This window comes from Tinamus guttatus, unplaced genomic scaffold (genome assembly GCF_059628265.1).
Source record: "Tinamus guttatus ecotype Peru unplaced genomic scaffold, ASM5962826v1 Tinamus_guttatus_pri_ptg000058l, whole genome shotgun sequence".
Classification (NCBI taxonomy): domain Eukaryota; kingdom Metazoa; phylum Chordata; class Aves; order Tinamiformes; family Tinamidae; genus Tinamus; species Tinamus guttatus.
In genome coordinates, this window is record NW_028288592.1 from 3,408,094 (window position 1) to 3,479,735 (window position 71,642).

A 71,642-nucleotide genomic window follows, 5' to 3' on the forward strand; every position below is an offset into this window, starting at 1 on the left:
GAAATACGAGGAGTCTGATCACCCATATCATAACCCATACCTAGACTTAAGTGTTAAAAGTGATACCGTGTGGGAAGTCCTGGCCCGTCTTGCCCAAGTTACTGTAGGTTGTCTAGAACCTGGCTGCTGTGGGAAATGTCACTGTACTGTTGAATGTGCAAATGAAATAAGTGAAATGGAGGAAAGCTTAATTTTCCTCCTGGGAAAAATGAACTTTGCTCTTTGGCTTAAGTTCTGGGAGGAGAGTGGAGGAACAGAAGGGAAAATGTGCGGATTTAATCTAGTCATTGTAGGCTAACACAGACTAAATTAAGACTTAGGTTGCTTTAAAAAAAAGAAGAAATGGATGTAGGTAGAAAACTACAGTTTTGGAGACAGCAAACTCAATACTTGCATATTGTCACACTGCAGCATAGATTTTTTTGTTTAAATAATAAATTCCACCGAAGAAGAAGTTCAGATTTGGGCAAACTGATTCCTGTTTGCTTCTCCTTTCCACCTCTGCCATGTAAAAAGGAATTTCCTTTCCAGTTTTAGGGTCAAACAGGTATGACAGAAGGACAGAAAAAAAAATACCTTTCAGAAAACAAGCAAACTCCTGCTGCTGCCAGAAGTGAGAAGGTGAGAAGGTGTGTTTTTTGTTTTGTTTTTAATAAATCCCAGTAGTTAAACTGCTTTTGGTTTAAATATGATCTTGTACTACAATTTTACCTCCTTTATTCTCCAGAAAAACATTCTTTAATCTTGTAGCTCTTCCTTGCCTCTATGGAATTTGTGCCATGATCTGGGAAAATTAATGTTAGAAATACTTAAAGTTAATCTCTTGGAAGAAATAACATTCTGATACAGGCAGAGTTTCAGCACTAGTGGCACTAACTGGAGCTGAAGGCATGTTTTTGTCTGTTTATTTTTTTTTCCCTACTGCATAACCTTTGCAGTTACTGTATAGAAATCTTAGTGCGTATGTCCCATCAGTTCACAGCAATTTATGTAGGCAGTTGTGGTTGGATTGGCGAGGATGACCTTCTGTTCCTTCATGGAGACCTGATGATTAGGAATGACTGGATTAGTCTCCCTGGATCTGGCTCTGGATCAGGATTGCTTAGAGCCTGCATCTTTGCAGGGAGGCAGACACTGCTTAGGATTGGAGGGAGTTTGCTGCCAGAAAGGGCAGAGATTTCCATTTCTCAGCTCTCTTTGTGTCTCAGAAAAGCAAGTTCTTCCTTTCTCTTAAACAGATAGGCTCTAATGCGTTCAATATTGCAACCTTAACCTTTTATTGGCAAACCTCCTTGAGAAAACTGCCACAGAAGTGAACTTAACACTTGTGAGTATATAAACACTGTAGTAAACAAGAGTTTTCTTCCCCTCATTTTCTTCAGGACTTTGTCATCCTCATGTCTGTTTTGTCCTCCCATATTTTCTTAGACTATCAAAGTAAACACATGTTTTAAACAGAATACCCACACACAGCAGGATCAGTCTAAAATGTTCTGTCCCTTCAGGTGGAACTTCCTCTGGTGTCTCCATCAGATTTGTAGATGTGCAAAAGCTTTAACTGCCTTGTATATTAATTCCAAGCCGAGTACCTAATGTTTTAAAACTCAATGTTTTGTGCTACCTGCAGTGCCTGTGCTAGGGTTCAGTACACGTGTTCCGGCCCTGCTAGGAATGCAACACGGCGTTACTGCAGGGTGTTTTATAACAAAAGAGCAGTGTGTGTTTTGCTAGATAACGTAGGGTGAGGTTCAGATAATGTTGAATTATATAAATACGGCTCTGTTCTTAGTGGTTGAATGGACCTCCTGCATTATAAAGAGCAGCTCCTTCCCTCATTCAGTTTATTACATTAGCTGGGGGGGTTAAGACCTGCGAAACTCTGTTGAAGTCAGTGGTGGCACAGCAGCTGTTTTGTAGAGTCTCATGTCTGCAGTTCCTAGTTTGTATTCATGGCAAGCCTGAATGAAGGCTTGAAGCCTCTAAATGTTCTGGGTAAAGTTGATACTGCAAAACTTCAGATTCCCGTGTTCCATTCCTTGACTTCAATTCCTTGCCTTGTATGGGCATGACATCTAATCCAATTTTGTAAAAACATAGCAATGGTTGCAATCACATCTTTTTACAGCTATAAAGATAAACTTCTGGATAAACATTGCTGGTGGAATATAATGAGGAATTAATATTAGAGGTGTGGAGAGATGCAGATCTTCTGCATCTCCCCTTCCACATGAATCCCGTCCTTTCTGGCTGCACCACTTAAAGGATGATGCACTTCTGGCAGGGGTTTTGCCTCTCCTCTTGCAGCAACTTAAGCAGTTCTAAGAAACTCGAAGCTTTCAGTCTTGCTGTGTGTAATCATGGCACAAAACGCTTTCTCTATCGTATGTCTCGGTGCTTTCATAGGTACCTGGCAGCTACAGGTTTGGCACCTGGTTTGGCCTGGGCTTTTAGCTTGCTGCAGCTAGGCTGGTACTGGCCCTTGCTCTAAAGAAAAGTGCTTGATTTGGGTTGGAAGGGCTCCCCTGTGTCAGGTATCATGTGCTTTTCCTGCTTATGGCAGTATTGCCATGGTTAGCTGCATGCACCACGAGTTTAGCTCCTAGGTAGATGCCTTCTGAGAACTAGAATCCTAAATGCTGCATTTGGGCACGTTTTAACGTAGTAGGTGTTTTGGGCAAGCTTAACTTTGCTTTGGGCAAGCAAAATAACAGGTCTCAGGATTTGATGCTTCCTGTAGACGCCATCCTTTCCCTCACCTTGCAAAAGTATGGCAAATCAAAACCCTGATTAAAAAAAAAATACACTCAAGACATGAATAAAAGCCAATTTTTTTTGTCCAAAGTCTGTCTGTCTGTCTGTCTCTCTCTCTCCTTCCCCCCTCCCCCATGTAAAAATCCTATAAGTTCTGGAGCTGACATACAAAGATTAAAAACAATAAATAAAGGTGGTCTTTTAAAATCATTGCCTACTGTGTAACCGCTGTTCTGAATGCCTATATAAGTTTTTATCCCCAGAATGAAACACTAGAGTATTTCTTAAATTAGATTACACTATAAAAAGCTCCTCTCCTGCTTTAAGCTTCTATCTTATGAAATAAGGCATAAATTGGCTTGGGAAGGGGGATCCTTATTTTGAATAGCAAATGTGCAGCTCTTGCTGTTTTTGGAGGTGATGCTCTTCAGGGAGTTTGTGCATTATGAGCAATTGGGAATTGCTAATAGAGAATCTCGTGGCAAGTAATTGCTGTAATTACATATTAAGAGGATTCTTGGCGTGGGGGGAGAGGGGAGTGGCTGGTGAGAGGACTCTGGTTTGCCTGTTTGCGCTAAAATATTTCCTACAGTCAACATGTCATTGTATAGTTTGTGTTACAATAACAGGGCTTTGGTTTAGTCTCCATTTCCCACCATACTGATAGGTACAGAAAAGCCAAATGAGGTGCTGGCCTTGCCTCCTGTCCTTTGCTAGGAGTTGAATGTTGCCCTCAGAAGCAAGTCGTTTTGCACCCCTTCCTTCACCTTCGTGTCAGTTTATAAGAACTCTTATTTTAATACCAGGCTGTTAAGTGTCATATATGCGTTTTATCTATCATTACTTAATACAGCTCTTTGATGTGCTCTTTATACATGCTATCTATCCACTTATTTCAGGTGCTAAGCATTCAACTCCAAAGCTTTGATAGGTGTTTTTAAATTGTATTTTATTACTTGACTGTCATTCCTTATCTGCTGCTGTACCTGAAAATTTCAGGCCTGTCAACCCAGCAATTTATAACAAGTGTCTGGTCTGTCTTCCTTTGAAGTTAACTTTTTTCATAAGCTCTTACTTCAGTGTGTCCTCTCTGTTTCTGTTGCAGCTCTCTAAGGAGTAGCACTATCTAAGGTATAGAAATGGTTGGAGTTGTTCTGAAAGGCCTTGCAAGTGTTGTTGTTGAAACTGGAAATCCCACCACGTGAAGGACTGTTCTTGGAAGATGTACCTTGTCTTCCTAGACACGTCTCTGGGAAGCCCTGAACATATATTATAAAATTTGTTCCCTGTCACTGACTCAACCAGCTCTCCTCCTTGGCTTTACAAAACAGGGTTCAGCCTTGACGTCAGTGAGAACAGTGAGAAAACACAGCCAAGAATAAACTTCTAATGTAGATAACTCCCAGCTCTTTTATGTATGTTAAGCTCCCTCTTAAGGAGCTTATATTTTCATTTACTGCAATTATTGCAGCAAAATGACTTTTGGTTGCAGAAAGAAATATTTCATAATCTCAACTACTTTAAGTGAAAATTAGTTGCAGCTGCAGAATGATGAAACCTTGGACAAAGTGCAGAGAAAGCTGTGTTATATTATTTTATAAGAGAACAACTTGCCTCTTTCTAAAGTTAGCTATTTGAAGCAATCTCTTGCTCTGATTACAGCGGAGCTTGAGAAATAGCCAGGTACGTGATAAAGGCTGTGCCACCAGGCTTGCTATTAGTGTTCTTAGCAGCAGTAGCACAACTTACCTCATTTTAGCTGTGTAGGCACAAACCAATTCCAAAAGTGAGTTCCCTTTTCATTTACCCCACAGCAACCAGGTTGACTGTGTTAGTGTGTGCAGGCTCGGTAACAACTATCACGTATCACATGCTGTAAATGGGAAAAATATTGATTAGCTGCAAGTATGGAAGCAAGTAGTATCTGTGCATACCAATTAGTGAAGCACTGCAAAAGCTGTTTTCCCTGAGGTACATGAAAATATTCATACACTTAGGAAAACAAACAAGCAAAAAGAGCTTCCATATATCCTTGGAAACAAATCCTTCCTTTGTTTCATTGACTTATTTCATGTCAAGGCTCCCTGGGGAAGTGTTTCTTTTCCTACTAGCCCTGGGTCTTGTGGGTTGGTCTTTTTTCTTATTAACAGTAACTCTGTAGTTATTTTGGAATTTCTCAGCGTGAGAAAGCAAAACAACCATGCGCTTAACAGCTTTCAGCTATTAAATTTTAAATATCCACCTATTCAACTCTGTCTCCGTGGCCTTAATTTTGAACATGTAAGCTATCTATTTAATATTTTTATTTCACAGTTCACTTCAGCAGCTCATGAAATCTTAATATTTTAGCAGTTAATGATTGACATGGTTAGACTGTTATGCCTTCCAACGAGAGCAGTGCTCACAGTCTGCTGGCAGCACCTTCAGGTCTTGTATTCACTGTTCTCCTCCTCATTCCAGCGTCATTCCAGCCTCTTGTATTGGGTGAGGTTGGTTTTGGCTGAAAACTGCCTGCTCTGTCAAACCAATCTCTCAGCTTTTGGGTACCTGGATCCACTAGGCCTCTTAATTCTCTTTCTGTGTTTATAGTAGGGCTGCTGGTTGTTATTATTTGGGAAAAGTTAATTGTAGTAGCCCTTGCTTGAGGATGTGATATTGGAGCGAGATGATGCAGTTGCTTGAGTGAATGGCGAGCTGGAGTTTACCCAGGTGTTTATTCCTAAAATTGGCAGAGACAGAGAAACTGTTGAAGGGTTATTAGCTTTCAATCCACTTTTAGTGCTCTGTAAACATAGTTGGCTGATAAATGGCAGGTACCTGTGTTGACATGTTTTCTGGATGCCCTTTTCCCTAAGGGTCTTGTGAACACAGTAATAGCTCTTTTTGTCTCCATCACAGTGTCTGCTTGACTCTGTTTTAGATGTCCATCTCTCCACAAGCAGAGCTCTTCCAGAGGAGAGCTTGGCATCTGGAACCTCTCAGTAGACCTTTTCAGTCAAGAATTTCTGGGAATACATCAAATGGAAAAAGACCTGATTCCTTGATTCTGTGTTACAAAGGAATTTCTAGGGTTTGAGGGATTTGATGGTTTTAATTACCACCTTTACAGTATCTGACTGTGTCCTGCACAAAATACGTAGAGCGCTGCAAGATCCCTTAGGCTGACTGGGGTCTTTAATAACTTTGTCGTCTCCCAGAGTTGGTCTTGATCTTCTCCCTCAACAACAGCAAAGTAACTGCAGCAAGTAACTTGTAAAGGTGTTAGCATCTGGAAATCAGACTCGGGTCTCCTTAAGCCTAATGTAGCCTTCAGGTGGCTGGCAGTTACTAGAGGAGTTGTCATGGTCTGCCATGTGAAAGTCCTGGAACTTTAATCCCCTGGCTAGGGAAAAAAACAGATAATCAGTAGGGTGTGCTCATGGCACACTGAAACGACATGTTAGTTCATCTTTTTAAAATCGTGAGAGTCTCTGTCTGATATTACTGAATTGGAAAATCCTATTCTTTCTTAAAAGTTGGCAGATAAAGTGTCCGTTTCAGTTTTGGTGCTTACACCTTAAATCTGCTAGAACGAAACTCACTCTTCTAGTGTATGTTTGAGGAGTGAATAGGGGCCATAAATGGGTAAAATGCTTCAGTGAGCTCTCCAACGGTCAGTCACTTTTTCCTTTCTCCCCAAAGGAAATGAATGCCGAGAATGGGTTAATTGTTGGGGAGGTCCACGTGACAGTCTTATCTTTTCAGGCAAAAATAGAGTGTATGTTAAAAATGACAGTGCTCTTAAAAAAAAAAAAAAAAAATTCTTTAAGTGGCTTGCTAGAAATTGAAGTACAAAACTCAGCTCAAACTGCCAAGTTTTCAGGAGTATATACGTAGTTGATATCTGAATTTTCACTTTCATGGTTATTTAAGAAAATGCATAAAATATCTTGAATGAGAACATGAGCTGGTAATATGAGCAAGCTGTACTTTCCAAGTCTCTCACTGGGAACCGTGTCCTGAACTTGGAAGCAAACCTGAAAATACTTGCTCGGAATACGTAACTAAGGTGAATTGCAACACACCATGCTATATGTTCAAAGAACATAAGGATCTTCCGGACAGCTCTGCCTTTCTGTACTGACACTTGCATGGGCTGACAAGTGTTTGAGCAATGTGTCTGAGAGCCATGTCTGAATGGTAGAAAGAGGTAAGTCTGCCTGAGCTAAATGTAGGATCAAAATCACTGAATGCAGGAATCTGCCTGTTCCTGTTATGTTCTCTTCTCCATTACGTTCTTTGATATGCCACAGTAGAGTACTAGGCTAAAAAGCAAGTATAAAAGAGCATCTGTTGCCTGCTTGGGCGTCTAAACAGTCTTTTAACTCTTAAACATTCTTTCCTGTTAACCAACTTGATCTACCTTATATCGTTATGCTGCTATTTAAAATTTGAATAGCTGGCCAAGTAGGCTGGCTTGTGTGCCCATGTGGGATGTGTGATGTGTTAGGTGATCCACAAGTTTCCAGAAGCAAACTAGGTAAGGATCTCCTGTTTAGGATCTCAAGTTTATAGGCTGTGCAACTGCTGTAGGCCTTTCTGTGGTATTGTAGCTAGCCTGTGCAAATTAATTCCTAGATTGATCTGAGGAATTGTTTCGAGAACTGATTTTTTTAGCTTACTTTCCCTCAAGGGAAAAGAATTTTTAGGTAAGGCCAGGGTTCTAGTGGTGGTCTTCAGCTTTGTCTTTGGCAAGAATACAAGATGTCCCTTAACTATGGTTTGAGGTTGAGTATCAGGGTAAAATACATACATTGTTCTGTAGCAGTTCATCAGAAGCAAACCCAATTAGGACTTAAACAATCACCAGAAAAAAAAATAAACTGGGCGAATATAAGCTAGACTCTTCTGGAAGGCAAAGCTGGCCGTATACAGCCCTTCTGAGGGGTTTTGGTATATTCCCTGTGAGCTTCTGGTTTTGTAAGCTCCAGCTGACACATGAAAGTGCTGCCTGCTGAGGGCAACTGTTGGCTCAAAGCTCCCGAAAAAGCCTCTTCCAGCAGGAGTGCGTGGCCTGCCCGTGCCCCGGCTCGCTTGCCACCGAGCTGGTCTTGCCTTAGTCCAGACTTGCGGCGCAGTGAACTGCAGTCAATGGCCGAGGCTCACATACTGCCTGTAAGGAGCCTGACTTGGAGTTTTTAAAGGCCATTTTTTAAAGTACAATGAGTGCAGGTGGGTTATTAAAACCCTTAAGTAATTCAGTTGCTGTTCTTTTCCTTTGTGTTGGCATTTCCCTGGGCTAGAAACCCTGCTCCTTCCTGCAAAGCTGAAGGCAGTCAGCATTCTTTCAGCTCCAAGGCAGCTGGCGGAGGCAGGTTCTCCTCTTGCAGTGTCTTAATATCCCCAGTATAAACAAAGTCAACAAACTGATGCATGACTGCAAAAATATAGAGGGGTCTCTGAGGAGGGGTCTCTATCAGCAGAGTGCCTTTTTTGTAAGGGGAACTGATATGTGGAGCACTGTCACCAGTCTGTGCAGCAGACTACTGTAGATTACGATGTCTGGATGATTGGTGCTGTAGCAGCTGTGTGGCAGTGAAAACATTTATATCAGTGCTGCTAGCAGTTAACAGAAAGTAGGTTTTTCTTTTCTTTTTTTTTTTCCTCCCACTTCTCTTTCTGCTTCAGAGTAGCTATTGATATACGGACCTTAACTGGCATTTGGAGGTGTTTTTATACCAGATAAGAGTGCCTCAAACCGTTGAGTGCCTGCTATGTAGTACAGTACTGCATGCGCCATGGTTTGTCTCTATTCACGTTTCAGTGCTGGGCTCCCTTAGTTTGAGAACATGCAACGTAGCACTGACTCAAAAGGAGAGGTATGTGGTGCAAAAGCTCCTCAATTTGTTGTTGTTGCATTATGCTGGTTTCTAATCAATAGAAGTTGAACTTTTAAAACAATGCGCAGAACATGAGGTACTGCGTTCTGGATAGTATCTTGTTCCTCCGTATTTGTTAACGTGTGTGTGTAGATGTACGTGTGTGTGGTCATTAGAGGGGCTGCCGTTGCTCCAGCCCCGGGCAGCGCCCGCGTGCGGCGCCTCGTCAGGAAGCGCTCGCGTTTGAAGCCCAACGGCCGCCGCGCGGAAATGCCAAGAGCGCCGCGCCAGCCCCTGGGAGCGGGGAGCCTTCGGCACTCGTATGTAGCAGGGATCCACTCCCACGGAGCTGTTTTCCTTGGACATGCCTCTGCTCCTAAGCTGGAGCCCCCCGTGGAAGGTATCGTGTGGTGTTGATGTGTCCCCTTCCCTTGGTGCCGCCGCAGCCCATGTGGTGGCAGAGGGCGAGGGGCAGAGCTCCCTCGGGGCTCTGAACGTAAACATCTCGGGGGACCTGCTGCCACCGAGCAGCCAGAGATACCAGGCTAGGTCAGACTGGGGCTTTCCAGTCATGCTAAGGGTCATAAGCCTGATGCCAATGGCTTCTGCTCTGTTAAGAATTCCAGCTGAAATTTTCCTTGTAGAAACAAACTGAAGAGCTGCAGCTTCTCTGCTGCAGTGGGATTCAGTCTAGCTGAGGATGTGACAGCAAGCAGCAAGGGAGTTGTGTTTTTCATTGCGATATCCAAAGCATTCAAGTTTTAACTTCTGGTTACAATTGAAACCTCTGCTGGGCAATTATTGCTGGGTATGTTTGAATGTAATCCCTGCAGCAAAAAAAGGGAGCCCCACCTTGGCTCAGTGAAGGCTGCTGTAAGGGAAGGAAGGAAGGGAGTAGATATTGTTAATGCTGCGACTGCTGCTCAGGAGAACATGCAGCACCACCTGGGAGATGCTCTGCCTGCTCTAGAGGGGTAACCAAGAAAACGCACAGAAGGGAGCTGCTAAATGCTGCACTATGTGTGACTTTGAAAGCTTGATAGCCTAATTTCAACTTTACCAACCCTGCTAGGGGTTTGGGGTTTATCAACAATCTCTGGATGTTTAATCTTAATCTTTTAATTTTTTTTTTTTTTTTTTTTTTTACAAAAGGTGGTTGCATTATCTGAGAGGACTTGCTAAGAAAGTTTTAATTTGATATTAAATTATTTTCCTGTGATCCTCTTTTACTCTCTTTGGTTTTAATCAGGTGGGGTGAAAGCTCACATCAGTGAAATTGGTTTAACTGATGCTGCCAACATGAAAATACACCTGTGCAGAGCGCAGTTGCATTTTTGGTTATGCCATATAATGGTCTTGGCAGTTTGACATTAAGGTGCACAGAGTAAGTTGTGCTATTACGCACAAGACAGGTGCTTGTCTCCATCATGGTTTGACCCTGTTGCAAATCTGGTTACAAGGGTCAGAAATGGACTGAAGCAGAGCTGGAATTAGCAGCTCTGGAATATTAAATTACCTATTTTCTAGTCAAGTTTAGGCAGTGCAGCCCTAAACTGGCTGGCCAAATGGATGATGTGCTGCAGAGCTCCCTAGGTCCTTAACCAAGGTCAGAATAGGATGTAAAACCAAGGTGCAGTTGGGAGTAGATTGAAGGACCATTTGGCTCATCCCCAAATTGATGCTGATGACAGGCTTGGCTTACCAAAACTATACTGTCTCTAGTTAACAGAGTTAGTGAGAGTTTATCACCTGGCACATACTAGTTCCCACCTTATGTATTTACAGCTGGATCTTACTGTAGGCGATGCAGAACTTGAGCAGAGACGTCTGTTCCGGACGGAGCGAGGCTACCAGTGCATTACTGCATTGCCATGCACTGAATCTGATCTAGCTGGGGGAAGAGTGATCTTAAGATGCAACTAAGCTACTTGAATGAGCATGAGAACCAGCATGAGAACCAGAATCAGAAGAAATCAACACCTGGGAATGCAATCAGACTTACTTCACTCTAGGGAACCATGACAGATGTGGTATGGTCACTTCAGGGTCTGTGTGTAACCCTTCATATTTGCCTCTGATCTTATAGTTTTTAAATAATTTTTGCGAACCAAGTTTTTATGCTTATCACTGAAGAGCACATGCTTCAAGTGGGGATCATCAGAACTTGTGTTTCAGTAGCACATGCTCTAGGCATTTTAAATGGAAAAATTAATAGGCTTTTTATGTGTTCTGGTCAGTAAATACAGAATATTGGATAACTAGTTTCAAATGACATTTTAAGGTACTTATGAATTTAGGCCCATATATCAGTAGAGAATACTTCTAAATTAAACTTATATTGCCTTACCATTCTATCTGTATACCTGTACCTTTTTCTGTAGCAGCTCTCTTTCCCTTAGTATTGCAGTCTCCTATTCTTCCACAGTTTAGGCAAACCACATGAATAATGATAATACCATGGCCTGCATCATATTTTTGACTTCTCCCTCTGATTTGAGATCTGCTGTCCCAGAGCAGCTCTGTCTGGACCACTGGCTCCTCCTTTTCTGCCTGAGAAGTCCTCTGGCTTCCTCAGGGAAGTCATCCTCTTCTCTTCCTCTGCCCAGTAATAGTTGGAGAATAAGACAGAAAGACGTGAGTGAGAAGCAAAGCAGGGAAAATTTAACTCTTTCTTACTCTGCTCCAGTAGTAACACCACTGGATTTGGTAGGGATGGGATATGCCTATGAGCAATGCGGTGCCTATTCCCCTCTATCCCTGTCTCCTGGCTTGAAATAACTATCTCCATGGCTTAATGATCAAAATTATAATCAGATAGATTATTTAAATATTTTAAATTCATTTATTATGTACAGGTAAATGCTGAAAAATTATTTATGTGAAAATGTAGTTAACCTTTTTGACTCGCTCTACTATAGCTGCCAGTAATTTATGTTGAGGAGGATCAGCAGTCGCCCTATAGAATTAAGGAATAATCCCATTTTTCTTCTTTGGCTGCTTAATTTTATGATGCTCCTGTAGAAAAATATGGGAATTTGGAAACTTAATAATAAGTTTTGGGTATTTTGTAAATTCTTAGTGTTAGCAACCGGACTTCTAAAAGTAGTTAAGAAGCTAATTCACCACATAAAAGAAAAAAAAAAAATCCTTCATTCTGGCTACTATCTTGTCTAACTTTGCCCTGTAATTTCAACATTAACAGCTAATGAGCTAATAACCAATACGACAAGCAATATGCACTGAATAAACATGTAAAAAGCCACATTGGGATGGTGGCTATGCTTGATAGCTGTGAAACTTTTGCCATATCTTGCATTTCAGTAAAGTACAGATGCAAATTCTTGTTAAGACTCCATTTGATCCCAATTATGTTTTTTTTCTCAAGCCAAGGCATCATGAAAGACTAATTGGGACTCAGATCCCAGTACCTGAATAATACCTAATTTGTAAAAAGATGAAAACTAAACAAAGCAATAAATAGCAAGGTGTCAGGATAAGGTTTTGGTTTTCATTTCTCTGAATTGTAGTTGCATAAAGCTCATGTGTGCAGTTGTGGGAAATCTCTGAGGGAGGATGGGATTGGAAATCCTTCTGTGACAGTGTTGGAAGTCTCTTCTCATACCTGATGTATCTGGACATTGACTGACAGGGAATGAGAGACAGGATGTGTTAGGAGACTTGTAAATTCTTTGAAAAAAATGAAGGATTTTTTTCTGTCTCTGTCTCGGTAATTATTAACAAGCGGCAGGACCCAGTTACTGCAGAAGCGATTGTCAGTGTGGTTTTAAAAAATAGCAAGTTGGATTTTTTTTTTATTATTATTATTGAATCAACTGCTCGTATGGATTAAACAAGGGATTGCATTGTGGAATTTAAACGTTTTGAAGAGAACTCTCATTTGCCACTGTTTGTAGAAAAATATGTGAATTTGTTCTGTAACAGGGTCTGGATTTGGAGAGGGGAATTTTAATTAAAAGGCAGGTAGCTAGTGAATTAAGGGATGTAAACTCTAGAGCTTTTCTAAGCACAGCCTGTAGAGAAGGGGAGCGAACAGTGAGGTCAGCTCTGCGCTGGGAGATGAAGCAGCCCTGGGGCTGTGGGGCAGCCTGTCTGTGAGGATTAAATGCACTCATTGGAAACTGAAGTGCTGATGTGTCCAAGGGCTCACATTAAATGGTCAGTGGGTTTGTAGGGTAATTGGTCGTTCTCTTGCAGCCCATGTGGTGGAAGCACATCTGAGCTGCCTGCATGCCTGGGAAGGAGCGCGTAAGGGGCAGGGGAGGGAGGCAGGAGGGTCGTTTTGCATCGTTGTTTGCAAAAGTATCAGTACCTGAACTCATTGCTGAACTAGCAGATCTCGGATGATGTCTGAGGTGACTGGAAAAAGAGATACTGCAGGGAGCACAGATTATACACTAGAACTTCAGAGTTACGTTCCTTAGGGAAAATATGGAACAAATTAATGGATATTATAGATGTGGTGAGAAGCTATGTGGAATACAATATTAGCTCTATATTGGATCAGCTTGTCACTGAGAACCCATTTATTTATCGATGAAGGTGGGCCGAGTAGGCCTTCAATCTCACTGCAACCAGTGATTTCCCAAGTGCATGTGGAATGATGCCCTTCCCGGCTCCCTGGCAGTGGTGAGAGCTGCTGTGGGAAAGGCTGAGCCAAGCATAGGTGGGTAGTGCTGTAAAAGGGACTAGAATCGCTCCCATCTGCAGCTTCTTGGTTGAAAATAAATGGGGATTATTTGACTCTTTTGAGGAAGGCTGTTTCCACAGTGACCTGAAGAGTGGAATATTTGGCTCTGAAAATAAAAGAAAATGGAAAAAGAAAAGATGGGCTCATTGCCCCATACACAATATGTCAGAGAGAAACACTGATGTGGGAAAAAGGGTTACAGAAAACCATGTTGGTGCAAGAGCACCTGTGAACATTTGTCAGTAGGCTTGGAAATTGTCGCTTGAAACCTTATGTTCTGAAACAATATTAGAAATAGTTTTCTTTGCTTACCCTTCAGAAACTGCCTATACAGAATTTAGAAATTATTAGTCTTACTCGCAGCTGAGAAGCTGGTAGTGCTCAGCTGAAGCAGTAACTCATGTAAATATTTATATTGCGGAGGTCTGATGTATCACTGCCTGTAGTATTTTGTTTGTGGCTGCTAAAGGGACTTTTTAAACTTTCCTTCAGGTTCCTGATGTCATCAGCAGCATACGACAAGCCTCCAAAGCAGCGCTGAAAGAAGATGCCAAGCCGAGCAAGGATAGTGAAGACGCCTTCTACAACTCTCAAAAATTTGAGGTCTTGTACTGTGGCAAGGTGACAGTGGCTCACAAGAAAGCTCCCTCCACGCTCATTGACGATTGCATTGAGAAATTCAGCCTTCACGAGCGCCAGCGCCTGAAACTACTAAGCGAGCAGCGCAATGCAGAGTCGAGCTTGGACTTCTCCTTGGGAGAGGGAGAAACACCCGTTTCCCCAGCAGATAGTCCCTTTGAGGAGCCCAATGGGTCCGTTGGCCCAAACACCGCCCCGGCGCAGCTCGGCATGTTCACAATTGGCAGCCAGACCAACTTGTCCAGCCTGGCCAGCGCTCGCGGCTCCTTCCCGGAGCGAATCCTGGAGGACTCTGGCTTCGACGAGCAGCAGGAGTTCCGCTCGCGGTGCAGCAGCGTCACCGCGGTCATGCAGAGAAGGGTTCATGACACAAACCTGAAAACACAGCCGCGCAGAAGGCACGCCAGCGCGCCCAGCCATGTTCAGCCCTCGGATTCGGAGAAGAACAGGACAATGCTGTTCCAGGTGCGTGCTAGGAGGGGCATGGTCACGAATGCGAGCAGAACTTGGCTTGTCCCGTGTCTTTCCCTGCCCATTTTGGGATGGGGACAAGCTCTGTAAGATAATCCGTGGGATTTGGTGCAATTTGATGGCTTCTTGAGAATATCGATGTGTCTGTAATGATTGGAGCACAAGTATCTGGACTTGCTGAAGGAAGTCAGCTCAAATCGTGAGCGTAGGCAAACGTAAGAGGAAAGAATTACACTTTGACAACAGGAGCAGTGGCTCTGCGGGAGAGACTTGCATATTTCTTATATGAATCTGCATCTGTATATGTATATGCATCTCTATTAGTGAGATGCAGGACATAGCTGAAAACAGTGGGTGTTTTTTTCAAACAGGTGATCCCATGAGGCTTTCAGTGTAGACAAATCTTCCTTTCTACCCATTTAGAAGTAAATTACTACTCCGCAGCGTTATGTTTGAGTCAGCCCCTTTGTGATAAGTTATGCCTCAAGCTTGCCTTTCCCAAGCAAGTAATCTGCAGAATCTCAAATGTTCCTGCATGTTGTGAGGGCCTCTTCCATCAGACCTCACAGTTCTTCCATCCTTCGCCTCTACTGTGTTTGATGTCTTTAGAGCTAGTATTGAGAAAACAAAAGAAACTTAAAGGAGGTGACCCATGAAAAGAAAGATCTTTGGACCTTAAAATAACCTGGAGATAAATGCCTGGGTTTTGTCTTTCCCTTGGCTTTAAAGATCAGTCTTGTGTTTTATTCTCTGGGGAAGTGCTGCACTGAAGTGGGGGAGTGCATTCTCCTTAGAAAGCCATGGCTATCATTAGTAATTAGTAAAAAGGATTTAGCTGGAGAACTCCTCAAGCTCCTTTGAGTAAGTTCACACACTTGAGAAGCAGCTTGGAAAAGCTCAAAGATAGCTCATTGCATGATATACTCTTTTTCAGTCACAATTATTATGGAAACTAATGATATTGCCTTAAGATCAACTCTCAGTTAATCTATGGTATAGTTTAAAAAGAAAAAAGAAGTCTATGAATTAGGTAATTTTGATATTTTTGCTGTTTTTCCCCTAATTGCAGCTTGTAATTTATCTGTATTGTTCCTTTACTAAGGATTTAAGTAGCAGCTGTTAAAACATGGAATCTTCGAATCAAAATAACCTAAAAAGGAAGGAAGAAAAATCTTCTTTTAAAATCACTCTACCAGTGAATTGTGTGTTCTTGCTGAAATACCTTTTAACTCAACACAAGCTAAATTATGACCTTTATTCCTACCAAGTAAGCTTTTATGCTGCAGGTATCCCTGTGTGAGCAAAAGAAGGCTGGATTTTGATGTTTTTTGTTAACATTAACACTGAGACAATCACAAACTAAATTTTCCTATTTTTTTTCCACTTCTTTTCAAGGTTGGAAGGTTTGAAGTTAACCTCATCAGTCCTGACACCAAGTCTGTTGTGCTTGAAAAGAATTTTAAAGATATCTCCTCGTGTTCTCAGGTAAGCACATGGAGATCATCAGGACGAAAAAGTGGATCAGTTTGTTCTTCAATTGGGCTGCCTTGCTAGCATGTAGGCAGCAGAAAAAAAGAAATGTACAGAGAAATGTAGAGTTCCCTTGCAGTGTTCTGTTCTGTTTCCCTTTATTATTTCTTTTTTTTTTTTTCACTTTCCAAGACTGTTTTAGATGTTTTATTCTCTCTAGCTAAATTCCCATGTATGCAAATAGTCTGCTGTTTTACCCCATTTGCTTCTTATTTTAAGAAAGGTGATTTTGAGTGATGGTGATAATGCTTATGTGCACATCTAACATGGAACTTGACATGTAAAAATATCATGACACTGTTTTGGATTAATGTTGAATATATATGTGGCTGATTCATGAGCAGTTACAGCAGACTTGAAATAGTGTTTTACTTTTAAAATATTGAGAGGCTGTCATTTAGATCAAGCATTTCTATGTCACTTGTCTGGTAGCACTTGCAAGTAGATACTGCACAGATAACTTAATGTCATTCCCACAAAGCTTAAATGCAGAAAAAAAAAATGGGCACTAAATAATGAGCTGGAGTTGCAGTAGTAGCAGTAGTTTCATTTCCCTCTTCCATTCCTTGTTCATATACATCATTTCACGCCACGTTAAACTATTATTATTTTAGTTTCAAGCACACTTCCATGTGTGGAGGGTTGACAAAGGTCTTAAAGCAGTGGTATGAAAAGCTGAATTTGCACATGGCTTGGATCTTCTTCTCTCTTTTATGTGTTCTGAGCTGAATAGAAGTGACACATAAGTGTTACATACAGAGCTCATGAATTCTGTGGAGATACAAGTAGTAGTCAAACAAGAGCCCTAAGCTGGGGCAAGCTTTGTTTTGCTGCTGGTGATGACTTTAAAGGCCAAAACAAGAGCATCGCAGTCCTTTGAGGCTTGGCTTTCCTTCAGGAAAATAATTACATGTGGTAAATAATATCAGATAATGCTGCATGTTGGGCTTTGTCCTGTTCTTCACCTCTTTGGTCTTGTTTAGGGCAAAATTGGTTATTTTGCATGTTTCAGTGATTTGGGCAGTCACTAACAACACTGCATTTCTTTTTCTCTTTTTTCTCTTAATATGACAGATACTTTAGAAAAGTCTTTTTTATTTTATTTTATTTTATTTTATTTTATTTTTTTACCCCCTATGTTCAATACGAATGAAACTAATTTGTTCAAGACTAAGGCTTTGGTTGCATAAGGCTCATCGGGGTTTCTTTCAAAGACCTCCGTGCTCGCCCCAGGGCTGCTTTGTGGCTTTGCAGAACAGTGATTTACTGCGTATTGTGAGACTGCAGCTTAGGAATGTTTGGTCTTCTGAGCTTTAAAAATGATGCAAAAAGAGATGTTCTCTTGAACTTGTGTCCTGTGTTCTTTCAGTCTCGACAATAAAGGTATTTCTGTTCCACAACATGAGGGTGGCTGATCTGCTGCACTCCATTCACAGTCTGTGCTTCACGTAACTGGCTAAGCAGCAAATTTAAGAGTTAGAAACCTCGGTGTATGCAGCCATAGCAGATTTCTTGTTGCAGTCCTGCTGACCCTCAAGCGGCACAGAACAAGTTGCGTGTTCTTCTGTTGGGGCAGGTCAAGGCACCCTGTTAAAGAAAATGCATGGAACTGCTATTAATGGAAAATACACTGTGCTCTTTACGACTTCAGGGGCGGCATGAGTGTTGTTTCCACCACGGCTATGCAAAATGGGGAAAAAATTTGCAAAAATGGGAAATCAGACAGCAGTAGACTTCTCAGGCACCTTCTGCAGTGAGGGAACTGGCATCTTACTGAGCCGAATGGAGTAATTACACTTTAATCTCAAAATAGAGGGCAACACTTCCCTGTTATATGAATCATCACATGGCTTCTGAGCTGTCTTAGGTGAACTCCTCTTGCACGTGCAGTAAGTTTTGCTTTTCTAGTAGCACAGTTGTAACTTCCAGAGTTCAGTTTTTAGTTTTAAAAACTACTGGCAGTAGTGACAGTATGTTCAGTCTGTCACGTAGTGTGCTACTGGTTTTGTCTGGAGTGTTTTCTGAAGGCACAAGCAAGTTGATTCATCTCCTCCCATCTTTTATGATATAGGTGTTTTTTTTGGAGATGGATCCAAGCAACTGAGTTCTGCTTTCTGTTGTATTTGAACTTGAGGGTTCAGGCTTTTCTTCTGGAGAGAATCTGCTCTTACCATATTGAGATGATAAAAACATTGGCAAAAGCTTTAACAATAGTGAGTCATGTTCCATGAATTGAGACCAGGAATATAGTGCTGCTTTGGAAGCAGAGCTCTTTGATCCTCTCACGGTGCATTTTAGTAAGGCAACGTTCCCTGTTAAGCAGTTAGACCAGGATCTTGAAATAAAATATCAGTAGTAACATGTGGCAAGTCTCACCCCCTGCTCATTTTATTTTATTTTATTGGTACTTCTAACGTACACGAAGGAAGGAGATGATATGGCAATACTTTGATACTATCCCAGTCACATGTTTTAGCGTGGGCTCAGCACATCAATGCTTTGACTGCAGAGGGAATTCCAAACAAAACCTAGGACCGTTTTGTTGGCTCCCTGAAACTCCAGTTTGGGCCCAGATATATTGCTGCGTAACTATTTGTTTTGATTGTTCAAAGAGTTCTGTATAATGTTTATATATATATATATATATATAAGTATTTAAAAGGTAACATCGGGGTTGCGTAAGAGATAATTGCCTGTGCTTGTAGTATCTCAAACTTTTCTGTCTGCAAGTGTTGGGATTCTGGTAACTGTTTCTAAGAACACGTTGGAAACTCAACATGTTTGTAGGACAGTCTCTTAATGCTCTTTGAAAACTTTTTCAGGGTATAAAGCATGTCGATCACTTTGGCTTCATTTGTCGGGAACCGGTTGAACCTGGGTTAAGCCAGTATGTCTGCTACGTGTTCCAGTGCGCAAGTGAATCGCTGGTAAGGAATCACAAATGATCCTAACTTTTTTGTCAGGGAATGACTAAGGCATTTCCCAAATCCTGCAAGTTTGCATTATTCTGTTCTAATAGCTGCTAAACCTTCCCCCCCATCTAAACTTAGATCGCTCGCTGGCCGAAAAATGTTAATTCGGTAACCAAATTGAGAAGGAGTAGATTTTTGTCAATAAAACTTCAAGCGGTTAATAGCCCTAAGTATCCTATGCTGCGCTGGAATCAAAATGAGAAGAACACAGGAGCTTGTTATGAGATGAACTGAGTCTTTGTACTAAGGTTGTAGCTGTACAACGTTGTAGCAAATATTGCAGCTGACCTACTAATAAATCTGGCCATGTGTCATGTAGTTCAAAGACACTTAAAATATACTATATATACATCTTAAAATGTAGTATATATACATATCAAAACTTTATCAATCAGTTTATGTATTCTAGTGCTGATATATGTGGGAATTTCCACATTGCAAAAGGAAATGAGTGTTCCTGAGCTAATTTAGCATGCAATTACTTGGATGCTAATGGCAAGTTAATTGCAGCAGGGCAGGGCTGTAAAATGCTTTCTGGGTTCTTTGCTGCCAGCTAAGCTGTCTTAATAGCGCTGGGTATATTTGCACTGAACCCAGCTACAGTCTGTTCTCATGATTTCAGTGTGGTCAGAATCTCTATATCTAGTAGTGTTTTGGGTATCTTATGTTTGACAGACTTTTGTATTCATTTACTCTTAAAAAAAAATGTATATATGTGCAACAGGGCTATTTGTTGCTTAGTGTTTCTCCTACTGCGAAAAGAGCACCAAAGAACTTGGCTAGTAGCGTGTAAAAAGTTTTTTTTTTTTTTTTTTTTTTTTTTTTATAAGCAGTAAAATACTGAGTTACAAACTAATTCAGACTTCCACATTCAGGTGCCTTTTTTCTTGTAACTGACAGACCCTAGAATAGTCTGTGTGTTTTGAGTGATAGACTGCATGTTTTTATTCTTAAATATTTCAGCTTTCTTCAGCCTTTCTTCAGAAAGCAGAAACTTGCTTTTGAAGTACAATAGTCGTCTTTGTTCCAAAATTGCCTTCAAGCTCTTTCCTTCTTTCCATGATAATACAAAGACCTGGGTAAATGGCTTTTAATAAGCATTGTATTCCCTGAAAATACAGACTGGGAAACTCTGAGTGCTTTGTGCCTGAAGCTGGAGTGTGTGTTTGAGTAAGTGAGGTGAAACCTCCTCGCCTCTGACCTTTCTGGCACAAAAGCTGAGCTTTTCCAGGGCCAACGTGTGGGAATGTGGCCTTGCTGTGCCTGTGCTGGTGGCAGCCAGCAAGGCAGGTGATGCCCACAGACGTAGGGTTGGATACAGAGAAGCCGAGAGCCGGTCTGCGAGGGTTTTGATCCTGAGAAAAGTGACCTGCCCCGTGAAGGTGGCTGTCTTGCTCAGTAAGCTTGAGCAGCTGCAGTGAGATGTTCAAAACTGTGCTCTCCGGCTGAGCTTCAAGGCTGTGAGCGTGCACACAACTCCCATTTCAGGGGAGGCTCTGGGAAACGCAGCATCTCGGAAAACCTTCCTTCCGGCCAAACATGACTTTGCAGTTTAATAGTGAAGACTTGGCTGCGTAGTCTGAGGTTCTGGCACAAAGAGTAAATAATAAGCTGCTTTCCAAAGTAGTGATTTATTGTCATTTTTCTAGTAGTAGAAACTTAGTATATAACTATAGGGCTCTCTTAAAGTATACCAACAAGTAAGTTTCTGATAGTATTGGGTGCCCAAGCATCCAGGTACCAAAGATGCCACAGAAGAAAGAGCTCGAGGCCCTTCTGAATACCAACATCTTCCTTCTGTTTGCGTGTTTCCATTTCCCTTTAGAAATTCTGTGCACGTCTAGAACCTCTACAAACATTTGTAGCCAGACACTTCAGAAAACCCCCATGCTTAACTCCTGTTAACATACCCCTGCTGCCTTTACCTTCGGGGAACTGACACAAAGCCGGGAATAGATCCTGGCTCTCTTTACCAGCACACAGTGGTGTCTTCTTGCAGACAGCAGCAGGCTTTGGGCTGTGCAGCGCTGGGCTCTGGCGTGGTCTGCAGCTCTGCGTCCTGCCCGCTCGCGCTCTCCCTGTGCCCGCAGGTGGACGAGGTGATGCTCACCCTGAAGCAGGCCTTCAGCACCGCCGCGGCCCTGCAGAGCGCCAAGACGCACGTGAAGCTCTGCGAGGCCTGCCCCATGCACGCGCTGCACAAGCTCTGCGAGAGGATCGAAGGTACCGGCGCGGGCGCGGCGGCTTGCTCGAGAAAAACCGCCGTGTTTCTGTTCGTTTCGGTAACGCCTTCCTTACGCCTTTGGTTAATGAGACGTAAGAGCAGAGGGAACGGTGGCTCAGTGAGAAATCATCGTTTCTTTTTATTCCCTGTAATCAAATGGAGGCGGCTGCAGTAAGGATATTCTCACTAAATGTAATACAGCTCGTATTGCAAATACTTATTCTTTCATCATCAAGCCTTTGGAGTCTTAAACAGAACAGAAAAAATATATTTTTTTTTTCCTTTTGCTTCTCTGAAAATTAATTATTCCAAAATGAGTCCTAAAAAGACAGCAGCGATCAGAAAGGATTTTGCTTTCTGGCATGTTGTTTCTTTCCTATGTGGGATTTTTTTTTCTTTCTTTGTGCTCATTTTTGTACGCACTTAAAAACCTAGTTCTGTTACAGGAAATAAATGATTAAGTTAGGAGATTAATATCTAATAGAGTCAAGTCCCTGATGTGAAATATGGGCACGCATAGCCATTTTTGGTTTCCTTGCAAGTGCAGTATGCCAGAACACATGTAGAACATCTTATGAGTTTCTTTTTAATCCCACTTTGTACCAGGATCCTATTTTTAAAGTCATTCTGATTTGCATCCTTGCAAAGTGTTGTATGGAAGCAAGCAAATATGTTATCATATTCTGGTCTCCTCTCATCTGGTTGTACTGTTACTCGCTTTCCCCACGGATTAAAAGTCACTATTGCTATTTACCTCCCTCTGGTGGAAGAGAAGCAAAGTAAAAACTCTTGATGGAGTGAAATTGTTAGGTGGTGAGTGGTGTCTTCTGGGTTTAGCAACAGATGTTCAGAAACTGTAAACCTTAACCTGAATTTTTCTCTCAGTGGAAAAACTACAGAGGTTGCTCTGTGTGACAGCGTAAGTATCTTGAATAGGCTACTTGCAAGCCTGGTATAAATACCCAGTATGATAGATCTCTTCCAGTGTAACAAGTCGAGTACAAAAATAGTTGCTGCTTAAATTTTGTACTTGATGACTGAAATACTTAGTGTAGTGACTCTTATTTATTTATTCTGTTATTTTACTTTGTTTAGCAAGATCCTTATAATCAACAAGATTCCTGTAACTAAATCCAGGGCTTTGACTTTTGTCAATCTTCAGCTGTTCTGATTGTGATCTTCTATTGATGATATCAACATTGGCTATAAAAACGTGCTTTTTTTTTTTTTTTTTTTTTTTTTTTTTTAGCTTTTCCTCGATTTATTTTTTCCTAGATCTGTGGGCAAAAAGCATAGCAAAAAGCAAAATTTCTTTTCTTCTGTTTCTGTGGCATTTATACCCCTTACTTTTGAGGAGGCTTCATTCAGGCTTTATGACCTGTAGAGGGTTCTCCTTTCCTTGTGTGAAAATGTGTCTAAATGTTTCAATTAGTTCAATTAGTCCCTCAGGGGCTTATGAGCACCTTGTGCATTGAATATCTTTTCATATTCCCCTGAATATACTTCTCCTCCATTCCCCTCTTCTTCCTTTCCCTATGTGGGTGTTGGACTTCCATCATAGGGGTCTTGGTGCTCATATGGCAAATGTCAGAGGGATAGAGAGCACCACCTTTTACACGAGAGTCTGCAACCTAACTGTGGTTTGTCCTGTTTTCACTGCCTATGAAATGAGACAAAACTGCATGGTTTAGCAAAATCTCAAGTATCTTGTATCATGTGTATCCCACCTCAGCATAGACAGCTGCCAAAGATTCAACAGTACAAACTCGAGTACAAGTTTATATCTTGTCATATCTCTCCCTTTTTTTTTCTCCTCCCCTGCCCCAGAAGCGTATCGGGAAATGTTTCGGGACTCCAGAGGCTTTAATGTTCTCTTGTTTTTTCAGGACTCTATCCACCAAGAGCCAAACTTGTAATTCAGAGACATCTGTCATCACTAACTGATAATGAGCAAGCAGACATTTTCGAACGCGTTCAGGTAATAAGTTTGAAGCTGTTGCCTCAGCTTTGGGGGCGAGGGTTAAAAAAGGCCCTATTCAGAAGGGCAAGGGGAGAAAAGCCCCTTTAAAGTGGGCTAAACATTTCTCCATTTGCCTGCTTGACTGTATTGCCATGCAGTTAGTCTAGGATTTGCAATTTTTCTACCAAAAATAGTATGCTCCAGCATGATGTCATCTGCGCTATGCTGGTATCAGAAAAGTTTTGGTTCTCAACTTTGTTGGAACTTTTGTGCCTGTGTGCAAAGTTGTGGGTTGGTGGGTTTTTTTTTTTTGTATTTTTTTTTTTTTAACTGACTTGGGTTTTTCATTTGTAAGAATTCTTGTATAAAAATGATATTGTGAAGAAGAATTGAGAACAGGCAAGATGCACAGATTGTTGGGAAGTAGTTGGGCTTTTGCTTGTTTTCGCTCTGTTTCAACTTGTACTCCAAGGCAAGAGTCTGAATGTACTTAAGTGTACTTAAGTGGGTAAAGTATATAGTATAAAACCATGCTCGTGATCATCTGGACTGCTTAAAGTAAACATGAACTGGTTTAGGTATCCAAAGGCTATGCTCTTCTCTGGCTGCCTGGGAAAGGAGATGCCTGTGTGTTCTTGTGCACTCTCTTTCACTTGTGAGCCTAGGCAAGGGCAGATAACCTTGGAAAAGAAAATGTGCACTCGTGAGGTTCACTGCCCTCCATGGCCTGCAACGTTCTCCCCATGGACAGGCCTGTTTTGCCCTAGCGTATGAAGGCATGCAAGCAATATTTTAATTTAATATAGGACACACTGGCATCTGCAACATCCATATATTAACTTCAAAGAGTAAGTGGAAGTGAAGCTAAGCAACTCATGACTCGAGATGATTTGTGTGGTTTTTTTTTTTTTTTTTTTTTTTTCCCCTCTTTCTTTGCTGCTGCTATCAGAAAATGAAGCCTGAAAACGACCAGGAAGAAAACGAACTGGTGATCTCGCATCTGCGCCAGCTGTGTGAGGCTAAGCAGAAAACGCACGTTCACATTGGCGAGGCCCCCTCGGTAGAGCTGCATTCTGTGGTATTCCTCCTCCCCTGCTGCTCCAAAGCAGGCTGGAATAGGAGCAAGGCCGGCACAGAGCCCAGTGGGGACGGGGGGCTGGAGCGGGGTGGTGTTACGGGAGCCAGGACTGCAGGAAGAGCCATTGGGGTTGGTTTATTGTGGCGTGCTCCATTCTTTAGGTTTGGGTGGGAAGGAAGGAGGGGGGAAAAAAAGCCAACCAATTAGTTTGTTTTTTTGAGTTTTGGATTGGTTTTGGGGTGTTTTTTGAAGTCTAGATTTCCTGATAGCGTGAGGAATACCCCTTCTGTCTCTTCCCTCCCTGATCCCTGCTCCATAACAGTCATTCCAGAGAAGAAGTCCTTAAGGGTAGAATGTTCTTTTACCTTTATTTATTTATTTATTTATTTTTTACTTTCAAATAAAGGCCAAGGGTATGCTGCTTATCATGTCATTTGGTGCAGCCTAGTCCTTGGAGCTCTGCAGTTGCGGAAGGACTTGCCAAAGCTGAGTTGTGCCCTTGCCTTCTTTCCACAGCCCGCCCCGAACAACTCCATCCCCGAGAACACGACCGGCGGTGGCAGGTTTAAACTTGACATTCTGAAAAACAAGGCCAAGAAATCCTTGACCAGCTCTCTGGAAAATATCTTCTCAAGGGTATGGTTAACAGCTCACTGTCAGCAGTTCTCCCAGATAGCCTTGACAGCAAAGTCCTATCAGATTTTTTTTTCTAATAAATACTTAATGGAGATAGGTCCCTGTTGTGAAATGCGAGGTTGACAGGGACTTAGCTATGATGGAAAGTTTGTGATAAGCCTCATATGCAGAGGAAAAAGGCAGCTTTCTGAAAAATAAGCCCGACAAGCAAACTTGCTGAGTGTTATCAGATGTCTTGCTTTAAAATAACTTTTTTTTTTTGGTCAGAACTGCTGTATGATCTCATAATGGGATACATTATCTTGTTTTGAAAGCTTGGATAGATGTCCCTGCATAAATTATACTGGGGATTTTTTTCTGTTCTGAGAACTAACCTTGTTCTAGTCTGAGAAGTGACCTTACATCTCCTAGCTCAAAAGCTTGTGTTTGCCACAAGAATCTTCGGGAAGTAGTAGCAAAATGATCCTTGTGCAGGAAATCTACCTATCTATCTGTATTTTTGAAATGAGTTCTTCCTCAGTTCAGTCTTGCTAGCCTGGTACAACATGGCATTGCAGCTGATCATGGGAACATGCTTTGGAACTCTCTCTGTTTGTTGTCCTTTTAAAAAGGAAGTCTCAAGTGCAGTTTTTTCTTGCACTTTTCTTGTGGGGAGAGTCCTGAGAGCAGAGAAAAGGTATATGAAGGAGTAACTGAAGGAGTGTGAATGTCTGGGATCCAGTGTATAGATGAGTTGTAGTGAGCTGCAGTACTAGATGACATGATCTAAATATAGTTTGAGGCAGTGAACTTAAGATTACTGGCAGAAGGAACTTAAATTAAGTACCTGTTCCTTCTGCCAGTAGTCTTAAGTACCTTGCTAAATCAAAGCCTGTGTTTGTCCCCTTGCCTACAGCTTAAATGGGAATGCCATAAAGTCCTGAGGTGCCACCGGGGTGCCTTAGAAAGGAGGCAAAACGTTATTTGCCAGAAGGAATCTGTGGAACTGCCCGCACTGCAGGTTAAGCGTGGGCTTGACCAGGACCTAGGACTGAAGCTAGCATTAAAACTTGCCTGGTCAAGTCTAGCCTATGCTATATAGGAAGCTGTATAGCTGGGACCTTTGTCAGGGTATGAGGAATGCGTATGAAGGGAGCAGCGATGCTCTAAGATCTGGATAGTTTCAGCAGTCTAAAATGTCATAAAATGGTGACAGTCCCACCTGTGCTGAGGCTGATTTCCTTCCCGGGTCTCAAGGACCTCTGACTGGAAAGTGCTGGCTAGTGCTGCCCACGGGGCACTAGCCCTGCAGCGGTGCTGGCACAGGCCTGTGTCACCAGGAATAACCCCGGAAAGCAGCAAGCAGCACGTTCACGCGCGGGTCATGTAGAGGGAAAAACCTCCTTTAAACAAATACAGTACTTAAATCGAAACCTCTCTGAAGGGAGTAGCACTCACCTGTTGTTAGGCTGATATAGCATGTTCCTTCTCAGCAGGACTGCTGGGATGTGCTGCATGTTATAGTACAAGGAGATATGTATATGTCTATATATATATACATATATATGCACACACGTTCCTATACCTGAAGTTGGTCTATACAATGACTTTCTGTACAGTGTCCGTGTGCCTACTCTGTGTAGGACGTGTGCGTGCGCATGTTAGCAGAACGTTCAGTAGTTCTTACTTGGTATCATATCAACAACCCCCTGCATCATGGTTAATTTGTAAAGGTATTTAGGCATCAAATGCCCTCAAGCCAGCTGCAAGTCACCTGGTGTTAATGTAATGGAACGCTAACTGTGCATGGTTTGTCATCTCTGTTTTAAGATATAGTTAGCAGTAAAGAGACCAGGAAAGAAAATACCTTTTTTGTGTGAAACTGTCATCTTACTGTAGGTGCAAAGATTTAAATTAAGGAGGGAAAAAAAAAAGTAAAAAACAGTGATTTAGGGAGATGTATGTAACCTCAATCTTATCAAAATCTGAAATAAGCTTGCAGTAACTTTTTATTTGGGACCACTTTAAGCTTGATAAATGGCATCCAGTCCCATTTTAAGCTGCCCAAAGGACTTACTGCTGTTTCCCCACTGTAGGGAAACCTGTTGGGTCTGTGCACTGACTTCAGTTAGAGCAGCTCACAAAGGAATGTCGCTTTTTCACTTGTTTGTTTTGCTGTCCTGATCTTATTTTTGCTGTGTTTGAACTGAAAACAGGCTGTGGCTTCCTAGCTGTGTACTTCAGAAAAATAAATAAAACCTCTCATTGACCTCAGGAACAGATTTATCCCAGCTCTGCCATCCTAACCTTTTTGTTGTTTGGTTCCTGAACCAAAAAGTCCTCCTTAGGATGGCAAAAATATAACATCGTGGTTTTTTTTTTTTTTTTTTTTCTCAATCTACTGAGAAGTTTCCAAGTTATCCCTTGCTCTGGTTTTATTGTGAGGACCAGTGACGAGATGTTTCAGGCAGTGTATTCCTGGGTAGAAAGCTTGAATGGGGTGATGCACAGAAGGGCATTCAAAGCCTTGAAAAAGAAAATAAACCCTACCAGGAAAAAGCAAGCTAAATAAATACTGCAGATGTTGACACAACTTCCCCTGTAGCTGCAAGTATAAAAAGGAGAGCTACTGTGAGCTCAGTCTATCTATGGTTTTCCTAAATCCCAGTTTTTAATTTCTCCCCGTTTAAGTGCTAAAATTTGCTTCAGCGGCTGGAAGCCTCCAACAGCCCAGGCTGTCACTCACGTTTCATGACAGTGAAAGTTAGAGGCAGACGGTGGTCAGAGGTCCTGCTGCTCCGTCTCCCGTGCCCTCCCGTGGAGGGGCACGTCCTTGATTTCTAGCCTTGCCTCTCTGCTGTTGCAGCTGAGCTTGTCCCTAACCTTGTGTTGGTGGATTTGCAGCCAGAGAGCACTGGCCCCAGTTTTAGTGCTTGTGCTACCCTTGTTTCAGTTGTCTCAAACACCTAGATACAGGATAAAGTACGAGAGCATCCATTAGTTGTTGTGTGTGCACAATCCTGAAGCCTGGAGCTCTTTGAACTTGGTTGGCCCTTAAAACCAGCTGCCATGAAGGGATTAAGGAATACTCCGTGGCTTCAGGAAAGGGAATTGCAGGGTTAAAGCCCTTGGGGGGAGAGAAGAAAAGCAGTAACATGTTCAGCCGACGCTCGTCCCGTTACCTGCAGCCTAGCAAGGCATGTGCCTGAGCCATCCTCTGCCCACCTGCGCAGCTCCTACTGCCTTCGCTTATCCCTCAGGCTTGGGGGGAAAAGCCCAGACTAAACTGTTGCCTTTTCCTTGCAGGGAGCCAACAGGATGCGAGGCCGCCTGGGAAGCGTGGACAGCTTCGAGCGCTGCAGCAGCCTGGCCTCGGACAGGGTACGTGGGCAGCGGCGCGCGGCGGCCGTCCCGCGGCTTCCCCGTGAAGGAAGCGGCGCCGGGCGCAGCGCTTGGCTAAACTCCGGTCAGAGTCTCCACTCTGGCGGCGAGCGCGTGGCAGGGCTGACATATATGTTGACTTGGAGCCTCAGCTTTAATCTATTGTTTGATTACCAGTATGCTTTTCCTCCGCCCCCTTCTATACTTCTCTTTTATAAAAGCTCTCAGTCTCTGGTCTGCTTCTGCCTTGCTTCTCAGCAGTAATTAAAAATAAGCGTATTCCAGCTAAATGAAATTCTCTGCAGGTGCGGGACCCTTTTGTTGTAAGTAGCGGTTGCTTTAGGGAAGCGAGAGTTTTGCCCTAAAGCTGGGATGCTTCACTGGTGGGGTGGAGCAAACAGCATTCTGCTCACTTTCATTTTGTTTCCTGTTTTTAACGTGTCTTTTTGTTTTTTCCCCTCCTACCTCGCGCCGGGGTTGGTCGCTGCCCTTCCCCGGGGATGGAGGCTCGGTTATGGTTTTCCTGCCGCGCTTCCTCACGCACGGGCCGTGCGAGCGCGTTCTCCCTTCCAGGATGCCGCTTTGGCGGCACAGGAAGCCTGCTTTATGATATGTCGAGGAAACCAGCACAAAAAAAGGCGGTTTCCCTAATCTTTTCACTTCCTTATTTTTCCGGAGAGGGCCAGAAGCCCGGTAGCTGGAATGCGGCTCGCGGCGAGAGGATGCTTGCAGTAATTAGTACGTTGTTTGCGTTGTACATAAGCCTCTCTTCCTCCGCCTCTCTTTTTCTTTGAGGAGATGAAGGAGAGCTGCTGTTTTAGAGGCAGCTCTCCAAGGCCTTGGCGGCCCAGCTGATACCAGCACGGCCGAGAGCGGCGCAGAGGCCCGGGCGCCCCCATGAGCGGCCCGGCCCGCCAGCCTCACCGCTCCCGCGCTTCCTTGCAGGACGCCTCTCCGGGGGAGTCTCCTCCGGCCACTCCGCCGGCGTCGCCGGTGTCCTCGGCCTGGCAGCCGTTCCCCGAGGAGGACGCGGGGTCGCCGCAGGTCCGGAGGCGGGCGCACACCTTCAGCCACCCGCCGTCGAGCGCCCGGCGCCGCATCACCTTCCAGAACGGCAGGTCGCAGAGCGCCAAGGCGCCGCTGCTGCGCCAGGGCTGCCTCGAGCCCGGCAGGTGAGTGCCGCCAGCGGGAGCGCCCAGCGGGCCGCGGCGCTTCCAGACGCTTCTTGGTTTATTTGCAGCCTCTGAAAAATTGCTTGGAGCCTTTTGACTGTGGCGCGCGTAGGGGAGAGGAGATTCCCGACAGCCTGATAGTTTCTGTCAGGATAAAAGCCCTGACAGCTTCAAGTGCCGGTCTGTGCATCAGCTGAGCTCCCCGAGACCCTGTCCAGAGTTAAAACTGTGCAGGAATCTCTCAAAACATCTGGAAGGATTAAGCCCCTCCTCTGACCTGTGAGACGTACCCGTTTCCCTGTTTGCCTTTCTTGGGAGCTTCCCTCTGAAACTTCTTTCTCTTTCCCGTTTGGAGACTCTCCAGCTAGTTCACATGGGATGTGGCTCTTGCAGGAGCACAGCTTCTGTGCTTGGTCGAAAGAGGCCCTCACAGATGGGTTTGGACCTCCTTGGAGGCACTGCCTCCTTGCAGCCCTCCTCTCCATCTCCAGTAAGTGACCATGCAAACTGCAGAACTTCTCCAGGATTCTGGCCTGCTGGGGAAGCAGCTTCTGCAGGCCGCTCACAACTTGTGCTTCTTGCAGGCCCTCTCAAAAAATGGCTTTAAATAGCAGTTGTTCACCCTTTGGGTGGCTGACTTGTTAGCAATGTGAGTACCACAGCAGCTTGCAGAGAAAGGCAAACAGGTTTATTCTGTTTAAGCAAATGGAAAGGGGTGCAGTAAGAATAAGCATTCAGATGGCCTTGCTATGCTATGCTTATGAAGAGAAAAATAATGTGTTTTTCACCAAGATAAACTGGATATTTTTTTTCCACTGGCCAGGTGGCTTGCAAACAGGAAACCCTGACAGTTCAAACTGAAGGACTTGCTGACTTCACTTCTTTGTAATAACTTTAAAGAAGTCACTGATTGAGTTGCATAATCAGCAAATTTTCAGTCAAAACAGCTTTGTGACAACTTGATTCTAAGCTGGGCTTTTTTTCTCTCCCTTTTCTTATTGAGCACTAGCCAGAAGTCTTATGTAGAAGAAACTGGGATGATTCTGATGTCCCTCCTAACACGCTTTACTGCTGTTAAGTAATGTTTAACTGTGCAGTAAGAGTATCTTTTTTTTGAGGCTTACAAAACTTAAGTTTTAATTTTTTTTGAACTTGGAAAAATTTACCCCAATATTTTGTATTTAAATATTCTGTATTTTATAACATATTCTAGCAATGCACTTAAGTTATTTACAGTAACAAGAGAAAGAAAAAGGCAATGTGATTTATGTTATGGAGAGCAAGCTTGAAAGAGCATTTTCTGACATTTTAGAGCCTCATTTTCTGAATTGTTTTGAGAACAAATAACCCTGAAGAAACAAGAGCTTCTGGCTGCTCTTCAGTGCCATGAAAATGTTTCTTAAAAGGCATCAAGTGTCACAGAAGGGTCAGTGTTATCAGGGAACCTGCCCAGAAGTGCACTTAGTGCAACTTATCGTCTGGAAAGCAGAGAAACTGTAAGCCAGGAGGAGGTATTGACCAGTAATTTGGGTGTTTCGTGTCCGTGCCCACCTCCGTTCTGACCCACGTGCTGTATTTTCTTGTTGCCCGCACAGCCCAGTTATGGGGGTCCGGCGTGCTCGCAACGGGAGCGAGTCTGCGCCGCCCGGTCTCCCTTCCTCCCTCTCTGCCCCATCTTTCCTGAAAAACTTTTACCCGGGCTCGGGAAGGTTGCTGCAGCACCCAGAAAGTGACTTTTCCAGGAGGTGAGAGCGGCCTCGGCGCACGCGTGTCACCTCTCTCACTCTGCCTCACGCTGCCACCTCTCTAACCAACCCTGCGCACGTGGCACCAACCACCGAGCAGACCTCGGGCCAAAAAAGCCCATTAAAAATAGAGGCCTGTCTGCTGACACCCACTAGCTGCCACCTCTCGCTGCTGCAGTGTTGCAACACTGCTGCATCGGTTTGTCACTTGAAATGCACTTATTACTACTGCTATTTTGAGGAGCGTTCCGCCAGTTTAATGCTTCCCGTGCCGAATGCTGAAGCAGCGTGTGTTGCTGTGATCCCTGGCGTGTGGAAGCGAGGAGAGCGCAACGTGACGGGAGCGCGGGGCTAACGTGGGGTGTCTGTGCACGGGAAGGGGGCACTTGCGCTCGGCCTGCCAGGCACTTGCCACTAACAGCTCAACAGAGGGAATCGCCAAATGGCTTCAGATTAAAGGGAGTGGGCAAGAGGGGGAGATGCGAGAGGGGCTTTCTCACACCAGTACAAAAGGCTCTGAGTATGTGGGTGGAATTTGCACTATGTTTTAATGTAAACATACGTCCTGCTTCAGAGAGATATATATATATATACACAGACATATATGCACAAATACGTGCACACACAAAACACACATATATATAGACATGTACGTATTTTTTGTGAGTTAAAAGCTGTAGAGAATAAGATGCGGGTATGCTTTTGAACTTTTTTTTTTCTCCTTTTTTTTTTTTAACACCAGTTGCCAACATTTTTAATTTCTTCTTTTCAACAACAACTTTTTCCCATCTTCAGTCTGTCCTTGTGGCCCGAATTATTCTCTGGTTTCTAGTGCTGTTCATCTTTAGATTCAAAGAGCAAGATGTGTCTATCTTTGAATGTGGCTCTCCCTGGGTCATTCAAGAAAATCTTCAGGTCCCTCAAGAAAATCTTGTGGAGTTGAAATAGGTGCTTTTGTGACTGCTGCTGTCCTTCCTTGGAAAATGGCAATAGGTTGAGTTCTTAATGTACAAAACTGTTGATGAAATGCTGGGTTTTAGACCTGTCATGACTGTAATACCTGGGGATTTCTGTTGTATGAGATGTGGTGGAAGTTATTCCAGGATGGTCTTAAATGTTTCCACCTGCCGGATCGCAGTTTCATTAAATACACTCAGATTAGTTTGTAATTTCATTTTAGGACATATTGTTATATTTAAACTAATATGGCAGACAAATGAGGTAGAGTCGGTGTTAATATACAGTCTGGATTGGTCGCGTCTCATAACGTATAGATTAGTACAACAAGATACAAAGTATGGGTCATCTCTCTAAGTACACTGTATCCTATCTTGATTTCTTTGGCACTGAAAACGTCTCTGGCCTCTAAAGTGTGACTGATGTACAGCATGCAGCCAAAGCTGTGATGCAGAGGCAGTTACAACATCACTGCTTGGAAGGGCTCTGCAGTTCTGGTTCTTGCAGCAGAATAAGTGTGTGTGTACATGCAACACGCAGCCTCTCCATGAGGCTGGTGCATGGACTCTGCCAAAGCCCGCAGCTTTGCAGCGGCAGATATCCTGGGTTCCCATCCTGGTAGAGGGACCATGTGACCCAATCCTTGCTTGCTTATTTTTAGGATGTCTTTCCGAAACCACTCTTAAAAATGAAAGCTTTGAGGATGTTACAGGGAGTTGAGAAAGTTACAGTTTTGAGGATGGAATAATTTTCTGCGTTGCTCTACTTTTGTGCTCAAACACAGGTGAACAGGCAATAAGCAGTGCATGGGTTGAAATCTGAGAAAAGAGACTACCATCTCATCCAGTGTGGAAATAAGCTTTAATGTCAACTGCTCTAAAGCTTCTGTGCGATAGCAGGCCCTACATAAAGGTAGGGTTGCCTGTGTTTGTCAGCCCATGCTAAACTGCTGTGATGCCAGAGCAAGCAACGGGTAAGTGGCTTATTATAGTGGAAATTTAGGAAACTAGTGCTTGGATTTAGGGGTATGCAGAGAAGTGAGGAAAAAATAGCTTGCCTGTTACAGGCCACCTCTTATTTGGTTTTCACTACAAGTTTGTGTTCCCTTCAGCTGGAAGATAGTGAGTTGAACCAACTTTCAGGGTGGTTTGTACAAGAAGCTGAATTCTGTTGAATGTACGTTTCTGGAAGTGGGAATGAGCTCAGTAGTAGATTTGTGCTGTAACGCCAGCTAATTTATCAGTGAAGTGTCTGAAATGTAATTATTCCTCTTGGCTATGTGTTCTGCTCGAGGGTTTCATTATAATGAGGTTTTGAACTGTAAGGTGGGAAAAAATCTGCAAGTTAGGAGAAATTCCCAGAAGAAAAATGTATTGCTCTTTAGGCTCCATAGTGTGCAAGTTTCTGATACTATTTAATCTTGGATTTCTGCAAAATCTCTTTTGTGGTTTTATTTTGTATATTTTTCCGAGTGCTTTCCCTTTTTCTCTTGAGAGCATATTTGTGAAAATGGGATCTCATTAGCTATGAGTTTTACTGGGAACAGCTGAGCCTAATCTGTCACGATAGGTAAGTTATAGTAGCCAAGGCTGAAGTGTTGGCGAGTAGTTGGGTTCAAGTGAAGGGAGTGAATATGGCAAACGTAGCCAGAAAGCAGTGACCAATGAGTAACTCTGGTATGCCAGAAAGTGTCGCTCAGGTGATCCAACTGGCATTTCAATTGGCTAATGAGGAATAAAATATATTGTCCCACCGATGGCTATTTGAGCTTGCAAATCTATTGATGAAAGTGCTTGTCATGAGGTTTGTGAATAGGAGGAAGTCCCCCCCGCCCCCCCATTTCCTGTGGTTCCTCTTCCCAGAGAGGACCCCGTTCTACCCTGATGGGCTTGACATGACATGTCCTTAACATTCTTGTGTAAACATAAAGTAAATGGCAACTGAGTGCAGTGTGGCCGGCAAACTGTAAATTGTGTAACTGTTAGGGCATGCTAACTTAATTAAAACGTAGTTAGAACTAGATGTTAACTTAGTTAAAGCTACAGTGCATTTTCCTCTTTAAGAAGAATCTTGGTAACTGTGCCTCCATGAAGTGTCTTCTAGCTTGAAACATCACCCACATTGTGCTGAGGTGAGGTTCTTGGTGGTCTGACCCCACATATCTTTGAGACGACATATTTAAAAAAAAAAAAAAAAAAGGCAACTTTTCTTGGAGTTCTGGTGGACTTTGGGCATGAGCAGAGCCAGTTTTGGCCTGAATTAATGTTAGGAAGATGTTTGATTTGTAGCAGTTGAGTGGGCTTATGCGAATAAGGGTGAGGCTGGGGAGGTGCGCGCTTAAAGGCAGCTCGGCTGATTATGAGTTGGTCTTTCAGCATTAGCCTCTCTATAAGGGTAGCTCAAACTGCCGTTGCACAAATTTAGACAGGGACACGAGCTCGGAGACGGCTGCCAGCGAGATGCCGCGTGCAGCGGCTCTTACCCCATCACAGAGCTCTTCGTCTCACCTGGTCGGGGGAGGAAAGTGGGCATTTCTAGGGTACAGTTGCTCCCTGTAGTATCATCTTAAGGTGACTGTCTTCTATTACTCTGACATTTTCAGAGCTGATCATGTCTGTTTATCACCCTTTTTGGGGGAATGCTAATATAGCCCGTTGTGCAGGCAGAGGGAACGTCCATATTTAGCTTCCGTTTTTAGGCTTCTGCCAGCTGAACTCCTGGGAACTGGAATACTAGCTGTACTGATATCTCTGGGATTTGGTACCCTCTTGGCCTCCAAATCGGTCTAACTAAGTAGGTTGAGTTGTTTAAATTGCCACTTGGAGCCACCTAAAGAAGACGCAGACATGAAAGCAAGCTGGCAAGAAGTGCAAAGCTTGGTGTGAGCAGCAGCATTTATTCTTGGGTCAGCTGGCTTGCAAGAATTCCAGTGCAAAGTCAGTCAGTTAAGCATTGCCTAGTGAGTTCATGTATAATGGGATCCCTTTGTGTTTCTTGGAATAGTAGTCTTTGGGGAACACTTCAAAGGATAGCTTTGGAAAGAAATTTAAGTAAATGAAACCAAGCACTAGGCATGTTTGTAACATGAAGAAGTCTTTTTCTTCAAGAAGTCTTACTAATTGTCTAATCATCTTCACAGTATGCATTATCCAGTAGAAGAGCAAATCGTGATGATGTTTTAGTGACTTGAATTGCAGTTATCTGAGATTAAAAAGTTGAAACAATCAGTACTAGGTGCCCCTTATATTTAGGTTGTTGGTCATAACTGCTTAAGGTTGAAAATGCAATATGGTGAGCTTGTAGTCTTGAATTTTGTGTTGTGTACAAACTCATTGAAGCCACCTGGTTTCTTTCCGCGGTCAGTAGCTTTATGGAGGAACACAGTTCTTCAGTGCTGAACTGGAATGCATTTGTCTACACGGAGAGCACTACGTTACTGTCTTCTAGAGCTGAACAGGAGATGTGTTAAGTGATTAAAACAGGGAACTGTGTAAGCAAAACAGAATCTTTAACTTTGACAGAAATACTTTGCTTTCAGGAATTCCTCTTGAACTGCTTGCTTGTACCCTTTCATACACTTGCAATCGTGCTCTAGTTTGCAGTTCTTTAATCTGTCCTATATTGCTACTGTCTCTTCATTTGTAGTGCTTTGACTAGGGTGCACTTAATCTTGTTCTGCTCCTGACAGGTTGCAGTAGAGCAGTAACTTGTAGTATATAGTTGAATTTATTTATTTATTTGCTCGTTTTGCATTGATGCTTGTGTCATTGTATACACAAAAAATACTCATTCTCTGCCTTGACCCAGCATCTAGGTTGTACAAGCCATAGATAATAGGGCAGTTTTATAATCTCTTGAATTTGAGGTAACAATTTTATCTTGAAAAATGCAATTGCAAGCTAGAAATAACACTGAGACTGTTTCCTTTAGTTGCAAAACTTTCCTCATGTAGAAACATAGGCCTGTGTATGGTCAGACCAGGGCTTTTGTGGACTCTTTTTTGAGAATTTTCTTCCTGGCTGTTTGAGATTTGGTATCAATTTCCTGACAGGAAGGCCGTGAAGGTCCCCCTGTTTCCCCAGTTTGGGAGGCTGCACTTTCCAATGGCAATGACTGAACTCTGTGTAACTTTTTGCTGTCATTATGGCAGTTAGGCTAGGATATAAACCCCTTCTTTCCCCTCCAAAAAAAAAAAATCAAATTTGGGAAACTTTCTTTGCTCCCTTTCTATCTTACCTTTCCTAAGTCTGTTTTCACTGTTGCCCTTGTCTTCTCTTGAATCTGGCAAGATCAAAGTGCATAAGACCTTGAAACAGGGTATTCACTCACCAGTCAGTGCTTAGAAAGAAGTGATTAATGGTGGTTGCTCAAAATATTGGGGAATTTTGGTAGGTGCAACAGCAGAAATAGAGGCCTGCAGAACTCTGTGCTTTATACACTTCACAAAGTAGGACCTATGACTAATCCATACCACTGTCAATTTTGGGACCTGAATGACCTAAGCAGCTAAGTTCAGCCCAAAATAACCATCTTAGTCTGGCTTTCCTGCAAGTGGCATGACTGTAAATTGAACCCACTTCCCAGGAATATCTGCATGTTTTAGGGATGTTCTACCTGTATGTGGGGTTTTGTGCAAAGCAATAAAATGAAACTTTAATTCTCTTGTTATACAGCTATTGTTCCTGTAAACTGTGGAATGATTTAGCTTTTATGTGCTAACATATTGGGTAGTAGCTTCATTACAGTTATTTATAGAAATGTGAGTTATATTGATCAATATATCCAAACCTTTTCCTAAGAGTGCTTGCACTGTATTACTTTTAGAAAAGGGCAGCTCTAAATTCAGAATTATTTTTGCAGTCTGTGTTTATCTAGCACAAGCAATGATTTCTGGTTCTGTTTTTCCCTTTTCTTCCCTCACAAAAGATATAAGAGTCAGATGAAAACGGTTGGGTTTTCTGCCACTCTTTTGATCAATAAAACATGGTGCCACCTACTAAGAGTAGCAAGGGGCGCTGCACCGCCGCAGAAAGGGCATCAGGCAGGAGCCGCGAGTCGCTCAGGCTGTCTGTTGTCAGATCACTTAATCAGGTAGATTAATGCTTGCTGAGCTGGGCTGACTCTCTGCAGAGATGCTGCTCTGCAGTTTGGAAGTTCTTCACAGTGTGAAGGGTTGAGTGTAGCTGCTGCTCTGTTGGTGCAGTAGTTTTGCATGAGGAAGCTGGGGACGCAGTTCCCCGTATTTGATGCTGTTCTCCCTTAACTGTGTGTAATAGCCATAGTTTCCTTGCTGGCTTTACACATCTTAAAGTGCACCTGTTTAATTCTCAGCTGGCTGCAATCTGGGAGAAGACACGGCAAAAAAGCGCCAGCCGTCCCAGTTGCGGATAACTTAACACCTTCAGGAGCAGGCTAGGGTTTTGCTGCGATGCTACTGTAGTACTTTTGACGAAGCATCCAGTCTGTGAGACTTTGCTTCAGTGTGGGTACTGCAAACCACCATGGGCAGTGGGCATTTGCATGGCCCTTCCCTACAGAGCAGAGACACCTCCAAGGAAAAGGACGTGCCCGTGGTGAGATAGATGGGCACATAATGTTTGTTCTTTTTCCTGCTTCCTGAAGCCTGCCCCAGCTGAGTGATTCTGCACCCATGGTGCAGGCTTGCCTGGGGCTTGGTAGGGGCAGACTGTTCTTGGGCTGCTGCTGTCGCAGGCAATCTGGGGGTCTCTCTTGTTTGGGGTAGGGGAAGGGGGAAAAAAAAAGAAAAGAAAAACAGTTTGTAACTGCTTCAGGTGACTTGTGGATGATGCAGGGAGGGAATTTGTGGCCCACAGTGAAGATAGCTATTGCTATACTGTGTGCACCATTTCTCTGCTACAAAAGCAGAGTACAGAAGCATCTTTGAAAGTGGCTCAATTGCTTATGAAAGGTGAGTGTCCTCACGCCAGCAGCAGGCAGCAGAGAGGTGTGCTTGGCGACCCCCTCAAGCTGCCCTATGGCTTCCTCTCCAAGCTTGTCTAACTTCTCCTTGCTTCCTCCAACAACATTAGCTACCACTACAGTCCCTCTGCAGACTTGCTTCTTCGTGGTAACTGGAGATAAGTTTTCTGAGCTCATCGTGGTAGGGACCAGACCTCTGTTCATTCGCAAAGGCTCTGTCCCTTGGGCTGGGGACACTGCTGGAGCTTGGGGACATTTGGTCCTGTTTGTCCTGGTGAAGTGCCAGCCTCGCGAAACAGAGCAGAGAGGAGGCTGCAGAGAAGGCCAGAACGTTGTCCTCAGTGAAATATTCACCTGCTGGTTCATGGTGCCTTTTGAAATGCCACTAAATTAAATGTTGTGTTCTGGGCAAGCAACGTCTGCACTGCTAGAGGTAGTATGCAAGACCACTCCTGTAAGACTAATATATAGCAAAATCCATTGCTGTCTATTTTAGTGACTAAACAATAGCTCTTTTTTTCCTGTATTTGAAAGTCTCTTAGCTTTTGACAAAAGCTTAGCTTTTATACTGAGCTTCCTGCTGAGCACTGTATGAAGCTTTGAATTCTTCCCAGTAGTGTACAGTGCTACACACTTCATAGCACTGTGCTATATGAACATAGTTAGACACTTCTGTGTTCAGGGCGAAGCTTGCACCCCAGCGCTCTTTGCCTTTCAAAGCTTTTCAGCTCCTGCAGCTTTTATCGTTACAGTAGACAGGTTTAATAAAGATCTATTTTTCTCTCCTCCAAGGAGGATTTGTTTTGATCACCCCGTTTGCTTTCTCTTTCCTTCAGTGATGGGGAGGGAAAGAAGAGAACCTCGGCGGCCTGCAGCAGCGAGGCTCTAAATGCAGCGGGGGCCCCGCTCACGCCGCGCCGCATCTCCTGGCGGCAGAGGATATTCCTGCGGGTCGCGTCTCCTCTCAATAAATCTCCTGCCAAGATGCAGCATCCAGGTCTGTGTGCGCTCCTTAAAGGAATTAAGATGATGTTGCTGAATGCTTATTACTGAAATGAACTATAACACGTAAAAAGGCAGAAGGAAGAAGGAGGTCATATCTATTTATATATATATTTTATGCTCTTGCTATAACCCCCCATTAGGTGGGTTTGGATCAGTTGGGTTTGGCTCTGTTAAACAGATGATTCAGTCATCAAAATCAAATGAATTGCACTCTGCTGTGGCTCCACTGATAGCAAAGAAACTAGAAATTGCCTTTTGCTGGCAAAAATATCCTCTTTACCAGATAGCATTTTTTTTTGCTTTAGCCTCCTTATGTAATAGCAGTGTTTGCAGCAGCCTGGGTCATTTCTCTGCCTTGTCCTTGGACTACGGTACGTAGTGCCTTTTGAGTGGGTTGTTAACTCTTGCAGCTTTAGGTCCAATAAGCAGGAAACTTCTGAAGTATCTGAAATCATGGCATAGTGGATGTAATGCAATAGTATAACTGCCAGCCCTACATTGATGGCCAACTATTTAGTGGCCATGAAACATGTTCTACCTATGCTGCAGCTTAGCAGGTGGAGGAAGTTGCTTTTTTGTGATAAATCCTGTGATAAATCACCACATTTAACAAGCTCAGCAGTACAGGAGACTATGGATAAGTGCTTGTTTGTAACTAAGAAGCTAGCTGGGGACAGTGTCAAAATACTGGGCAACCCTAATGCTTTAATAAAAAATATTCCATTGCTGAGCTGTGTTCTCTGCTTTGAAGCAAGTGCCTCACTGCTGCATGGTATTTCCATTCTGCCGTGACACCGAGGTGTGTGAGGTGCCAAACAGCCTGTTTCCTGTAAGAGCTCTTGGGTTCTTTGCAGACGGTCACGAGGGAAGAGAGTTGCTGCCGTTATCGCCTCTCGCTCCGCCGCTGGAGGAGGACCCTCTGCTTCTGGTCATGCAAAACGAGGATGGCCCCGATACAGCTGGAGAGAGGAAGAACTCGGAGGAACTGCAGAGTCTCTGGAGAAAAGCCATACATCAACAAATTCTCTTGCTTCGAATGGAGAAAGAAAACCAAAAACTGGAAGGTTAGCTATTTAAAAATTTCCCGTGAAAGCCTTTATGAATTTGGCTGTCAGACACTGAAAACTGTGCTGGTGTTGGGCACCTCAAACTATGGCTGTGAAACTCTTTGGTTAATGCTGCTAACAAATATTACCAAATGCTCTTTTTCTTTCCTTCCCTCCACCCCTCCCCACCTTCTCTGCATAGCCGTATCTTAGTTTGCTACATTGCCCTTTTATTAAAGGTAATCTTAGTTAAAGGAGGCATAAGTCGCTATGGTGGATGTACATATTCTACCCGACTAAATCAGGGAATTCTAATGCGAAGTGGAGTCAGGAGAACAGGCTCCGTGTGAACATTTAAGAAAGGTGGACCTTACCCTTTGTGTTTCTTTACAGCTCTTTGCAGCCCAGCCACAAATTACTTAAATATCGTGCATTGTAAGAAGTCTGTGGTGATTCTAACCAGGCTTCTTCTTTGGTCCCTCATCAACCAGGTTTTTGAGCAACTGGCTCTAGCTATGTCAAAAATTTTTTTTTTTTTTTTTTTTTTGTTTTGTTTTCCCCCCTATGAGCACTGTATACTGAATTCTGTTAGCTTGGCCAGCTGCAGATGCTTGTCAGCTCTCAGAACTTTTGAATAATCCATGTTGTTATGGCTAGTCATGACTCATACAAATGAAAGATTGGATGTAATATCTGTCAGTATGTAAGTTTTTGACTACAGTAAAATTTTATATGCCTTTTTTTTTTAATGCTGCCCCATCTTCTCCTGTGTGGTATATAACCACATTATATGGTAGTCTGATTCTTCAACATAATATTATAGCCTTGTAAAGCTCATTTCATTCTTTGTTTACTGATCCTTACTGGGAAGGCAAAGGAAGGAAGGAAAAATAGCATGATGTGTCTTTTCGTGTCCCTTATGCATATGTCCTGGATGCACTTCCTACGTATGTGGCATGTTACTCTGTCCATAATTTCTTCAATGTCTTCCTGTTAAGACATACTTCCATGGAAAGCTCTGAGATTGCAAGGTGGGGAGACTGTCATAGTGTAGTATGAGCTGTTGAGGGGCAAACTTTTCCACATTTCCCACCCACGTGTAGCTGGGGGTGCTGAAGGCAGATAGTCTTTCCAGTTCCTCAGCTGGAAACTTCTGTGCTTCTGTAACTGATTTGAAGAAAAATGTTAGCATGCCTGGTCGCTGGTAGTGAAAGCGAGTGTGTCAGCAGTGGAGGCTGAGCTGCCAGCCATGGTTTTCATCTACCAGCCTGTGTCTTCACTAATGCTCCCAGAAGCACATCTGCATTCTCATACGCAGGATCTTAAGCCATGCTGTTGAACTGGTGCTCTCTTAGTCTGCCCTTGTTGAGCAGAATTGATTGCCTTAATTTTCTAAGGGTGGGAAGTAAACCTTAACATCTGTGTCTGGGCTTCCTCCCTGCGGGCTGCTGAAGCACCAGCCTGGGTCTTTGCATGGACAGCACATCCTCAGGGCTGAATCAGGCAGTGGCTGGTGCCCCGGCCTGCAGTTAAACACAGCCCTCAGGAATGGTCCCTGTAGAAACAGAGATGGCCGAAGCCTTTTCTTGAAACCTCACTCCTAGGTGTGTATTTGTTTAGTTGTTTATGATGGATTGAAGACTAGAATTGCTATGAATGGTTTGCAGTGGTTTTCTATTAACGTTTTGTTGGTTTTATTAACAAAATATTAATAGAATCTTTTTTTCCTGTTCCTTTTGCTGTCGAGGAGACTTGAATACTATTAGCTCTTTATTTTACAGAAGGTAAGTTTTGTGAATTACATACCCCTTGCTTAATCCATCTCTGAGCAGCTAAAAGCTACTTATTACAGTAGATCACCTAGAAATATAATAGCTCTAAAGTGCTGCAGGCCACTTAAAAATAGCCAGGCAAAGCAGGCTAAACTCCTGTAAAAAGAGAGCAGGGAGTTTTCTTCAAGGACTGGCTGACTCCACAGATCATGGCAAATGAGAGATTAACTCAGTTGCAGCTTTCAGAGATCACACTGCAAAACACACAATTCAGTCCAATGAGTATTAGGCCCATCTCTGTCAATTAAGACACGTTCATGTCTTGATTCCAGTTTTCATACTTGAAGTAGTGTGAGGAAATGAAGTGTTTTACTATGTGCATATCATGTATAATAAAATAGCTACCACAGCTTCTCTCTCAGTAATAGAAATGAAAGCTGCTCCTCCATGAAATTTTAGAGTTCTACTTCGTTCTACTTCAGAAATAGTAAGTCCTCTGGAATAAATTCCCTGTCTTGGATAGTCTTATTCAGCAGACCTCTGAAGTGTTCATCAACGTGTGTTCGGTGCTAAGCACGGAGGTACCTTTTTCCACGTGGTTCACATTGGGTATTTCATTCACTGCTAGGCTCCCTGAGGAAACCAAGTAACTCTGCTAACAGCCCTTACTCTTAAGGGACATCCAAAATGACACTTGTCACGCCATGATTTTTACAAGACTTGCCTAGATTGCTTGCTAAAATACCTAATGCAAGCATTTATATGTTTGGGACTTTCCATACTAAAGCCATTACAATGTTCAGTATAAACGAGGGAAAAACTGTCCAAGGTGTGTTCTTGCAGAAGCAGCAGATGTGGTGTAGCCTCGTGGAGTGGGTTTTTCTTCTTGCTCCAAGCTTTTAAAAAAATAAAAAATAAAATAAAATAAAACTCATGTGCTTGAATTCCTGGTGTTCATGGCTCAGCAATACAAGTCAGATTGGCGTCTGCAGCAAGACCCCATCTCGCTATCAACTGATGAGCTGTACTCATGCCTGATCAGCTAGAGATGTCTAACATGAGTGTGCTCTGCGTGCCTGATGTCTCTTGTAATTTTCCAGTGTTTGTTTCCTATGTACTCTTCCCTTATTTTCTGTGCTCTAGCAAGCAGAGATGAGCTCCAGTCAAGAAAAGTCAAACTGGACTACGATGAAGTTGGTACATGTCAGAAAGACGCCATCAGCATTTGGGATAAGAAGTTACTGAACTGCAGAGCCAAAATCCGCTGTGACATGGAAGATATTCATGCCACGCTGAAAGATGGTATTTATGTAGAATGCCTTTTTAACTACAGGAATCTCAGTATTTTCTGCTGTCCGTAGATACTGAGGAAAATCAACCAGCGGATGTTTTTTTCCAATTGCACAGAATCACTAAGAAATTGCCTTTTGCTTTGTACATGAATGTATCTCCAAGTGCCAAATAGCAAATAGATTCTGCTATGTCTAAAACTTGCAGTTACTGAGGTAGAAGCATAACTAGAGATTGACTCCTGCAAGTAACATCTTATGCCCTTATCTGTTACTTTGAGGACTGAGCTAGGAGGTTCTGCAGCTAAAATCGTGATTTTCTGGGCCCCGCTCTGTGGAGATTCCTTTTACTGTGAATTTAAGGTCCTCTGGCTTACCTGTTCACTGAATAGGCAGGGCCACAGTGCACAATGTGGACTGAGTATGAATGCTTGGAGGAGTCTCAGCCATGATTTAGAGAATCCAAAATGCTGCAACTTGCTGAGTCCAGGCTCTTTTTTCTGATGATTTTTCTTCTGTGAAACGCCAGGACATTTTGTCTGGAAGTAGATCCTCCTGTGGCCTAGCCATAGGAAGGGCAGCTGCAGGGCTTCGTTAGCATGACGTGGGTATATATTCTGCTTGCCCCACTACACCCTCCTTCTGGAAATCTCCTGTCCTGCACCCACGGGTGCTGAAAAATGGCAACATATCAGTGTAGTCCGGCTGTGGCACAGTAGAGAAGTTTAAAACGTTAGCAGAAAAAAAAATGCAAGAAATAGGTGGTTCTCATGAGGGAGCTGCAGGAGAATGCCAGCAAGCTGCTGGGTCTTCTGCCAGGCTGCCATTTGGCACCAGGAGAAAGGAGATGCTTTTTCCAACTTGGGCCCTTATTATGTCTGTTTGCAATTTATTATTTATCAACAGAGTTGGCAATTTCTTCTGAGTTTCTAAAATCAATTTAGAGAGTTGGATATTGAAGGGGGGGGACTGTACATGAAAGTTCAACAGTTGTGTTTTCATGTAGGTGATACTTTCACAACTGCTTGGATGACTAGAGAGAAATGTTTTGTTTCAGTATGAGTGGTCGCGTGTCCTTCCTTTGGTGTACAGAGCTTTGAATCAAGTGTTTATTCTGTACATCACCTTCCACTTCGGTAGCCCTGCAGGAAGGGGAGGAGGAGGTGGCCCTCCCTATGTTTTTACACCCGTGAAACTCTGCACTCTGCCTCTAATCATCTGTTGTTGAAGGCTAGAGGTTCAGAGCTGGCAAAACAAACAGCGCTGGCATCTCAGCTGCACAGGGTACTGCTTAGTTTAATTATATTTAAATAAGTTTGCAGTTCATAACCAAGCTGGTTATGCCCAGTTGTGACAGGCATGCAAGGACCTTCACAAAGCAAGTTCTCGTGTGTCATTGTTGTGAAAATGCAGCCCTGCTTAGACCTCTTGTTTTCTGTCTGCCCTGCAGGTGTACCCAAAAGTCGTCGGGGAGAAATCTGGCAGTTTTTGGCTGTGCAGCATCGAGTGAGACACAGACTGCCCAACAAGCAGCAGCCCCCTGACGTCTCCTACAAGGAGCTGCTGAAGCAGCTGACGGCCCAGCAGCATGCCATCCTCGTAGATCTAGGTGTGTCTAAGGCTGAGAGGTTTCCTAACCCCTTTCCTGCATCTCTGAGTGGAAAGGTAGAGCCAGGTGCTGCTGTATCAACAGCAGTTTCTGTATAGGGAAGATATGGTGTGTCTTTGCCACTTGCTATCCTGTGAACTGGTGAGTGGTCGGACTAAAGTCAACCTGCACGTGACAGGTCTATGGGAGGAGAGGGAGTCTGCTGGTCTGGTGAGGTTAATTCCTTTCCTGAGGAGGCCTAGATGTTAACTGCTCTCCCTCTACACCAGGACGGACCTTCCCTACCCATCCTTACTTTTCTGCCCAGCTGGGAGCGGGACAGCTCTCGCTCTTCAATCTCCTGAAAGCATATTCTCTGCTGGACAAGGAAGTGGGCTATTGCCAAGGTATCAGCTTTGTGGCTGGAGTGCTGCTGCTACACATGAGTGAGGAGCAAGCCTTTGAAATGCTGAAATTCCTCATGTATGACCTGGGTTTCCGCAAGCAGTACAGGCCAGACATGATGTCGCTACAGGTAAGTCAGTCTAGTAAAGCAATCCACAATTTTAAATGAGGTTTTAAACGCCCAGTGGTTACTCATGTTTCTCTAGGGGCTTATGAAGCTTGTTGTGCTCTTTTGGAGGTTGTGATGTATGCACAAGCATTTTTGCAAGTTCAGAACCACAGAGGAGTTTGACAGGGAAATTAAAGAAGTTTAGAAGTTGCAGACTTTCCTGTCACACGTCCCTATGATCTTCAGTTTGGAAACTCTGCTTTCTCTGCTGTTTTGCTCTTCCTTTTCGCTTCCTTGCTATTCTCTCTTCCTTATTTCAAAGAAAACTATCTGCTCGCATCTGTATAGGCAGCGTTTAAAAATAAGTTTGTTTTTATTCAGGCCATAAATACTTAGATGTAGAAGATTTTTTAAATTTTTTGTTCAGTAACCTCAAGCCAACCGCATAGTGCCACCCAGCGGCCAGTCAGTACATGCCACAGGGCACTGCTACTTGGCACCTCTGGTTTAAACGGTCAATATTAGCCCTTGGATACATGCTGTAGCTATGCATATGCAAGGCCTCTTAGGAAAGAAACAGAAAATCTTTCAAACCGGTCTAAACTGGGAGGTTTCATGTTTGAGGAACCTTGTATCTTGAGATGCAACTGCCTACTGACTTGCATATGTGATTTATGCCCCTAATGTTACAAAGGGATATACATATCACTGCTGATCTGAGGCTTCTAATTCACAGTGAAGGAAGAGGGTGCTAAGAAGTAGATGCAAAAGTCACATTTCTATAAGGCTCCCTCTGAGCCTAAGTTAATTTTAAGGGGGGGGGGGGGGAGTGAGGAGTGTATTCAATCCACTTTGCTTGACCAGTAATTTAGGTACTTGTTTGGCAGATGTCCAGCATGGCAGAACAGACTTTAGTTAGAGATTGTGTACTGCCTTTCAAAATGGTTAAGAGGAGTGTTTCAGTACAGACTAGGTATTTACCTATGCCATGACTGCTTTGTTATGAGGAATTTAAGGTTTTCACCTTAAATAACCATTAAAAAAAACTCTGAACCAGTGATGATTGAAATATAATAAATGTTTTTTTTTTTCCTCTCAAGAAACCATGCATTTGCGTGTTATACTGCATCTGTGTACTCTTTCAATAATTTGAATGCTTTTTGGGGCATTCAGATATTCAACATTTCTCCTGCTGTGACTTAAATGATCCTGAAACATTCTGTAGGAAGAAAGTGCCATTTTCAGTGTTTGTGAAGGTTTACAACCTGTTGCACTGTTTGCCTTTTAGATGAGGTGGCACCTCTTCCCCATGGTTGGCTGCTAGCACTTACCTGTTTGAGCAACAGTATGAGTTTTGCCTGCTAAAGACAGGCTAGGCTGTTTATGGTGACTTAGTAGATCTAGTTAAAGCAAAATCCTTTGTTTTCTTTTAACAGGATTAGAGCATTGTGAAGTCCTTGTACTTACCGCACCAAAACATGAGTCATCCCATGCACAGAATTAACTTATTTCCTACCGAAGAACAGTGTGGATATTTATTTAGGATAAAGAAAACTTTTTTTTTTTTTAATCTTTTTTTAATGTCAAGTTGTATGGGGAAAGAAAAAGTAGTAATCCAGACTCTTAGTTCATTATGAACCTACGCAATAACTGTTTTGATAAACCCATCCAGTAACTGTTTCATGCCTCTGTGGTATTATTCTAGTTTCTCGTGTAAATGTGGGTCATAGCAACACTCTCCAAACTATACTTAACTAGTAGCTTTGCCAGTTAAACCAAAGACTCAAATGCATGTGCAAATTTAGTCAATTTGCTTGAAAGAAGTGATGGTGCAGTAGATAGATGAGGAGTTTCCAGTACTGTCAACCTGTGGTAGAGAAAAATCATGGCCACTAAAAGTAGGAAGGTAACTAGATTCTGAAAGTCATTTTATCATTGAGGAATGAATATGAGTTAAGCATAAGGCACTACTGACAGCAAAATTTGGCCTGGCAGATAATCAATATATTCCTGCTTCTCCATTTCTGCTTTCTGTGTCACTGTGTGCTAAGAGTGACTTATTCTTAAGCGTAAACCGTCAAAATTGCAAGGGAGTAACTTGCCACAGAATAGTATTTTTAGGAATTAATATCAGCTTGTCCCTATTCTGCTTTGCAACCTTTAACAAGTTGTGTAGCAGCACTTATTGCATCAGTATCGTGGATTGCCATGGCCTGTTGGCATGAGGGACGTGCTGGGAAGTGCATGTGTGCTGTACCTCTGTTAACCCCCTGCATTTAATGTATCATGTGCATGCAGCAGTAGTCTGAAGTGACAATTGCAGCAGAAGAGTCTTAAATACAGCAGCAACACAGCCAAGATTCAAAAGGTGAAAGCTGAAGTGTGTAAACTTAGCCAAGAAATAGTTAAGCTCTGTGACTGAGCATTTTGGCATCTTGAAGTTATGTTACTTGGGTGCTTTTACTTTAATTACTGCCAGACTAAGTTCTGGTTTGTTGGTTAGATCAATGTATTCCCTTCTTATTTTAAATCTATGAATCTGAATTTAAAGAATATTTCATTAATTAATGATTAGGTTCAAACTGGTTTTTGTTATTCTCTAGTGTGGCAGTTTTTATTCATTAGAGGTGGGATGTTTATATGTGGGTAGATAACGTCTGAGGCCCTAGCCAGCAATTAACTTCAATACGGAATGAAGCTTAATTTCCCTGGAGTAATATGTGAATGGTTTGGAAAACTGAGTCAAGCTGAACTTTCTTTCTCCTTTCCTCTCCTCAATGTATTGCAGATTCAGATGTATCAGCTGTCAAGACTTCTTCATGATTATCACAGAGACCTCTATAATCATCTTGAAGAGAATGAAATCAGTCCCAGCCTCTATGCTGCACCGTGGTTCCTTACGTTGTTTGCATCTCAGTTTCCATTAGGATTTGTGGCCAGAGTATTTGGTAAGAAAGGCTATTTTAGGGCAGTAATGAGCAGAACAGCGTTGTCTAATGTGTTTTCAAACTCTGCAGGATTAGTTTTCTGCATCCTGGTGCTATTTGGCGGGGCCTGTTGTGGGTGGCAAGTAGAACCACCCCTCACAGTGAGATGTCAGTTCCTTTTCAAGAGGAAGGGAAACAATGAAATATGTTCGTTGAAGCATCGAATTTGAGCAATTAAGTGCTTGCTATTAGCCAAGATTAGACCTCTGAGTGTGAACAGCAGAAGCTGTCACAAATGTGTTTAACACTTCAAACATTCAATCTATTCCAATATACAATTTTATCTTGTTGAACTTGGAAATTAAACTTTAACATAGTGGTGGGGGGTGGGATGGAATCACAGAATGGTTGAGGTTGGAAGGGACCTCTAGAGATCCTCTGGTCCAACCCCCCTGCTCCAGCAGGGACACCCAGAGCACACGGCACAGGGTGGCATCCAGGCGGGTTTGGAAGATCTCCAGAGAAGGAGACTCCACGGCCTCTCTGGGCAGCCTGTTCCAGAGCTCACACCCCTGCTCCCTACTGTGTGTCACCCTCACAGTATGGAGATTAAACTCCTGTGTTTTAATTTGTACCCATTACCCATTGTTCTGTCACTGGCCGCCACCAAGAAGAGTTTGGCCCCATCCTCCCTACACTCACCCCTCAGCTACTTGAACGTGTTGATCAGATCTCCTCTTAGTCTTCTCCAGAATAAACAGGCCCAGCTCGCTTAGTCTTTCCTTATAAGATAGATGCTCCAGTCCCTTAGTCATCTTTGTTGCTTTACGTTGGGCCCTCTCTAGAAGCTCTGTGTCCCTCTTGTACTGGGGAGCACAGAAGAGCACCTAGTACTCCAGGTGCGGCCTCACCAGAGCTGAGGAGAGGGGCAGGATCCCCTCCCTCAACCTGCTGGCAACGTTCCTCCTGATGCAGGCCAGGATCCCATTGGCCTTCTTGACCACGAGGGCACATTGCTGCCTCATGGTTAACCTGTTGTCAACCAGGACTCCCAAATCCCTCTCCTCAGAGCTGCTTTCCAGCAGGTCAACCCCTAATCTGTCCTGGTATCTGGGGTTATTCCTCCCCAGGTGCAGGATTCTGCACTTGTCCTTGTTGAACCTCTTGAGGTTCTTCTCTGCCCAACTCTCCAACCTGTCTAGGTCCCTCTGAACAGTAGAACGTGCTGGTTTTCAAGAAATTACAATAATACTTGTTTCCTAACAAAAATTCAAGTAAACTTGTACTTGAAGGTTGTTTCAGATATTTGGATATATGAAATGATTTCCTAGTGTTAATATGCTTCATGTTCTGTTTAAATAATTTTCTTTACTGTTTATTCTCTTCAGATAACATCTAGTACAGAAGCTTAGACACAGTAAAGAAGTTTGAATAGCGCTACTGTACCTTGTAGTATTTGCAATATCATGATGACAATTGCTTAGTTTTGTATTTTTTTATTGTGAATAAAAACTGCAAAGTTAAATCACTACAAACGCAGCACTTGCTTGTTGGGGGTAGTCAAACCTCACGACATTCAGGCATGCATTTAGGAAGCAGGAGTATATATCGTGTGCTTCCTCTCAAATTGGATTTTCTTTTTGACTTACTTGTCTGTTTCTGTAAAGCACTTGCATTTTTGTAAGAAATTCAGACTGACATTTATTGTATATTTTGTTACTGAAAGGGCATTTTTCTTTTCTCCCACCTAGAGTTTTTTTCCATTCCAGTGTTTGCATAAAACACTTTATGATTGCTTTGGAGGCACATATGATTTCTGGATTTGTTTTCCTATGGGATTATTGAATTCTGGACCTGTTTGAGGCTTTGCTCTTTGTGTCTCTCCTCCCCTTCCCCTCCAGGGCTAAAATACCTTTCTTATCTTTTTGGTTTTGTTTCTTGTCTCAGTGAGCTCCTCAGCAGTCATAGGGGAATATAATTCAACTAACTTTATTAACAGTTAGTTAATAGTCTATAATCTACAGTAGACATTAATGAAATGTTATTGCAGATAACTGTTACAGGCATAATGGTACTTTCAGCATACGGTACTTTCAGTGAACTCTTATATCTCTAAGGTGGCAGAAAATGTTTTTCTTTAACCTCATACTAAGAAAGATCTATTGGACTTATGAGCTGAGTGAATCTGCCATATGTTTGCTTACAAAGAAAAAATAACCATGCCAGCAAATGTCTATTGCATTTCTTTAGTTCTTGTTTTCAAGGTGTTTTATTGTTTTTCTTTTTTAGACATTATTTTCCTTCAAGGAACAGAAGTCATATTTAAAGTAGCACTGAGCCTGCTTAGCAGTCAAGAAACATCTATAATGGGGTGTGAGAGTTTTGAGAATATTGTTGATTTTCTTAAAAGCACTATTCCAGACATGACTCAGCCTCAGATGGAAAAAATCATTACCCAGGTAAGGTTGGTTTTGCTTGTTTTCTTTTTTGTTTGTGTTTTCTTCATTCTGTTTGTTTTTAAGAGATTTTGTCTATGGCAAATATAGAAGGTCCTCCCCGTATGTTCCTTTCCCAGTTGCTGAGGTGTGAAATACAAAGGAGTCATCTTCCCCGGAACTTGGATAAAAATAGAACCTAATTTCAAAAATGACTGAAATTAAAGCATGCTCGGGAATTTAGTTCAGTGTTAGTAGAGAAGATATTTTTAAGATTATTTTCTGCCCCGCTGTTGGAAAACTGTGACTTTGCTTGTAAGCTTCACATCATTGTCAGCAGGGTAAAAATCGCCTGTTTTACAAACCTAGGCCCTGCTCATGGTGGTTGTTAGCAGGCAGGGAGCAGAACTCATCATGGTGGGAAGAGCTAGAGTTAACAGAAGGTCTCTAATGAACACTCTCCATATGCAGGAGCTTGCTTAGTGCTGTTCACACCTTGAATGTTTGAAGGGCTGTCACTTAACAATCCTTTTGCTGACACTTCTGTGAGCACCTCCCTGTAGTGTAAATTGGTAACTCCTCCCTACATGGACTGTGGTAGCCCTGCTGAACCTGTGCCTCTTTACAGGCACTTCAAATATCTTTCTTCACAACTCACCAATTCTGACAATGACAGAGATAGTAATTCACTTTTTATGAGGTAATTATAAATTAAATCCCTGTCCTGCAGTCTGTGTGAGCTGCAGATCAACCATGGTAGGACAAAGGTGATAGACCCTGGTTGAGTAAAGGGTGGGTTTGGTCACCTCAGCGAAGGTGGATGTGGTTGGGCCACTTGAACACATTATGTGATTAAAATTACTACGTCCTACCCGGGTTACCAGAGGAACAGTGAACTTAAAGTGGAATTCATGTTCGTGTCTTCAGTTACTGACTTGTTCGTCATTTCTAGAATAAGAAGTGGATTTAACCTCACTGTAGGCATCCTTCCCTTAGTTATCTAAACTACCTGGTAACTCTTTTGGAGGCTGAGAGGCTCTGACCAGATCTATATACAGATAAGGGTCTATATACAGATAGAGATCTACAGATACAAATGCAGGATCTGTGTGTGGATACAGCTTCATCACTGCAGACCTAAGCACGTTGTAGGCTTTATTGAAGATAGTTAGGGGGTTATCAGTAGGAAAGTAGTATATTTTCATGTCAGAGATGGAGCTTAGAGAAGTTATATAATCATGTACAGTTTCATAAAAGTTTATAAATGGGGACTTGGAGTCAAGAGATGCCAATTTGAGGGTAGTTTCTGATTCCTGGGTTATTCGTCCTCACTGTGAGACTCTGTTCCCATCAGAGGCTGGTGAGAACTTAATTTAAACTTTATTATTACTACTACTTCATGTTTCCAAGTAATATAGTAAGATTGGCCTGATTATTCTTGAACGAACTAAGACTTTTCTGTTGATATATCATTATCATGGTATCTATTGGAGGCATCATTATCTGTCATTATCATTAGAGACAGTATGGCAGTTGTAAAACTGGTGGTACAGTTTACTGTAAAATCTGTGACTTCTTATGGCTACAACTAAGAATGCTATATGCTAAAATGCTTTTACTGCAGGCTTGCACATAAAATGCTGTACTAACAGAAACAAGAAAAAAATGAAGATCATCAAGAGGAGTTGCCTCTTGACCAAACTTTTGTATGGGTTTTTTTCTTATGCAGATAAATATTTGTGTGTGTGTGTGTATGTGTGTGTGTTTTGATAGGTATTTGAGATGGATATATCAAAACAGCTGCATGCTTATGAAGTAGAGTACCACGTCCTGCAGGATGAACTCCAGGAAAACGTGAATCCCTGTGATGAAGGTGAATCTCTGGAGAAGCTGGAGAGAGCAAACAGCCACCTAAAGAGACAAAACATGGATTTGTTGGAGAAGCTGCAGGTAAATGACTCAAGATCACTCACTCATGGAGGGTCTGTGTCTATGATGTAGCCAATAGGGCTGTGTATGAAAGGTGTCCTGACTGCAATCTTGTATGCAGCTGGGCCTATTTCAGGTCCTGCATTTTTTTTTTTTGGGGGGGGGGGGGGGGAGGTGAGGGGGTGGAATGCTTGTGTCACCAGGCTATTTCTACTATTTCTATATTTGCTTGGAGATTTTGACCACTGTTGAGAAGATCCTGGAGGAACCTTCAGCTTCTGAAACCTGAAAATGGAAGGAAAAAATTATAGCATATCCTCATTATTTTGGTGTTTATGGGCAGACTGCAAACTGTGTGTTTGTGGCATTAGCATGGGAGTACTTGGGTTACTAACTGGGTTTTTATCTCCATTCTGAAACTATGGGAAGGGCACAGAAATATTATGGATGATTCAAAAGGCTCCAAGGCTCCATGGAAGCTTTTCTGTTCTCCCAGACTGCTGTATTCTGATATATCTTCCTCAGTTTTATCTTAACCGCTTTATCTTTTGGTTTGTATGGGCTTTCTTGCCCTTTTCTAATAACAGTTGATTAGAGTTGATTCTCCATTTCCTGCAGGCAGAGATTTGCTGCTGTTGAGGTCCAAGGTTTCTGATTAGCTCAGCCTCTGTTCTGGAGGAAGCTGCAGGTCTTTTGTTTGGAGAGAGGGGAGCTCTGAACTAGGCTGAGCTATTTAGGTCTGTTTTCCCACTCTCATCTCCATCCTGCTACTTTACTTTTTTCCCATAGGTTTTCCCTTGCTTTGACACTCTTGGGCAAATCTCCCCTCCCTGTGCTGTTTTCACTCGCTGCAGCTGGCACATCCCATTCCCTCTATAACACTTTCAGAAATCCTTCAGATTAATCTGGCCACTATACAAAAAGGAAAGCCAAGAAGTAGAGAGCTCATCTCGGAAGGGATTTCAACTGTTTTACAAGTTGCCTTGTGCATAAGGAGTTTATCTGAGGTGCTTGTTTTATCATCTGCCTGCATAGATGTCTTTCAGAAGAAGCTGTATAGCTATTTTGTGTCCTAACCAAATAATAATAAAAATCAAATATCTCAATGTAATATACAGATAATGTTCTTGTTTACAGGTTGCTCATGCTAAAATTCAGAGCCTGGAATCCAGCCTGGAGACTATTTTGACTCGAGAGAACAAAATGAAGACTGTGATTCAGTCCCTGGAACAGGAGAAGATAACGTATCAAAAGACTCTTGAGCAGATAATGAAGTACTTGCCGACAGAAGCATTGTCTGACTGTGAACTGCTTCTGAAGGAAGTAAACTATAATCCAAATAATAAAACAAAATAAGGAAATAAGCCATAAATCAGGGTTTTCTAAGCAGCATAACTTCAAATATTAAGGGAAAGAATAAACGAGCATGCTGCTTTCAATCAACATAGAAAGCAATAGGCAACGGTATTATCCAGAACTAGTGCTGGGACACTCATAGCTACAGATGGGCCTTCAAATCTCAGTATGCAAATTCAGGCTTTTTTTTTTTTTTTTTTTTTTATGATTGTGTAAATAAATCACAAAGGGAGAAGTAAAGAATTCTCACATGTAATTATGATGAGTAGATGTATATTTAGAGTTGACCTAAAGGAAAGGAAGAGAAAAAATACTGGTAGTCAAAGGTAAGATAATGGTGAACTACAATTTCACTCTGGATGTGCTTGTCTCGTAGTGGAAGGAGGATAACGTGTCTTTATATACATGCTGAATAATACTTGAAAAGAGGGGAGAGAAAAAAAAAAAAGTAATTTTCCTCCGAAGAGCAGCACGTTTCACACCACCTGTGGAGCACCGCGGTGAACTCACACGTGCCTGTCGCTGAACTCTGCCGACGTCGCGTCCACAGGCCGGTCATGCAGAACCCCAGACTCCCGCCTCGCTCCCGGCTCGTGCCGGGAGAGCTCCGTGCCATCCGCTGCCCGGGCTGGAGCGGCCGGCAGCCGAATTCCACGTGCATGTTGGAAGCAAGGAGAGAGCATCATGTCACAGCTAAGCCTAGCGCTTAACATGGACTTGAGCACATGTCTCTACACGCACATGCAGAACTCGTAAATGCAAGAGGTAACTGTGGCTGTTACCGCCTTCCTGGCCTGGTCGCTTCCGCCTGTCCTGCTGCTTGTCAGGGGTGGTAGGTGAAAGGAAGTAAGGCTGTGGAGTGGTGTTTATTCTGGTGTTAGTTTTCTCCAGGTGACTTGCTGTGATTATAGTTAGGTTCTTATTTAACCAAAGAAACCTTGCAAGAAGCCTTGTGTTGTGGTGGCGGGAGCCTTTGGATCTCAGCTGCGAGGGGCGTCACGGCAGGGTGCAGGAAGGACCTCAGACTTGCACTGTGAGAGGACCAAGCAAGTCTCGAGTACCACGGACCTTTCGGATTTCACGTGTCTAGTGGATATACATTTCAAGGAGGATTCTGAAGTAGAGGAGCAGTTTCATGCTTTTCAGGTTATTCCTGTTTTAATACTGCTTTGTGATGGTCTTTTTTAAAACAAATCATGAACGTTGTATTGTGAGGAGAGGGAAGGGTTAAACTCTGGTCATTTCAAGACAGAAAATATGTTTATAGAGGCAGGATAAGATGCATATAGATTTGGAGACGTTTTCAAGCAGAAGTTTCAAAGAAGCTTAGGTGACTGTGTGATAGACGTGTGTTTTGGGATGCATGTCTGAACTGTTAAATTGAGTGTCGCAGTGGCTCATGTTATCTCTTACCGTTTATACTGTATTTCAGGAAACACGTATTCTTTTTAGTAAGAAAAACAATTAAGCAAAGTGCCAAATCCAGCAGTGTCTTCATGCATAAGATTGTCCAATGTAGAAAGCATTTACTTTCTAAGTGTCACACTGACATAAAGAAAGCTGAGGAACAGCCATGCTAATTTGCTGCACACTGCTGTGAAACGTAGGGGTTTGGGGCTTCTCGATTTTTGTTGCTGTTTTTTTACTTCATGGAGTTTTTTTTGATTAAAATATTGATTTACTTAACAGTCTTTCTTATTACAGTTGGGGTGCAAGGTCTTAACACTGCGTATGAAACCTATGTGGACTCCATCTAAATATTTCAATAATATCACATTGTACCAGGTGGAAGAATGCCAAGTGAAAAGGTGGTTCTTTTCAGTTTTGTTCAAAGTAAGTTTTATCTGATATGTACATACAAACCAATCCTGGGGAACTGCATTGGAGAATCAAGGTTATCCAGATGTATTTTTTTTTTTTTTTAAAGATACACACAATGTGCTTTATCCTCTGTTTCACCTATCAATTTTTTTCATGTAATGCCTGGAGAAATTCCAATAAATGTCATTGTTGCATTTCCCATGATCTCTGGCTATTTTTTTTCTACACTTGGAATACTGGTGTTTATTATTAAAAATACTCTTGTGAAAGATGAAAAAAACCTGTAAAATATATTTTATTTGTGAGAGGAGGGGAAAAAGGATTTGTAAAAAGACACTGTGGTGATAGAAATATTGATGAAAATAGTTTTGCATGTCCAAGGTACTTGTCTTCTGTAGTTGTTTGTTCAGTACACAAGCCTGTTGAGGATAGTGATTAGATGAGCTCCTAAGGATGCTGTCCAACTCGTTTGGAAGGAGGAGGGAGGACACTGTAACCACCAACAGAAGTAAACTGTAGAAGTAATTGTCATGAGGCATTTACTTCACTTACTATGGGGATTTTATCATAGTGTTTTTTCTCTTTTTTGACACAGCTGAAATAGGTCAGGCTGCTGTGAAGGGCTAACACAGGAACTCTCTTTATGGTATTTGCATCTCTTATGAACGGAGCATTTGGTCAGAAAGGTGTGGGATGGTTTGTTTTGTCTTTTCCCTTTTCTAAAAGAGCAATACTTATTTCAAGTGTCTTTAAGTTTGTATTTTGTTCACTTTTCCATGAGAGTCCATTGGATTTTACTGGACATCATTCTACTAGTAATGGATAGGTTCCAACTGAAGCCGCACGTTAAAAGCACAAACTGATCTGTTGTGTCTGAGTACTCTTAAGCACGTTGGTTATCCCTCCTTCACCGTGATGCTGCCTTGCTCAGCACCATCACTGCAAGAAGACAGAGTGTTTTGCAGCAAAGGCAGGCGTCTGCACAAGCAATTCCCGTGGCCCGTGCAAGAATTTGGTGCCCTTCTCACAGTCCAGAGGTTCTGCATTTGGAAGCTTAATGTAAATCTGAAACGAGGTAAGCAGTAGTTGGAAGGAGTTTTATGTGTTGAAGCAGCTAACCCTAGCCAGTGTTATGCAGTTACCTATCTATGGAGTCATCACAGATGGCTGTAATGTTTTAAGCTTCATCTCAGGATTATTCCATCAATTCATAGAGTTGTATTGATTCTGTATTTCCATTTTTTAACCTCTTACTGTCAGAGTTATCTATTAAATGCATTCAGTGTAGGCTTCACTTTTCCCAAACCTTCCTTATAGCAACTAGAAAGAACAAGTTTTCCCAAGAGCAATGGTGACTGCTTAGCAGTATCCCCTGTCCAGATGTTCAGTGTGGGGACAGAGGGACAGAGTTTATATACTCAAGTCTAATACAATTAGCTTGCTCCAACTGAAAGCCTATGAAAGGGAGGAGCAATAGTGGAAAAGGTAGGGAGTAAAGCAGAGATTCCTGCGTGGTTTGGAGAGCTGCTGGAGCGGGTGCTGACCCCATCTTGCCCCGAAGCGGAATCGCAGCCAGGTTGGTGCTTGGTGCGTTGTGTGATTGCAGTATTAAGCTAACTCTGGACCGAGCTGGAAACGTGAACAAAGTGCCTTTCCTTTGAGTTGAGAGGTGCCTGCTGGCTTACTCTTAGGAGCTGGGACAGTGCTGTGGTGCAAAGCAAATGGCTAAAAGGGATGAGATGAGCGGGGAATTGCGTTGGGAAGGGCTTGCTGGATGGTAACCCGCACCCCGGGCTGGGCCGCGGCGTGCGGCTGCGCTGGCAGTGCCACGTTTCCAGGGGGGCAGGTGGGTTTGCCTTAGCTTTCCAGCAGTTGCACAGTCCGTGGAACGTGGCGCGTGTGACAGACCCTCCCTGCTAAGCGTGCGCGCGGCCCGCGAGGTGTCACTGTTGCTCCTGCGCGCCCAAGATCCGCGTCCGCCTGTCCCCGAGCGGCGCGGGCGGACGCTGCGGCTCCCGTTCCAGAGAACAAAATCAATTTGTTCTGCCGCCTGATGAAGCGCCGTGTTCCGTTTGCACGCTGTTTGTAACGAACAGGGATGGCTGTGGCCAAAGGATTGCTGTAATAAGAGGACTAATGAGTGACGGATATGGCCTTCCTGGGAATGGGCGCCGCGGTTGAGTGCTCAGCCTCGTGTGTTGGGCGCGAGGACGGTGGCAGCGCTGCTGCACCCTACAATGAGCATGTTGTCCCCTGGCTGTCTGCAGCTGCGTGTCTCCTCCTGCAGCGATCTTGCTGAGCAGGGTTGATTTTTGTCCCTTGTAACCAGCATGGAGCTGATCCAACTGCACCACGATTCTTCACTTTTTTTTTTTTTTTTTTTTTTTTTTTTTGCTAGTTTCTTGCAATGACATTTCAGTGTCCCTTAAAGAACTTGTCTGTCTTCTCACATTTTATTTTAATTAATCTTACAGTGGTTTCAATAATCAGAACAACAACAAAAAAATGAATAATTTGTTTTTATTACCTTTTTTTTTTTTCCTGGCAGACATTATTTACCTCTTTCACTTGATTGCTAATATTTTTCCTACCCACAGCATTGCCTTTGATAATCACTCTTGTTCCAAAATGCAGCGGACACATTCAAGAAAATACGCTGTTCCAGCCCCCGTAAGAATAAAGATACAGCTGTTAGCAAACATAGCTGGAAGCCAAGCGCGAGGCTCGTTCACCTACCGACCGGAGCCTTCGTGTTCAAGCTGTAGCCAGGTAATTATGGCAGCAGCTTTTCCCCGGGGACTCGGGGCATAAACAAAGAGACCGCATCTCTCCTGCCATGTGTTTGCATTTCTGAAAGCACCAAATTGCAGATAGGCCTAATGGGCCTGAGGTGCTTAAAGCAGGGCCGGTGCACTTCATGTGCAATGTGCCATCATTTGGAAAAGCTATCACGTTGTGGCAACATCATTCAAGTGCTAATTTGAATAATATGAGCATCTAAAATGAAGGCACAACCTGACGTTTATAGGTTTAACGTCTATTTCTGTGCTCCACCAAAATAGATGGGGTGTGGGTGGATCTATGATTATTGCTGTGCATTAGCAAGACAAAAACTGTGTAGGCAGCCGGTATTATGTCTGGGTAAATATAGATGAGGGAGAATCTACGGCGTAATTTTTTTTGTTGTCACATGTTTGTTTAAGGAACAACTAGAACCAATACATTAACTTGATGCACTGGGATAGGCCCGTGGTTCCGCAGGCGTTAGAGAAGGGGAGAGGATCCCCACAACTTTGGTGGCCAGACACGTGCCTGTCCCACGCTGTCTGTGTCCTGGAGGCAGTGCTGGAGCTGCATGGCCCAGGGAGCAGGCCCTTCCCTGCCACCCGTCACCTGTTCCATGACTGATCCTGGATAGCGTCTGGATGCATCGTTCTGGTCCCACACTGTGATGTTTTGGTACCTCCACCTTTGTGAAAACTTTTAAGAGGGCTTCGATGGGCTGAAGTGGGTATTCTTAGCCCACTCCTGGGCTGTCTTGCCTAGGTGGGAAGAGCAAAGGTAGAAACCTCTCTGAAAAAGTTGGTTGGAAGAAGTTGGTTTTCTACAGACCAATAGGTAATGTTCATGACCTGTAATAATAAATCTCTCAATTCTTGCTCTCTTTTTGGTTGAAAAAATAAACTAAATATGATGATTTGCATGCTGATAAGAGTCTGTTCAAAACCTTGAATGTGTATGTGCAGAACTTGACAACTCTCCTGAATAAGGAAAAAAAAAAAACCCACATTACTGTCTCTATAAGGAGTGAAGCAGGGCAGTTGCAGAACAGCCTCTGCCTTGTGCATTTTTCTCCACCTTCCATTCTCCTGACTTTTTTTTTTTTTTTTTTAGCTCCTCTTTCTTTGTAAGAATAAACTTGATATAGTGCTGCAATCAGCTCCCACATGCCTAGTGGGAAAGGGTTGTGAGATTTGGTTATGTCATTGGGTGGAGAGGGGTGTAATAGTGCAGTGAATGATAGCCCAAGTCAGGCACTTGCTATTAACTCTTTAGAGCCTGGTGTATGTATAGGTCCCCAATGACTTACTCATCAGAAAAATATGTGCATGCTGGTATTAAACTTTTTTTTTTCAGTTTTCCCTGTTCTTCCATCTTTTTGTCTTACATATCTCGTTTTATTTTTTTTTGATTTATTGATTTTCTTTTTGATAATCAATTTTCCATTACTACCCCTCTTTTTACAGAATGGTCTGTTCTCATATGTCCAGGTTTTTGCACATTGCTTTGTGTTGTTTTTCCCTAATGTCTTGCATCCCAGCCAACCCCCAGACTCCTGCACATTTGCTCTTAAGTGCTCTCTTATCTCCACTGCCTGTGCATGTGGATGGGATGCTGCTGCATAACTTGTTTTCCTTTCAGGACAGCTGCTCCTCATGTGTGTAGCTTCTATCCTCCTGTTCACATTTTTTTTTTCAGAAAGGCTGAGAAAGACAGACAGCTTTGACATAACTGAGCTACTTCAACTGTTTCCTTGGTTTGTGTGGTAGGGGTTGGTTTGTTTTCACTTGTTTGTTTTTTAACACAGACTCACAAAACAGTTGAGGTTGGAAAGCAGCTCTGGAGATCATCTGGTCCATCCCTGCTGACTCAGGGTCACCTGCAGCAGGGTGTTCAGGACTGTGTCCAGTGTGGTTTACAATATCTCCAAGGACAAAGATGCTACAACCCGTCTTGGCAACCTGTTTCAGTGCTCAACCACTCTCACAGTAAAGAAATGTGGGTTTTTTGTTTTGGTTTGGTTTGGTTTTTTTTGTGTGTGTGTGTGTGGCTGGTTGAGTTTTTCTTCTACATTCCATTCTACATGCACTTTCCTGTGTTTTTATTTGTCTTGTCACTTCTCTAGTCACTGGGTAACAATGCGAAGAGTCTGGCCCCATCCTCTTTACACCCTCCTGTCAGACGTTTATGCACATTGATAAGACCCACCCCCCACTTAAGTCTTCTCCTTGCTGAACAGTCTCAACTCTCTCAGCCTCTCCTCATGTGAGTCCCCTAATGATTTTGGTAGCACTCTGTTGAACTTGTTACAGTATCTCCCTGTCCCTCTTGTCTTGGAGAATCCAGAACTGGACCCAGGACTCCAGGCATGGCCTCCAGGAAATGGTCCTCTCTGGGCATCACTCTAGGCTGTTGAGGTCCCTCTGAAGGGCAGCACAGCCCCCTCGTGCATCAGCCACTTTTTTCAGTTTTGTGTCATCTGCAAACTTGTTGAGGGTGCACTCTCCCCCATTACCTGAATCATTAATCAAGATGTTAAGCAGCACTTAAGTAAGGCCCAGGACAAACCCCTGAAGGACATTCGTAGTGACTGGCCTTCAGGTGGACTTCACGCTATCCCATCCTCTTGGAAAAACACAGCATTTTAAAAGCTGTGTGCTCTTCTGAGAGATGGATTTCCCTCAGTCTGGGCACTAGAGTTCCTATCCATTTCATGAAGGGTCAGAGTGCCTTTTCTGGCTGAAGCTTAGGGCTAGCTGGCATGCTCTGGCTGAGATCACACACAAGCGCTGCAAGAGGATGCTCTACATACATAGCTGGCTCCTTGTTCTAGGATTTGGATGACTATGACTTCCCTAATCCATGAACTCTTTTTGATTTTGGGTTTCCCCTCCCCTGTGGAAGCAAACCTGCTGCAGTTAAACAGCCCTGAAGTAAACTTTTGTTTTGTGGAGGTTTGGGATATATTGGTTATGTGCGGGAAAGCAGGAAGAAAGGGAGGTATGACAGGAAATCATAAAGTAGATCTGACATACCTTTGGTCTTATAGTAGCTTATTTAGGTAGATGCCTCAAAGCACATGACAACATGTAAATTTTTGATGATTTTCTGGCATCTTGCCATTCGTCTATTTGCTCCTCACAGTAACTGTGCTCGTATGTGTTTTATGACCACCTGGAATGATCAAGGCAATATAGAGAAATGATGTGATAAGATCAAAAGCATTACAATGATGCTAAGCTGCAAAATGGTGCATTTTTGGAAGCACTTTTAATTATTTTGCAGTATGACATACCCAGAGAGATGCTGAAAAGTGGATGTAGTAAGAAAGCAGAAAAAACAATGTCCAAAAAAATCACCATTAAATCAAAGAAATGGAAAGACAGATGAGGGCAAGTTGGTTAGGAGAGTGGTATCAGCCCAAGATAGTTATGTTTAATTTAGGCACAGCTATGTGCCTAATTGTGTGATTAATTTAGGTACAGCTATGGCAGAGATGCTTCTTTGGTTGATCTAGTCTTCCTTAAGCTTCTTGTCTCACCACTGACTTCATGGGGATAGCTATGGCTAGTAAAGCTAATTCATCTAATTTGGATCTCTATCTCTCCATGGCGTGTACCAAGACGTTTGACAATTTTCTTCCTGCCTACCCCCAAATTCCAGCCGTGAGAGCAGAGGTGTAGTATCTTATTTATCTCCTGCTACCTGTTGGCCTAATGGTTGGAACAATTCTTAAGAAAGTGAACGACCTGGTTTCTGGTGGGAAGCACATCCTGTAAAAGTGCAACTAAAGGGGACTTATGTAACACTGACAGCTTCCAGTGACTGTTTGTTTATTCTTATACTTGCAGCATCGAATAATGAGTATGATTAGACCCTCAAAGGATCTCAATTACTGACTATCTCTCCCTATTTATGGCATGCTTTGAGGGAAATTATAATGAACATGCTATTAAACAAAACATTAGCCCTCGGGCTCTCTGGGCTGCAGCCATCCTCTGCTCTGTGGAGCATGCTGGCGTCTCACTCCCTGCTCCCTGACATGAACCAGGATCCTCATGAGCCTCTGGCCCTCCTTCCTCCTGGTTACCAGCAATGGGATCCCTATCAGCAAGGGCAAGATGGGCAGGAAAGGGAGAGGAGGGGAGAGTGATGCTCTCGCTGTTCTTCCACATATACCAGGGCCCAAAGAGCTGTTATTCTGCAGTTGCAGTGTATCCAAGCTAGGTGTGTGGGTGGATTTTGTTTGTTTTTGTTTTGCTGGACTATTTTCTTCTTCTTTCTCCTCTTCCAGCTGGAGTCTGAAGAGAGCCTCAGCATCAGCCCCTGGAAAGAGGAAAAAAAGCTACAGCCTGTGCTGTGCGTGATAGGAAAACGAATAGCAAAGCAGCTTTGCCTGGAGCTGCAGGCAGGGGGGAGGAGAAGCCTGAGCTGCTGCAGGTGACCTAAGTAGATGGAGAATATATTGGGATGTGGGGCCTGGTTCAATATAGCTATCATAAAATAAATGTGTGCTCCTCCAGCATCCATAATGTGCGTGCAGCAGCGAGCCCCTGCAGGCAGCTAAAAGCGTAATGATCCCGAGGATGGGAGGGAGAGGGGAAGCAGAGAGAGGGCTCTGAAGCACAAGAATCAGGGTGGGGAGCGCTGGGATGCAGGGAGAAACGAGTGCCCGGTTTCTTTAAACGCGAAGGGGCCTGATGTCCCGTACTCTAGAGACCCGCATCAGGTCAGTGTTTCTCTGGGGCTCTGCCAGCAGCTCTGCGCTGTAAACATTACAAGACGGAACCATCGCTTCCCCTTTTACCCTGAAAAGACAGGAAAGGGAAGCACCTACAGCTCCCTCCTTGATAGTCGCAGAAAGGTCCCGGCTCCCGGCGCAACCACAGGTTCCCACAGACAGTGCTCATTTTTGTGTGTGAGACAAGCCAAATGTTAGGTTTTACTATGGAAAGAAAGATGCTTGGGCACTGAAGTCAGCAAAGCTTTTCCCCCTTCCAAAATACCAGGTTTAGCACAACTTGGACTTCTGAAATTCCGCCAAGGAAGAGGTGAGCTACAACCACTCATCTTCTGCCTAGCTTTTCTTTGAGCCCCAGTGTGCTAACAAATTCCCTCTATTTTCTTGGTTTCTGAACCACAGATGAAGAATCATCTTTTTCAGAAAAAACAAACAAACTCACTAACAAAAACAAAAAGCAGCGTCATGTCCTGATGTGGGAACACGTGGCCTTCTTGGAGCACGTTTATGGGTTTTGTAGGACCAATATTGGAGGACTTCAGCGCTGAGAGTGGCTTCCTTTGGGTATCTTTTAACAGAAGCTTTTAATACAATGGGCAAAACCATACAAAGTCATCCCTCGTATAGTGCATCGGATTAACTCAATGTACAGCACTGTGCTTGCAAAGGTTTTTGTGCTCGAGCTTTCTCCAGAGGCTGCCACCTAACTGGTTAAGCACTCTTCTCATTGCACAATTAATTGTTACTTTTGTTAATAGTTATTTTTCCCCTATGCCCAACATCTAATCTCCACTAGGCAAATTTTATCAGAGCAAATAAATAAAAATGCGTTAGACACAGACTGAAAGAAAAGGAAAGAAAAAAGCTGCCCAGTTTCTTGCGGAGTTTGCAAATCTTTAACCACTTTGCAGAATGGATTTGGTTGCTGATTCCACCTCCTGATTCAATTTTGTCCCTAATGGCTGTGGAAACAAAGAAATGTCAGTAAAAGTGACGTTTACCCTGAGTTTGTGCCTTTCTGACCACTTGATTGACAAAAGCTTGATTATTTGGTCTCTGCTCTGCTTTGTTTGCCGGAGGGAACAGGAGGAGAAAGTAAAGTCTCTCAAGCAGGGGAAGGAAGGATGGCAACATGATGGAGAGGGATGGAGAGTAGAGCACCAAGCTGAGATGGGGACGACACAGGTAGTTGAGAGGTGGTTGGTCTGCAGAGAAAACAGGACCACCTCACTGGCACCTTGTCTGACTCCTGCCCCCTGATCATTACGCTTCAGCCTGGAAACCCAAGCAAGCAGCAGGCTCAGGTGCTGGAGCAACTCAGAAGAGCAGAGAGAGCACCACAGAGCCGTGCTGAGAGCAAAGGGTGAGGGACCCTGCCTAAGGGCTGGAAAATGGTCCCAGCTTTTTCCTGCTCTCTCATCAACCTTTTGACAACCTTGATGAGGGCTGAGACAGGGTTGGGAAACTGGAGCAGGAGACTCTAGGCGGAAAGAGCTTGGGTCTATGAGGGGAGATGGAGGAGAGAAGGAAGGGAAGACTGGGGAGGGAGCTGTCATCACTGCGAGACATAGGCAGAGCATCAAGCTGTGAGAAAGGAGCAGAATTACATTTCTGTATGGAAATGGATGAAGGAGGCAGAAAACGGAGCTAGTGAGGAGTGTGTATGGGGGCAGCTCCATCCCTTTCAAACAGAACAACACAGAGCTTCCCAGAGAAAGACAGTACATTGTCCTGGCTAGAGTGTGATGTTCAGTGCTAGTAAATGCTAAGAAATAGTGATAATAAAGCAGTCTTGGAAACCTCTAAGTCAAAGGAACATGCACCATGCTAGTAACCAGCAGATGGTGATAGCTGACAGCTCTCAGTTGTGTCAGGTTATGAATTGGAGAACTTGAAGGTTCAGATGTCTTCTTTCTTTTTTTCTGAAACCTCAACTTCACGGAAAATCATTGAAAAAAAACAGTTAAAATAGTCTGTATTTTATTTCCATTACCAAAATGCATAAATAGTACAAAAATCTTCAGTCCACTGAATGTGGTTCTGTTGGCTTTAGTATTTAATTCTTCACACCTTGGTTTCAAGAGAGGTTCTTTCTGAAGACTCCCACCTCATTGAGATGCTCAGGCATGTCTGGGTCTGCCATAGATATTGAGAACTATCTCCTCAGTAGTGCCACCTAGGACATTCAGTAGAAAATGATGAATGGCAGCTAACATTGATGAGGTTTATTAGACTATTGAATCCCAATTCTTAGTTTTCTTTGATTGGGAGGAGACTATGTGTATGTGAAAAATGATTGTTGTTGGAAGCACTATTCATAAGGGAAGTTTTACTACGATTGCATAAAATAAATGTAAAATACATGGGATGGTTAGGCAGAGCTAGCAAATTTGGCTGTGTCTTGCCTGTCCTTCAAGCCATTGCAAAAGAGAAGGTTTCCTCTCAAAAGTAACAGAGGTGGTAGGTTAGAAAGTAGTTTCTGTCTAAATTTATTCCCCAACATGCAGCACTTATTTGAGTGTTTCTATACCCTCTATGCAAGAGGAACGAAAGAGAGATCTCCAGAAGACCATCCAGATCTTATGTTATCTTCAAAGTAACTAGCCTAAGATGAGGATTGCTCTCTGAACATGTTGTTCCTGCTTCAGTGGCCATGGAGGAAGCCTTAAGTTAACTGGGTGCCTAACTTAACTGCACCACTCTAGTCCTCAGTGACGGGACTTGCCTTCTGTTGAAATGATAACCTCACTGAAACCTGTGTCCTGGCTGGTGAACGCATCTAGTGTCGCATAGCTCCAAATAGGTTTAAGTGTCTGCTTACCACCCACCTTGGACTTGCCAGTCAGGCACAAGCACTCAGGAACAACACGAGATCTTGTTCTTTATTGCAGATCCTGCGCGACACTGTCCTGACTGTTGGCTCCAGTGACTGCCCCGCACGTGGCCAGAGGGCTGGTGATGGCCAAGCCAGCACTGGCCCTATAGGTTGCTTCAGCATGAAATCCTACTGTAAACATGGAGATGATCTCCCAGCCAGGACTGACGCTATAGTAAAAGCACCTGGAGTTCTTGACTCTCCTCATTTTCCCTTGCTGAGGGTAAGTTTCGCATTTGAGTTTCTCTTCTCCAGGGGGAGAATTAATGATTTTCACAAAACTTCTCTGAAGGTTTCTAACTAAGAGGATATGAATGAGAGGTGCAATAAACATTAACAAAACCCCACTCATCAGAATTACATCTGTTTCTCTCATAGAATTACTGTTCTGCTGCATGATTCTTAATAGCAGCACTTACCTGCACTGTCCAGCTGAGGTGGAGACAGCAGAGTAAATATTGCAATAAGGATGAATGCCAATATGTCACACACACATTTTTAAAGGTATCTGCTGTATTAACCTGGGTTATTCAAACATGATTTTCTTTTTTGGGAGCCTGAAAACAGCACAGCAAAATGGCATTACTGACTTTTTTTTTTCTTTTTCTTTTCTTTCTTTCTTTTTTTTTTTAATTTTAATCATCTTTCTGTGTTTCAGGGCTGGAATGTAATCATAAAAGTTAACACGTCTCTTCAGATTGTTCTTCTTTCTGTAAGCACGGCTTCATAATGGAGATTTAGTGGGCTGTAAACAGGATGTCGCACGGTGCTCCCCGTCAAAAATTAATGACAGCAATGAAGATTAAACTATCCTTCCGTGAAAACACAGCACATATACAGGGAGATGTTTGCAAGCAGGCTTAAAATAGGCCATTCCCTGGGGACAGCCTGCAGAGCTTACAGGCTGCCCCCTCTTTCTGGTGAAATCTCCATCTGCCACAAAGGGGAGCTGTGTGTGATTCCTGAAAAAAAAACAAAAACCATGCGGCACAAAGGGAGGCTTTTGTTTCCCTCCCTTCCAGGTGGAAGCTCTGCACACCCCTCGGAAGCTGCCTGTGTCCGTGTGGCTCCCCGCGGCGCTGCCGGCCTCCTTGAGGTGCCCTTCGTGGCCAGGGCCTGGCGCGTTTCGCTCCGCCGGGACTCGCTGCAGGGATCCAACCCTGCGCATTCCGCCGGCGGGAGGGAAAGGGAGAAGGGCTTTGCCACAGGCAGAAACCCCAAACCTTCTCCGTAGCTATGCGTAGAAGGCTACTACTTCATCATCTGCTCCTGTTTTTTTTTTTTTTGTTTTGTTTTCTCTAGATGCAGCACGAATGTGTCCTGCTTCCCGAGACAGGTCTGTTCCGATGCCGGCTAGTTCGGATTGCCTGGCGCACCGAGCAGAGCTGTGTCGTGTGAGCCGTGGTTTTCTGCAGCGCAGCTCCCACGAGGATGCTGTGGCTGCTCCTATTCCGTGTTTTTGGCAGTAGGTGGCTGTCTGCCTCTACAGAGGCTCAGCCCAGGGCACAGTGTTCCCCAGGCTGCTTGCTTCTCCATTCCCCAAACCTGTTTTCCATATTACTGCTCAGTAAGGATGTAAATATTAAAGAGAGGATTTCACGCCTTCTGCAAGGACATGGCTTTCTGCATGAATCCATTCTTGCTTTTGGGGAGAAAATTAGGAAACTACATCTTGGAGGGAAGACGTCATCATCATCTTTTATTCCCTTATGAAAAAGCTAGCGCCAAAATTCCTACTCAAAAATCTTTGTGTTCTCCCAGCTTTACCAGTTATTGGTTAGGATCCTGAAAACATCAGGTTTGGAGGTTTCTTTAGTTTTGAAATCCCTCTTTGTTTTTAATCTAGTGAGCAGGGCCGTTTTTTTTTTTTTTTTTTTTCCCTTTTTTTTTTTTCTCTGTCATATTCTATATTTTCTCTAATGTGGATCCCCTTGTGGATAGATCTTTGTAGCTGTATAATCCTTTGAGGAATCTACACCTGGGAAAATGTAGCTTTCTCCCTTATTTTTGAAACCTGATGTCTAAGTACTTAGTGTGTTTTTGTACACTTAGAAAATACGAGCTCCTAGAAGCTAAAGCAGAAAAGAGATAATGATGCTACTACCTCCACCTCCTTGCAAGTGGAGCACAGACCTTTTGTACAGACTGGTAATGCACTGAACCTTCAACACATGTGGCTGTATGAAGCCAGGACACCTAAAGTTTTAGCATTTGCTAGGAAAGTTTGAAGCTCCATCACTATAGGGAAGTTACTAAAGTAAAAACTGAGAATTCCAATCTCTTTAAAAAGATCTCTGCTCCTTCAATGCTTCATGGAGAATTGCTTCATGGAGAATTGCTTCCCCGATACAGTAACTTTTTCAGTGAGCTGTAAATATTGTTGTTGTTGCTCGTCTCAGAAATTAACTGAACAGCTTTAACTCTGTTCAAGTTATCCCAACCAGGACAGTGTGCAAATTTCTGTTTTGGCTTTTCAGTGGATACTCCTGCATTGGGGCAGAGGTGACCTCTGATGTCCTGGGTTAGGGAACCTCTCAGGCTTCCCAATTTGGCGTTTCAAGTGTGCACTCCAACTCTACACCTATATAGGTGCCAGTCCTACCCCAGCTCTGGTTTCCCCAGGAAGGAAAGCCCAGCTGGCTGGGGGAGGCAATGAACTTCATGGAGCCCAGGACCCTGATGAGCTGCAGCGAACAGACCTGGATGAGTCTGTGACTCACCAGAGCATTAGCTATGATGTTTCTTCAACAGCTACCGGTGTTTGTCTTCAAGCCCAGCCATGATTTTGGCCTTGTTTTTTCCTTTCCTATGGTAGCTTATGGCATAGGCAAACGATCAGCACAGAGACTGCTTTGTGGGGCTGCTGGTCCTCTCTTACTTGTTCCTGAGTTTGCTCTGGTAGCGGCCAATCTCTTCCAGTCCTGTATCGGACATGGCATTTTGGAAGTTGTTGTCCTTGACACGTGGAAAGGTGTCTTTAATGAGATTTTTTCAGAAAAATAGCTGATTCTACTTTAAATGCTAGGCTATGATCTCTGGTCTTCCAGCTGTTTTGGGGAGAAGTAACTGGGAGTTAACTACCCAACATGGATTCACTAGAGGATAAAGTGAAGGCAAAATAGCACCTTCTATTCCACGGGACTTCTGTAAGCATCATCTAATGCAGTGTGTGCTCCTGCACTGTGTGATCTGCCTGCACAGACCTTCATCTTCCACCACACACAGACACACAGTCAGTTTTCCCCATGCTAGCCACTATGTTGAGATCAGGAACATAGCTCCAAAATACACATTTTTCTTCTCTGGATTCAGTCCAGAAGGTTTGATTAAGTTCTGTAAGCTGTGTGGTGTCTTGTATCTTTGAGGAGGAACACAGCTGGGATGTAAAACACCTACACAGTGGAGTCATCTCAGTTCTGGCACAGATGGAGGATTTGTTACTCATTACATGTGTCCAAGTGATCTGCTGCTCCTGTCACGGCCCAGGCATGAGGTAGGACTGTGTCAGAGAGCAGAGTGGTGGGTGGCCTATGGAGTCATAAGTACAACATGCTCCAAATGGCAGTGAGGTGAAGTCTGTTGTGTGCATCACCAACAGTGCCTCCATATTTTGCTGTGGTCTGGTGTAGGGAAGGGAGAAGAGGTCAGGAACGGTGCCATTCGTGAATCACACCTCCTATCCATGCCCTCTGTTTCCAGCCTTGTAATATCCTCTTCCAAAAAAAGACTTTTATATGTGGTATCTGTGGGGGCTTGGGAGATTCTTTTGGTAGAAATCCGGCCACAGGTAAGTCCCTTTCCAAGCATCCTGTTACCTCAGGCACCCACTTTTGAGCACAACTCCAGCTGAGTACGACTGCACTGCTTGGGTAATGCCTGGTCACTTCTTGTAAAGGCTCCCTGTTATTGACTGCGCATAGTGACAGCAACAGGTAGGGAACACTTGCATTTTCAGACCACTTCTTCTGTATTTTTTCGCCCATTTGCTGAACTAAATTGAGTTAAGGATTCTTGGCACTCTATCCCGCCAAAATGTCCCTTAAGTCTCAAATAACGTGACCACCTGAACTTTCATAAATACTTCTTAGTTTTCATACACCTGCAAACTGTTCAAGATGCACAAAGCAAGTGGTAGCTTAACCACTGTGCACTGTGCATAGGGCCTCAGGATACGCGTATTTTCATTTCCTTCTGCATTTTCCAGATCATCAGTGGAGAAGTCAGTTTTGAAACATTATTAAATCAAATAACCTTTTATTTAATAAGCCCTCCTCCTTCTGGGATAAGTCAATTAAGCGGTCATGTCCAGACTTTTAATGAAATCCCTCCGGAATTTGGCCAAGGAAGAGTATTAGCCATACTGAAAAGCAAAGATTTTGCATCTAAGAAATGTGTAATTCAATCAAATCTACAAAAACAGAGTTTTAGACTCCTTAACTGTAAAGGCAAAAGTATTACTTTCAAATAAACCACATTCATTTTTTTTTTTTGAATATGACCATCAGCGACATAAAACCCTAATTACTCCTTCAAACTAGACCTACCTTGAAGTAAGAGCAGTAGAAAATATAAAATTAGTTACAAGTAACTTTACAATTGGGTTTCTAACAGAGGCAGCTCTGGATAGACTGCTATGATTTACCTAATGTGTTAAACCAGAGGTGAATATTTCTTAAAAATAAAAGAGTTGGGTTGTGGGGATCTGTAGTTATAGCAATGAGTATAAATAAAGAGTAAGGACTGTTCAGTATGCAGCCTTTGGCCAATATGAGTGTACTCTATGATCTAAAATGGCAGAGTAAGAATGAGTCTTGAAACTATTAGGGCTTTTTCGTAAATATTTCAGGTATTTTTCAGTTTTTTAAAAAATGAATTTCAGATAAGCCAGAAAAAAAATATGGTAGTATCTGAATAAAAATGAAGTGCTGGTCTTCTATTCATCACTAGTATTTGATTTTTCTAGGCATGTCACACAACTTCAATAAGTTGTCAACATCAGAGGCTCTCTCAAACCTGGGAGAAGGGAAAGGTTAAAGAAACTGAGAGGAGATATTCTGTCTCTGATGATAAAGGAAAAGACCATGTCTATTTTTTCAAGTTTCTAGTGCATTGGTTTGCAAGGACATATTGTGACATATTGTGACACTTTGTTACCATTCAATATTTACAAAGATTTTTTTTTCAGTCCCTAATCAAATAAAATGCCATAATCTCCACTGACTTACTCCAGCCTCTTTCCTTTCAGTGAAGAAATCTTCTTCTATGTTCCTAGGTTCATTAATGTAAACCCAGTGAATAAATTCAACTGCATGCATTCAGCTGTACTACAGAGAAGCTAGCACAGCTGAGAGATCACTCTTCATCACCTCTGTTATATTCTTATTTGTGGTGGTCTTAGAGAAGTACAAAGGGAGATAAATATATCTGTTCTCATCAGTACAGCTATATTTGGAAGGTCTCAGGTGATGTAAGTTTTCATGTGAGGTAAGTTAAATCACTACAGAAAACAAAAACCCAAACCTTCCCCTCTGCTTAACTCCTGCAACACTGAGAGAAAATCGT

The 71,642-nt window shown here is 43.1% G+C and overlaps 1 protein-coding gene across 1 annotated transcript; it reads left to right on the forward strand.

The window, feature by feature from the left end:
• Positions 1 to 13,797: 13,797 nt before the first annotated feature.
• Positions 13,798 to 54,160, forward strand: TBC1D4 (TBC1 domain family member 4; the record flags this gene model as incomplete). Its single annotated transcript, XM_088540303.1, is given in 19 exon segments — positions 13,798 to 14,421; positions 15,823 to 15,912; positions 18,780 to 18,884; positions 21,020 to 21,152; positions 23,040 to 23,131; positions 24,063 to 24,173; positions 24,708 to 24,827; positions 28,113 to 28,187; positions 29,133 to 29,359; positions 30,955 to 31,104; positions 38,838 to 38,998; positions 39,861 to 40,070; positions 42,968 to 43,126; positions 44,564 to 44,722; positions 44,992 to 45,236; positions 48,004 to 48,163; positions 50,432 to 50,601; positions 52,351 to 52,527; positions 53,644 to 54,160. Coding segments are annotated over 19 exon segments (3,402 nt in total), but the record flags the coding sequence as incomplete, so codon positions are not given.
• Between the last annotated feature and the right edge of the window lie 17,482 nt (positions 54,161 to 71,642).